The 70,783-nt window shown below is 41.6% G+C and overlaps 1 protein-coding gene across 2 annotated transcripts; it reads right to left on the bottom strand.

Moving 5' to 3' along the window:
* Positions 1 to 10,323: 10,323 nt before the first annotated feature.
* RASSF6 (Ras association domain family member 6) lies at positions 10,324 to 54,626 on the bottom strand. Of its 2 annotated transcripts, XM_075997962.1 has the most exons (11): positions 54,285 to 54,626; positions 45,351 to 45,449; positions 31,595 to 31,673; positions 28,833 to 28,975; positions 23,124 to 23,221; positions 20,395 to 20,579; positions 15,801 to 15,902; positions 15,429 to 15,480; positions 14,381 to 14,499; positions 14,188 to 14,285; positions 10,324 to 14,093 (listed from the first exon to the last, which is right to left on the bottom strand). In XM_075997962.1, the coding sequence occupies exons 2-11, from the start codon at positions 45,407 to 45,409 to the stop codon at positions 14,018 to 14,020; spliced, it is 1,011 nt and encodes a 336-aa protein (XP_075854077.1). In that variant the 5' UTR covers positions 45,410 to 45,449; positions 54,285 to 54,626; the 3' UTR covers positions 10,324 to 14,017. The 2 variants fall into 2 exon arrangements, with proteins under 2 accessions (XP_075854077.1, XP_075854076.1); XM_075997961.1 differs by having other exon boundaries at positions 45,351 to 54,626.
* Positions 54,627 to 70,783: the final 16,157 nt, after the last annotated feature.

Here is a 70,783-nt window from a genome sequence, read left to right as displayed (position 1 = left end):
GTGGGCCCTGTCTCAAGGAGAGGGCGCTCCTGCTTCCGGCGCCCCCCATGGTCCCAGCCAAGCTCACTTCCTGGCGCATTTTTATTCTGTGACCCAGTTGGTTATAGTAGAAGCAGGACTTAGTTCCTGGAGGAGGGTGTGGTCCTGGGGCCTTCTTTTCTAAGCCTTTCAGGTAACTCTGTCTCTGAAATGTTCTTTATATACTGGTAGCCGCCATTTGGAACACCTTTCTGTGTTCTTGGGGCCCACTGCGGGTCAGGCTTCCTCTCTCCTCTCTCCTCTCCTCTCCTCATCTCGGTTGTTGACGACCTTGAAGGCCAGACGCCTTTTTAAGTTTTTGGAGTTTGCACCCACTACCAGGGGCTGACCGGGAGAGCAAGTGCGTTGCTGAGGCAGTTTGGCCCTCCCTGGTGTGCGGATCTAAGTCAGTAAAGAGGTGAATGGCTTCAGCCATGAAAGAAAAAGGGTTGGATTTTCATCCTGGCTCCAAGGAATTTCTGTAACTGTATCTTTTTTTTTTTTTTTTTTTTTTGAGACAGAGTCTCGCTTGTTGCCCAGGCTAGAGTGAGTGCCATGGCGTCAGCCTAGCTCACAGCAACCTCAATCTCCTGGGCTCAAGTGATCCTCCTGCCTCAGCCTCCCGAGTAGCTGGGACTACAGGCATTCGCCACCATGCCTGGCTAATTTATATATATATATATATACATATATATATATATATATATTAGTTGGCCAATTAATTTCTTTCTATTTATAGTAGAGACGGGGTCTCACTCTTGCTCAGGCTGGTTTTGAACTCTTGACCTTGAGCAATCCGCTCGCCTCAGCCTCCCAGAGTGCTAGGATTACAGGCGTGAGCCACCGCGCCCGGCCTGTAACTGTATCTTAATTAACAGGCTCAGCAGCGGTCCTTTTCATTCCTTCTTTCACACATCCACTGTCACAGCATCCACTGGTATATTTAGTCATTCCTCTATGTTGTCCGCCCCTTCCCTCCTGCTACTGCGGTCCGTTATCAATTTTTTTTCTCTTATCTTCTCCTCATATATGTATCAATTAATTTTTGCTGCATAACAAATCACACCAAAATGTAGTGACTTAAAACATCAACTATGGCCGGGCGCTGTGGCTCACGCCTGTAATCCTAGCTCTTGGGAGGCCAAGGCGGGCGGATTGCTCAAGGTCAGGAGTTCAAAACCAGCCTGAGCAAGAGCGAGACCCCGTCTCTACTATAAACAGAAAGAAATTAATTGGCCAACTGATATATATATATATAAAAAATTAGCCGGGCATGGGCGCATGCCTGTAGTCCCAGCTACTCGGGAGGCTGAGGCAGAAGGATCACTCGAGCCCAGGAGTTTGAGGTTGCTGTGAGCTAGGCTGACGCCACAGCACTCACTCTAGCCTGGACAACAAAGTGAGACTCTGTCTCAAAAAAAAAACAACAAAAAAAACATCAACTATTATTGCTCGAGTGTCTGTGGGTTGATTGAATGAGTTGCTGATCTGGGCCGGCCTTAGCCATTCTCATCTAGGCCTGCTCGTCTGGCTGCTAAGTCAGCCGGGCTGGCCTGGGCTGAGTTGTCGCTGCTGCAGGCGGTCCCCGTTGTCTGTCAGGCTAACCCAGCCTTCTTCGTATGATAGCTGGGAGAAAGGAGAAGCGTGGAGGCCACTGAGGCCCAGGTTTGGAAATGCGCAATGCTGATTTTGCTGTGAGGGAGGTCACAGCGCCAGCCCCGATTAAAAGGATATGGAAGTAGACTCCAGTTTTTGATAGGAAGAGTTGAAAAGTCACATTGTAAAGGATAGGGATACAGGGAAAGGTAAACAATTGGGTCCAATTTTGCAATCAGTCTGCCATATGTGGATCGTTAATGTAATTGCTGAAATTACAGAAAATGATGAATGACAAGACAATGTTCGAAAGTGAGGCAATTCACTGGGTCTGAGGTCTTCAAAAATGAGGGGGTGCAACGAGGCTTTCTCTATGTGGCAGAAATAAATAGGGGTAGGGGATGGAAAGTTTGATGTCATCTTCTGCAATGCAGCTATGGCTTTTAGAAGTGGATGAAGGAGAGATATGTTAGAATTAGTAAAAATGAACCAGGTGCTAAGATCAGTGCTGTTCAAGCAAAAATAGCCTCATCTTAAGAGTCTTGGAGGAAGCAGGGTCCTTAAGGGAGCCTCGTGTTTTGCATAGAGCCAGAAAAAGAAGTTCAGAGAAGAGGCTGTAGACACAGGGGAGTTTTCCGATGAGAAAGCCACGGGCTACAAAGGAGTCAGAGGAAGAGTTAAGCGGGGGGAGGAGAGCAGGGGGTGGGGTAGGTCAGGGATATGGAAAGCACCACATGATGGCGGATGATCAGGGAGACTTGGACTTCCCAAGTGACCTAGGTGAGTGCGGCGTGGCCGGCGTGGCCGTGGCCATGGTAGTACATGCAGCACACAGAACCTTAGGGCAGCTGGCTGGTCTTGCCCTTGGCTGCTGAGAGCACAAGGTTATTGAGATCTTACAAGCGGGTGGCGTTTCCTACAAGTCTGTCTACCCCAGCCACATAGCTGGCTTGAATAAAAGCACTTATCAGGTCTTAGAAAAGAGCGGCTCTTTTCTTGCAAAGAAATATCTTTCTTTAATGGCATCAATCATCCGTGTCTCCAATCCCACCCTACTCTTGAGCTCAGACCCAAGATGGTCCCAGGATCCAGGCATTCTCCCTTGGAATAAATTCCATTGGTGATGGATGTGATGTTAGAGGTCCCTGTTGGAATCCACCAAAAAGGACTGTTCCAGGAAAAAAAAACAGGGTGAAGTTCCAGTTTCCCTGAACCAGGAGGATGCAATGAAGGCCCTCCAACCCCCCACAGTGGGGACAGCTGCCCGGCAGTGCCCAGACACCCTTCTTGCATGTCCCTGTCCTGACCTCAGGAGACACCAGTCCCTGGTCCTCCCTGTTCCTTCTCCCCCAAGATCATCAGAAGTGATAGATTATTTCTTTTTATTATTTTATTTCCTCCAAGATTCATTCTGTCAAGGCAGAGTGTAAATATTATTCATCCAAAAATATCACCTTGCTGAGTGAGGCAAAGTTTTTTTTTCCCTTGGGAATGAACATATACTCATGGTCGGCAAGCACAAGGTTGTGACTTTTTCTATTTTATAACAGTACTTGCAATTCTTAAACTTTTTGACCCTTCAAGTCCTTCCTTCATCTCCTAAGGTGAGCTGATCACAAACCAGACTTTAAAACTTTCCACTAAGCACCCAAAGACCATTATAACATTCTGCTCGACATTTTTTATTTAGCCCAGGCTTGATGTGAGAACATAAGGAGAAAGAAGTCTATTTCACCTCCAGAGTGTGGGCTTTGCCTCTTTTAGCAGAAGTTCCCTGCATATAGATATGCTCCACTGTATGTGTGTCATCTCACTAAGTCCTTGCCACAACTTTATGAAGTAGGTAATATTATCGTCCCATTTTAATTATGAACAATCTCAGGCTGATAGGACCTGGTATGAGATCATGAACAGGGACATGGGTTATTGAGCTGGGATTTGAACCTAAGCAGTTTGGCCCAAAGTGCAAATGCTTAGCTACCTCATCTGGCTGTTGGTGTGTCCTAAATCAAGTGCTTGTAGTATTGAGCTCCATGACTCTTAAAACAGGGAGCTCGATAATACAAAGTGTAAAATATTCGGAAGCATCTCTAGTCTGATAAATTCACCATGTTCTCTGTTTAGAGAAAACAGTAGCATACAGACAGTTACTGTGGGCATCTCTGGAATGTCCTGGGAGGGCCCATCTTGCGAGTTAAAGGCTAGTCTGGAAACATAAAGCCCTCCTACTTCCCAGGAGAGTGGCCAGGGCCTTTTCCGTGGATTTCACCCTTACATAATTCTGCCTGACCGTCTCAGCACAAATCTACACAAAACAAACAAACAAACAAAACAAGTTAAGGGGATTCTAGAAGGGAAAAAAAAATTCAGCAGGGCAATAAAGAGAAAGTAGAAGTTGAGGTCATAAAAAAATTTAGAGAGTTAAGATAGAAAAAATAAAAAGGGAATAAAAGTTCAAAGGAAAAGAATTAACAAGTCGATAGTATTGAAGATCAAAAATAGAATTAAGGTTTAAAAAGGTATATTAAAAGTAGACCCACCATTTGATCCAGCAATCCCACTCGTAGGTATTTACCCAAAGGAAAAGAAGTCATTGTGTCAAAAAGACACCTGCCCTCAAATGTTTATTGCAGCACAATTCACAACAACAAAGATGTGGAAACAACCCAAGTTCCCATTAATGCATGAGTGGATTAACAAAATGTGGTATGTGTGTGCCATGGAGTACTACTCAGCCATGAAGAAGGATGAATTAAGGCCTTCTGCAAATATTTGGATGAAACTGGAAACCATTATCCTAAGTGAAGTATCTAAAGAATGGAAAAACAAGCACCACATGTACCTGCTATTAAATTGGAACTAAGCGATGAGCACACGTGCACAGAGAGAAGTAAAACTTAAGGGAAATCAAGCAAAGGGGAGGGGAGAAGGGAACGGGTGTCCCTACCTAACCGGTACAATGAGCACCATCGGGGTGACGGGCACACTCATAACCCTGACTCAAGCATGACAAAATTGATACATGTAACCAAAAACATTTGTAGCCCTGAAATCTTTTGAAATAAAATTGGATTTATGACATTAAAAAATTAAAACTAAAAGAGTAGAAGAGATTAAGGGAAGTATTTTGAAATAAAAGCAGCCGGGTTGGTAGGCAGCAAGATCGGGGAGGGAGGAAGGGAGCAGGAGAGGGTTGCAGCGGTGGGTTTGGGGTGTTATCCAGCTTCCACGTCGCACAGAATCCGCAGTCGTGGAAATGGCAGCCTTCATAGCTTGAGTACCAGGGAGAGATAACATGGCGCCTTAATACTTTGCCCCAAATTTCATTCCCAGACCTTCTGCCTTCTAATAATGGGAGGCTTTTTGTCTTGCCTGTCCCCATGCCATGTCTTGCCTGTCCTCAGTTCTCCTTGCTTAAATGAGCAGCTACTGTCTGATCTGGAAACTTAGCAGTCGTGTTCATCTTCCCTCTTCGGATCCCTCTGGGAAACAAGCTGGCCCAGCAGGGAGGAGAAGAAAGCAGCGTGGTTCAGTAGGACGGAGGCGTGGGGTAAGAGGAGGGAGAGAAACTTTCAGAGACGAGACTAGAAGGGCGAGGAGGGGCCAGGCCAGGAAGCCGCACTCGGGATCCTGCAGCTTGTAAGTGAGGAAAGAGAAGGAGCTTACGTGTGAGGGGCCTTCCTGCCTCCCCTGTTATTGTTGAATCTACAATTCAAATCCCCAGGGAAATCATGAAGATGCTCATTAATTATTTGCTGAATGAATAAATGAATAACTAGGAGAAGCCATGGCAAGGTACCATTTATTGTGGGGTTAGGGAGGAGGGAGGTCATGGTTGGAAGCAACCAGTAATTTGAAATGGAAGTTGCATTATAATATTGTTACTCTTCTTCTTCATTATTATTACCTTTGTCACCATTTATTATTATTTTTACATATCCATGCTTAATTTTATTTATTTTACTTCAAAACATTAGTAGGGCACACATGGTTTTGTTACATGGATACCTTGTATGACGCCTAAGTCAGGGCTTTTAGTGTGTCCATCACCAGAATAGTGTTCATTGTACCCAAAAGGTAGGTTTTTACCCCTCACCCCAGTCCCACCCTGTCACCATTTATTGAGTGCCTTCAGTGTGCCAGTGACTGTTCCCAGCCTTTTAATGTATTATTTTTGGTCCACCCTGGCAAGATACATGTGTGAATTTTCTCTTTTACAGATGAGGATCAGAGAGGTTAAACGTCCTGCTCATCATCAAATAAACTAGTGAGTGGAGGACGCAACTTGAACCAAAGTCACTTTGACTTCAAAGTCTGTGGCCTTTTCATGATATTCAAAGAAAAGAGAAGTCCAGAATTTGCATGAAGTAGCGGGAAACTCTGTCCCATTCCTACACCAGCCTTGGCCCCTTGTGGTGTTAAATCCCCTACTCCAGACCATGGAAGGCCCAGACGGGTGTTGGAAATACAGCAAGCCCGTCACGTAGACCTGCAGAGTCTGCTCTTTGATTTTCTCCAAGGTGCCCGTTACGGCAGGTTACTGTAACCAGCGACTCAAGCTACCTTATGCTTTTATGGGTTTGCTAGTGAATTTCAGCATCGCGAGCAATATTGTTTCTGTAGGAAAATGTCTTCTGAGACAAAACCCACCAAATCCCAATGGGGAATACTCTGTATTAATCACTTTAAATAATTAATTTGATAAAAACTGAAAATTATTATTCCAAGTTAGTACAAATTGGCTTGACTATATATCTTAATCACACAGACTTGAATGAGATGGAGACACAGACACAGTGTTGTTTTTTCTCAAATGGGATCAAGTTCAGCACTAATTTAGAATGAAGATTGAATATGTATAGAACAGTTGGGTAGAAAAAAATGCTCTTATTATTCTAGTTCTTTTAAAAATATTTATTTTTTAACTGTTAAAGTAAAAGATAGTTATTTTAGAAAATTCAGAAAATACAGAAGCATAGAAAGAGGAAAATATAATCATTTAATTCCAACAATGCAGAGATACCCATTATAAATATATGTAGAATATAGGAATATATAACGTCACTTATGTGTAGAAGTGCACACTTCCACAATTGCCTTCTGTCCGTCAGTCTTTGGTTCTACATGATGAATAGCTTAGGTTTTGCAGGTTCTTGCTCCTCCCTGCTTATGTAGAATTTCAGTTCCAGCAACTATCCCCAGAATCCTCAGACAAGAGCTCGAGAAACTCCCCTTCCCTCTCCCTGCCCCGGGAATTCTTCAAGGCTGCCCTCCCCGGCACTAATCCCGCACATGGGGTACAGTCCTGCCCTCCGGCACCCCTGTCTCCCACTCGGCTGCAGGTCGAGTCCTTTGAAATGGTAAAGCTGCTTTACGGCCGGGCGCGGTGGCTCAGGCCTGTCATCCTAGCACTCTGGGAGGCCGAGGAGGCGGGTGGATCGCTCACAGCCGAGAGTTCAAAACCAGCCTGAGCAAGAGCGAGACCCCGTCTCTACTAAAAACATAGAAAGAAATTAGCTGGACAACTAAAAATACATAGAAAAAATTAGCCACGCATGGCGGTGCATGCCTGTAGTCCCAGCTACTCGGGAGGCTGAGGCAGGAGGATCGCTTGAGCCCAGGAGTGTGAGGTTGCTGTGAGCTAGGCTGACGCCACGGCACTCTAGCCCGGGCAACAGAGTGAGACTTTGCCTAAAAAAAATAAGCTGCTTTATGTTTTATTGCAAGTGGAAGATAATACCGCCACCACCTCCAGGTTTACACACATTTTTAGAGGGTGCCGTGGCACAGCAGCTTGTGTCTTAATGGTTTGCAAGACTTTAATGAAAGTACTTTTTCAGAGTTACCCTGATCTCTACGTAGCTTAGGAGTGAGTCTAATGGAGGTCCGGCCAGAAACCACAGAATTATTCCTGTCGCCCACTGACCAAGAAAACCTTTCTTACTGCATGGAAGTCCTCGAGCCTGGCTTCTAACTCATCCCTAACTCATCTCGGGATGAGTTCTCATAAGTGGTTCCTAATCCCCATGCCTTCTGGGAAGGAGGCTTACACCACCGGTTTGTGATATATGCTCAGACTTAAATTGTCCCCAAGGAATCTAAAACCACAGTTCCAAATGCAAAATGGAGATGATATAGAGCCCTTTATAGAAAATAACAGAAAGCATACCAGGAGACAACATGTGTCAAATTATCAGCACATTGCCTGAAACACTATAAATATTAATACCCTCAAAAGATATTGGCTGTTGCCATTATTTCTTAACATAGCTTTTTAAATATTATATACTATACGCATTTTTGTCACTATTATTCAAAACAGCACTCTAATGGCTCTGTAATTTTCCACTATATGAGTACATACACAATGAAATAGGAGAAAACAAAAATGTTTATCCAAGTAATAAGTACATGAAGAGAATTAAATTTAATGTAGTAGTTACATCGAGGAAGTGTGCTTGCGGTAAAACTGTGTTTAGTAAACATGAAGATGGAGATGGATGTTGTGAACACAGAAGATCCCGGCATGTTCAGGGCTCTTAGCCTTAAGAGTGGGCGTGACAAAACGGTGTGGGTGGCTCCAGTTCTAAATAGCCAGGGCCGGCTGTGAGCTGGCCTTCCAGACTCGGGCTGCTTGTGCTTTTGTTCCTCATTTCTGATTTCAGCTCCTCAGAAACCTTGTGAAGCAGAAACCACATGCAACAGAGATGCAGTCCCAATAAATTGTAGATTTTACTCACCTGGCGATGTGCTGCCAAGCAGAGAAAAGTCTTGTGTTTTTAGGAAGAGACACCCCCGTTTCCTTGTTTACTCTCCTACCACTCTTAGGGTTTATTAAAGTAAAAAAATAAAGGAATGCAAGAAAAACCCTATTCTCATTCCAATCACAAGTGGATTAGGAGAAAATCACAGTCTAGATGGACTGGGGTAATTTACTACATTTGGGTTTACAGTATGTTAATATTTGTGCATATTTGAGGAAGCTAGGAGAATTAGACATGAACAGAGATGGATACAACAGTCATAACACCAGATGGGCAGGGGTTGCTTAGATTTGGGAGTGGCAGGAAGAAGGATGAATTGAAGACCTTTGGTAATTGTAGGGAAATGGTATCCTTGGGAAATATAGAATAATTTCAAAGAAATAACAGTTTAAACACCTACCTGGAAAAACTGGAGTTTTGTTCTAGAAAATTCTGGGAAAAATCGGGAAGCATCACCAACAATGACAAGAGAGAAGAGTGCCTACACACACCAAACTAACTCCCTGGAGACTATTTCTGTCATTAATCTAATTGCACTTGGTTAACAAGTCAATGGTTTTTCATAAAATGGTTAAGTTGTGCAAATTAAATTGCTGAGGATATCGAGGTAGCTAATGCATGTAAATTCACTGAGGGGAATCGGTGCAGGGGGACGTGGACCAACTGCTCTACCGGGAATAGGACTTCAGGTGCAGAAACCCAAGTGGAGTCTGAGTAGAGGAATGCAAGTGTGTAGTTAAAAAAAAAAAACAAAACTAAACTAAACAAAGTAGGTTTGTGCTTTGGCAAAACAAGCTGGGGCTGGTTAGGACTTGGGTAAAGTTTAGCAATGGCTTTGGGAAATGTTTTCAAAGGTAATAATTTCCTTGAATGCCTTAATTACCTGACATGGCTTCTATTTTACCTATTCAGCTAAACTGTACCTGTGCTTATGTTAAAAGTCATGCATCTGTAGTCTAGTCAACAGTGGGCCAACTATAGCCCCTAAGCTATGTCAGCTACAGTTCCTGTTTATATAAATAAGGTTTTATTGGCAAATAGCCACACCCATTTATTTAGGAATTTTCTATGGCAGCTGAGTTCAGGCTACACCAGCAGAATTGAGTAGTTGGGACAGACACTGTACAAACAATAGAGCCCCAAATATTTACCATCTGGCTCTTTATGGAAAATGTTTGACCCCTGGATGAGCACATAATGAATATATAATAATAACCTATACTAGAGTCCATTTTAATTTTTTTAAAGTCTTTTTACTTCTTGTAAAGCAATCAGAAAGTGTGTTTCCACCTGCGTAACAACCCCATCTCCACTCAGATAAACATTTCTGCGGAAGGTTCTGGGCCTGGGAGTTCCAGGGGAATTTTCTTGAAGTGTTTTGCTCTGGAGTTTGAAAGCAACTCATTCAAATGATTTCACCAATAGCATTCTGGGAACATTCCTGGGTGCTTTTGCTTACACTTTGTGGCCAAGATCAACCTTTACCTTAATGGTTGAAAAGCCCAAATACTGTTCCCTTCCCTCCCCTTCTCTCTCCTTTCCTCTTAGGATTTCACCCCAAGTGAAAGGAGAAAGTCAAAGTTTGTCTAAAGATTACATCATGCTAACTAAAGTTTTCTAGAATTACTTCTTCAGGTGATGATAAATGCTGACTATATATAATGATGTATAATCTCTAAAGTTAGGTCAAGTTTACCTTTGTGTGATTATTCTAAGACAACAATTCTCAAGTTTTAGTGTGGCATCAGAATCACCTGGAAGGCTTGTTAAAAAAGCGAATGTGTTCTACTCACAGAGTGTCTGACCCAGTAGGTCTCGGGCGGGGCCTGAGAATTTATGTTTCTAAAAAGTGGCTATTAAGTATAATATATTACCTAGATTTTAATTTTAACTAATATGTAACCAATAATGAAATATTTGGACCACCTAAAACAAGAATAAATGGTTTTGTGAAAAACACTTATATTCTTGTATTATGTAAAAATGATGCTAAAATAAACAGATTTTTGTCTCTGCAAGTATACGTTATCCATTGCTATGTAACAAATTATCCTAAATTTAGCAGCATACCACAACAGACATTTCTTATCTCACACAGTTTCTGAGGATCAGGAATCCAGACCTGGTTTCGACGGATTTTCTGGCTCAGGGTCTCTCCTAAAGCCACTGGCAGGGCTGCAGCCATCTGATGGAAGGTCCACTTTTAATATGGCCGCTCACACCGCTCTTCATGGGAGGCCTCCATTCCTTGCTGGCTTTGGGCAGAAGGTCACACAGTTCCTTAGCCTTTGCCCTGGGCCAATCAGCATGTGGCAGTTGGCTTTCCCAGATGGAGTAATCCAAGAGAGAGCAACGAGGAAGCCACAGTGACTTTTATGACCTAGTGTCCAAGTCCCACACTGTCGCTCCTGCTTCCTCTATTAGAAGACACTGATTTCCAAAACTGGAGATCTTTAAATGTTCTCATCACAAAGAAATGATAAGTATGTGAGGTGATAGATATGTTAATTGGCTCGATTTAATAATTCCACAATGTACACATCATAACATCCCACTGTACCTTATAAACATATACAGTTACTATTTGTCAGTTAAAAATAAAATGAAATCAGAAGAAGTCACTAAGTCCAGCCCACTTGCAAGATGAGGAAAATTAGGCCCCATCTCTTGAAAGGAGGAGTAACAAACACGTTATGGATATATTTTAAAACTACCACAGAAGTGATGCTAATGTTTCATTTGAATAAGTGATTTGAATATTTTTGCATCTAGCAGAACTCTGTGATTGCATGTGCTTGCTACTTTCTTTTTGTTGACAATTTTTAAATAATAATTTTTTATTTCCTGATTTAAGAAGTAATAAATATTAATTATAGAACACTTAATAAATATAGAAAATTAGAAAAACATGAATCGCTCATAATTCTACAATCCAGACATAACCACTTTTAGCATGTTTTTGGCAGTCAGCGTGTTTGCATACACAAATATTAGCGTACGCTACCATATATATCAACACACACATATATATCTTTTATAGATATAATAAATATTTCAGAATATATGTGTATATATTCTTATTTTTATATATAAAGAAAGCATCCCTATAATTAAAATTTATTTGGAAACAATTATAATAGCTACATAACATTCTACGAGTAGATATTTTTTTCCTTCTTTCATATTTTTTCTATTTTTTGAATGCTTAGACTTTTGATTTCCTACTGTCACAATAAATAATAATATAACAAATATCTTTTAAGTGTTACTATTATTTATTTTGTTGTCTCCCGGTTTCAAATTCACTGTTGCTTGCTCCCTGAAAACGTTTCCTTTGCAGCTTGCACGATGCCAAGCTTTGCCAGCAGAGGGCGCTGGAGAGACACTTCAGGAAGAAGAGGTCTTTGCAGCTTCCTGGCCGACCAGGATCCTGAAAAGCAGGCCTTTTCCCCTGTTGCCCTGCCCACAGTGGTTCTCCCAGGGCCAGTTGCCTGTAGGGTGCAGCTTTCTCCAGCATTTGTTCCCCTACGTGCGTCTCCAGATTTTGATCTGGGCAGTGGTGGTAAAACCTAGAGCCCTGGAGCATGCTGTCTTTTGCTCCCATCACAGCCCTGTGACGCAGGCCAACTGGGGAGCCACTTGCCTGACTTTGTCCTAGCAGCCTCAAAGATGCCCCGCCCCGAATCTCGCAGAGAGCTGTGGCAGGTTCCTGCAAAGGAGGCCCTCCAGCTCTCAGTCCCAGCCTGGAGGCGCCCCTGACTCCTTTGTGCCACCCTTTGGCAATGCCAGGTTCCTCCCGGCTGCCACCCGCTCAGGCCATCCGCACTGCAGAGGGGCGCGCCTGCTCGCCTGGCACCTGCCGTCCTGCTCCCGGCGACCCAGCACGCTTCTCCTGTCTTCCCGCTACAACCCGCCTTCTCCAGCGAATTCAGAACCCCCTGTTCCAAGCTTTCCATTTTTAGAGTTCTCTCCCTCGGCCTCAGGGGACCCTTTAGAGTTCTCTTTCCACCTTTATCTTACTCTCCTATCACAGCTTAGTAATTCCTTAGGTTAAATTTCCCCTATTTAAATTACTGCACGGATTCTGTCTCCTGACTGGATACAGATTAACACAGTTGATCACTATTAAGATACTTTTGTTTCATACATTTAGTAGTTATTTGTATTTCCTCTTCTGTAATTTTTTTTTCTACACCATCTACCTTCTTTTTTTTTCTGTGCAAGGCTTAGTACTTTTCTTATGCAATTTATAGACTTTCTATCTATTAAAGATTAATCTTTTGTCCTGTTTATGGCAGGTATATGACACTAAATGTTATAGTGTTCTGAATTTTAACTATTACATTTGTCCTATTTTAGTGAGATGAGACTATTTTCTTATTAATTAATAGATAAAAAGATAAGCCTCTGCTTTACTTAGAGAGATTTCCTAGGATTGACAAGGCCATAGTATACTTTTATCTTCATCCAGTTTAGGCTTTGGTGATACTGAGAAGTAATACCTTTGTCTGAAAAATATTCCAGATTTTAATATTGATAATTAATCTTGCAACTATTCTTCTGTACATGTAATGGGATCAAACAATTTCCTACAATGCTTATTAGGAATGCAAATGAAATTAGTTTAGAGAATGCAAGATATTACATAAAACTCCATTTTGATATAGAGTTCATAATGAAATCATAGATGATACTTGTGGCATTTCTTCATTCTCAGTGCTTTTTCAAATGACTAAGCAGACCTGCAAGTGCCTTGAGAGCCGTCTTGCAGAATAAGAAAGATGCCAGGATTAAAACTCCAGATTCTCTGTCTAGCTTCAGCTATAACAGCTTTGCTTTATCCATTGCATCCATTTAGCAAGCAATAGGTGCTTGTGGGCCAAGTTTTGTTTTAGCTGATGCAGTATATTAAGTATCTGTGGTATATTTGTTTGGAAAAATAAAGAAAGAAAACGATTTTGACTAACCTTTTAAAAAAAAGCTTAAGAATAGTTTGGGAAGTCATCGGTAGAATATAGAGAAACAAAAAGGACCCAGGTTGAGAAAATACAATCTGGATTTTTTAACAGAGTCCATAATCTTTTCCTTCCCAAAGGACAGACAGCTCTGATGTCACAGATAGCCAGAAGTCACCTACCCATGTAAAGACAGTCCCAGACGTTATGAAATGCCAGAGTCTTCAAGGAGCTGTGAAACACTGTCCCCGTCAGATTCCTTGACAGTGTGAAAATGTACTTCTTTTTTATTTCAAGAACTGGCAGCTTTAACTTCTGAGTCATTTTTTAGTTGCGTGATGATGTTTCAGCTCTCTGGAGAGTTCAAGCTAAAAGAAGATTAATCTGCGTATTTGAAGACACCATTTATATTCGAGTTCATTACATGTTTTACTAGAAAGGAAATTTGGAATACATGGTATCCAGGCTTATTTCAGTTACTGAAACTAAATTCAAGCTCATTTTAGTCCAGTTGTGAACCCTCAGGTTCACAACCTCAGGGAGAAACAAGCTTTTCCAACATTCAAATTTCTACAGAGTTGAGGTCATATATATTTGTATGAATGCAAGTACAGATTTTTATGCATTCACCAAATAGTAATATCTCTCTTTGTTGAAGTGTTTTAGCAGTCGTGGCCTGTGCTGCTAAACCGTAGTCTCTGTTTTTACTGCTCGTTTGCTTTGAAGACATTTCAGGATAATAGCCTTTTCTCTATTGAATCTGAACATGAAAGAAGAGAAAGGAGCATTAAAAATTGGACATGTTTTGTGCATTGGACCTATTAAAGTACCTAGCATGCATGCTCTTGACTTACTTTGTTACTGTTCGTTGAATCTCTCTTTTCTCTTCTTCATTTAATCTTTGAAGAATGGATTCCAAGAGAGAAAAATGAAAGTTAATGTACTGAGCCACCTAAGAAAAAAGAGAAAAAAGAAAAGCAGAGCATTTATGTGAGAGGTCTGAGTCAGAAGGGAAGCAAAGACAGACATAGGGCGCAGGATCCGTACATCACTGCTAATTTCTTCTGCATCTTTATCCATGAGGAAAATGCGCGCGTTGTTTCTGGAAGGTCCCTGGAGGAGCCGCTGCAGTAGGGGGATGTCTGTCCCTTTCAGGCGTCTCTGTTCTGCAAATGCAAACAAGAGTCGTCACCCACAGTCAGGAGTTCAGGCTAGAGGAAAAGAAGGAAGGCAATTTTCCCATTCATTTTCTTTCTTTAGTTGACATGGAAAGAAATAAGATCTGAAAAGCACCTATGAGAGGAGGAACTCACTCAAAAAAGTAAATTGAGATTAAAACATTTGAATGGACTAAAAATGGTCTTATTTCTCTTACTATCCCTCAAGGTTTGACTCAGCATCTCCAAGAATGCCAACTTGCTTTGGTTAGAATGCTCAGATAAATTTTCAGTTCTATTCATGCCTTTTGTAAAGCAACATGCCTCAGTAATTTTTTTTCATTTGTGGGGTTTTCATTTCCATTCAGTATCGCCTTATATCCTTTAATCTGTCACGCTCTGCGGCTGGCAGGCCACACATAGTGCCTGTCCCCTGTTCTGCTCCTAACCTCCGACCGTCACGGAGCTCTGAATGCGCCTCTCTGAGGAAGGGAGAGCACTGCCACAGCGGGTCGGACCCTGTGCCAAGAAGGAGGCGGTAAGAAGGTCCGAGAGAGAGGACAGGTGGGCAACAGCCAGAGCAAGCAGTTAAAGCCCTAAAGAGAGCAGTACAGAGGTGAGCAAAGACAAGGGTGCCTAGCAATTCCTGGGGAACCCTCCATGGATTCCCAGGGTGCTGGTCTCCGTTCTGATAATTTTGTGTCTGCTAATGAACTCTTTTGCAGCATAAACTCTTATTATTCTTAGGTTACCTTTCCTGAAATTGTAGAATCTAAATAATGGCCTAAAACCCCCTTCCCTCCTTCCCCCTCTCCCTCCCTCCTGCCCTCCCTCCTGTTTTCCCACAGAACGAAGTAAGCAACCTCCCTCCTGCCTTCTCATGGGCAGAAAACCATAACAGGCTGGATCAAGTACAAAGAGTGATCAAGTTTTCTTACCTCCTGTTGCAAAAATAATGTAAAGAGCAAAATCCTGAGGACTATTTTCAATCTGTCAATGGAAAAAAAAATGAACAAACGTGAATTCTTAGTTGCCATATGATGTTTTCTAAGCTGACTACACCCAAATTATGTGTCTGTTTCTTCACTTCCATTTTTCACTTTCAGAAGCAAAACCTCCTCTGCTCCCCTGGGGGTAATTTCTCAGGGAAGAATTACTAAATGGTCTTATACACAAGAAAGAAGCCTTCAGAACTGAACATCCAATTTAGATTTACACATTCATAGAGCTTTTTCAGAAGAGTGCATTCATTTGTCTGCAGTTAAATTATATATAAGATATTTATAGCTCGGTTTAGTGATAAAGATTACCTTAAATTTTTGGAGAAGTTGCTTTATTACTTCTTCAGTCCTCATGTTACTGTTTATTCTGACCTTAGTTTCTGATCCAAAGGCTGGAGTAAAAATTGATGTCTAGAAAAAAAAAATTGTCATATCAGTACTTAAAATTATATCAAACTCACAACAGTCATTACCTTAAACTTTGGTCTTCTCATGGGGCAAAAAAAAAAAAAAAAACCAAGGTCACGTGCTTAAAAATATTTGTTTTTTTGTTTTTGCTTTTTTTGTCATTGTTGAATATTATGTATCCTTTTAAGAAACTTTATATTACTTAGAGAGTAAGTCAGGTAAAACATCATTTGAGGATGTTCAAGACATTATCACCAGGTAATCACATCCCTCTTCAGGGTAGTTTAAGATTTCAAAATAAATCAAATATTATAACCAAAAAAACCCTAAAAGCAACATGAATAGGCTTTTTCAAACTCACATGTCATGCCTTCCTACTGGTTGAGAATAATCATTTTAAATTGCTTTTAGTTTGAACCGTATGAAGTGACTGCATTTTGGTAGGTCAGAAAAGTTCTAGTGTTGGCAATTTTAGATGGTTCAACATATTTCTAAACTGAGGGTTGGTGTAAAAGCACTTTCAATTGGGGCTCTAGGAAAATGTTTCCTACACGTTTTTCTAATCAAGAGTCAGCCTTTCAGATGATACTTGGCAAAAAGTTTCTATGATCAGATAAATTTGGGACATTCTTCTCAGGGATTAGTAATGTACCATAAAAACTATCATAACCAACCTATAACCATGGATGCTTTACTCACAATTTGATCATTGTCTTTATTTTAAAATAAATAAAATCTCTTTTAAATGTAATACATATTAATAGCCAATGGAATACACTTCCGGAAATGCTGGCCCATGGTAGTTGTTCGGGTGGATTTTCACATATTGTATAGTTGGCCCTCTGCACCCGTGTATTCAACCAACAGAGGATCAAAAATATTTGAAAAATAAACCAATAAGAAACATCAATGCAGCAATAAAAATAATACAAATAAAAACTACAGTATAACAACTATTTACATAGCATTTGCATTGTATTAGATATTATAAATTATAGAGATAATTTAAAGTATATGGGAGGATGTGTGTAGGAGATATGAAAACATATATCACTTTATATAAGGGACTTGAGCATCTGTGACTATAGTGTCTGTGTGTGTTTGGGGAGAGGTGTCCTGAACCCAATCCCCTGAAGATGCCAAGGGACAGCTATAAGTGTTTCTTGGTCACAAATCTGGACAGGAATTAAAACATGCTCGTGCTTAGGCAAGGGCTGAACTATCTGTTTAGGTAAGTCAATATACAAGTAAATTACTGATTAGTGGATAGAATATATAATTCCTGAAAGTGATGATATTATTCCAAAGGATGTCATAGAATTCCCACATTATTGATTTGGCATAGTCCTATGTACCAAGAATTATTCCAAACCATTTATAAATATTAACTAACTTCATTCTCGTAACAATCGTAAGTAGATAAAACTGTTTTTAAATTCTTGATATAAGTGATATATGTTGAAATTTTTAAAAAATAGCAAATGGAGACTCACAGGTAGGTAATAGATGGTATATGTATAACTTATGACCCTCACCCTGGAAGAAATACAAGTACGTATATGCCAGAACATAAAAAAAAGAAAACGTCTTGTTGACTAGGTAGCAGCAAGTAAGAAAGACAGTCATGTGATGAGTATTTAAAATACAAAAGAATGTTAAGTAAAGTTTTGTTTCCACCTATTGCATTGATATGTGCAATCTCCAAGTGTTCCAAGACTCTGTAGCAGTGGGGTGGGTTCAGCAGATTTGGAGATGCATGGTCTTGGGGTGGCTCATCGGAGTATTAGATGTGTCCTAGAATTGGGAGATCAGTAAATAACCATCAAAGCATCTATATGCATGGAATATGTGTGAGTAAAGATATGGGTTTATTAATCAGTTTTCTGAGAAGATATATGGAGGATGTTTGGGATAAACTTTTATAAGTATGTATGAAGAAGTTCAATATTTGTGGATATTTTAGAGCATGGATGAGTTGTTCTGTGACACTTACGAGCTCTGCAGACCCCTGCAGACTCAGACATCCATTCTGCACTAGGGTGAGAGTATGTTGGATGTGTGGTTTGATGTTGTTTATATGAAAGACTTCCATGGAGAATGACAATAATATTACATTAGGATTCAAGAGACCTAGATCCTAGTGTCTACTAATTCTAACTGTCTACTCACTTGACATCTTGAAGCCTCAATGTCTAGAGTAGGACTAGATGATCTCAATAGTCCTTCTAAAATGCCAACAGATGATGACTTTGGAATCATGTTTTTCAGAGCTTTATTTTAATTCCATATTCTTTATATTAGTTGTGTTGGCCAAAACACATAATAGAACACTGTTATAAAATCATTTATTATTGCATGGGTAGAAATATGCTACTGGTCAGCCAAGTCATAGTCACCATAACTGATCACCAAATATCACAATCTAAGAGTTTAATACGTGTGTTATTCCTGGCCTACCAATATTGGCATCAAAGGGTTCATGGTGTAAAAACACATCTTACGACACACGGCAACTTATGAAACATATCAGCTAAAATTCCTAGGTATCCACCATTGTATACCTATTGATGCAGTGTTTTGGATTTGGGATTTTCTTTTTGTTTTTATTGTTTTCTGGCAGTTATTAGATTGCGGAGAATGACATAGCTGTTGTCCCAGCTTGATCTCATTCAGTTCACAGCAATAACATAAGCTAACATAAATGGAGTTCTTCCTTTGTGCCAGTTATTGTGCTCAGTGTTTAACTCACCTCATTTCATTTAATCCTATCAAAAACCTTGTCAAGTTAGATGGATGAAGGAACTAAGACCAAGAAATTGAGTAACTTTTTTTCTTTTTTTTTAGAGACAAGGTCTTGATCTGTCACCCCAGGCTGGAGTGCAATGGTATGTATGATCACAGCTCATAGTAACCTTGAACTTCTGGGCTTAAGCAATTTTTTCCCACCTTGGCCTCCTGAGTAGCTGGGACTACAGGCATGCACTACTGTGCCTGGCTAATTTTTTTATTTTTTTGTAGAGGTGGGGCCTCACTATGTTGCCTAGACTGGTCTGAACTCCTGGCCTTAAGCAATCCCCTTGCCTCAGCCTCCCAAAGTGCTGGGATTACAGGCATGAGCCACTGTGCCCAACCCAGATTAAACAATTTTTAAATTTTTCTCAGCAAGAATTTAAAATCAGATTGTCAAGCTTGAAGGCCCAGGCATTTAACCACTATGCTGTACTGCCGACTTAGCGCGGATTTCATTCTCAGCCGGAGTGATGCCTTCTGACAGCCATTGGTTCGGGGTAGTGTGACTTTCCTTCTTTAACACACATCACCCTACAAGATAATGACAAAAAGCATAATTTCTGAGGAGAGGAAGAAATCAGGGCAATTGGTAGTTGCATATCTGTGGGGACTGTCGATTCTACTTTAGAGCCAGGAGGATGATTCTTGAACCAAAACAATGTCTGATGTGAACAAGGAATTAATTAACAAGGAGGTCTCCCCCCACCAGACTGCAAAGGCATACTACTGACACCCGCCCAAGGGTGGAAGGAAAAGGAATGAGGCAGAAAGCCCTACAGGAGCGAGGCTAGAGAAAATGAGTTAGGGTTTCTTATCAAAGGAATGGAGGGCCCAGGCACAGCGTCACTGCTCTGTGAGTGTTAAGTGAGCGAATGAATGACGACTACAGTAAATGACATGAAAAATATTCGAGTTCTGGAAAATGATGGTGATATATTTCCTGCCTTCTGAAAAACGAAATGTCTTACATGTACTATGGATGTCGCATATACATTTAACACATATTCAATGAAAAATCAGAATATAAATTGTGTCTAAACTACAATTGCACTTGTATTAAAAATGATATGTGTGTAGGTAGGTATAAGACTTGGAGGCAAAGATGGCAAAATGAGAAGTTCGATTTATGGGAATTAGCAGGCTTGTGACTGACTCTTTTTTTATTTAAATGTTAGTGTCCAAATGTCCTTTGAACCAACCTCTATCGTAGCCCTTACGTTACTCTGACATTGTTACTGTGGGCATGTTGGTTTCCCTTCCCACGCCCTGAGCTCCACGCTGGCAGAGGTGTCAGCTGACTCGTCTGCATGTGTCTCACGCGTGGCACCGTGCCTGCCACGTAGGTGGAAGTCACCTGTCACCTTGGTTAAGGACTTGCACTCTGGAGCCAGTCAAGAGTTCCAGTTCAGAGTTACTGCTTCAAAGTGGTGTGACCCGAGACAAATTGCTTAACCTCCATGAACCTCAGTGAACTCATATGTAAAGTACAGAAAAAATGGTACCTGCTTCGTTGGATTGTTTCAGTGATGAATGAGATAATTCATTAAAAATCTGTTTAAAACACTTATTTAATACCTAGAACATATAGAGTGCCCAGTAAATGTTAGACTATTATTATTAATCTTAATTCTAAGTTAAATTGAGTGGTATTGTTAGTGCAATAGGCAACATTATTTTAAATTACTTTGATGGAATTATCACTCACTTCCTGGTTATAGAAGTGCCCGTTAATAGAAGCCCTGTGGTTCTGTCTGTCTTTTCTGTTCATCCTTGGAGAACTCCTCCTTTTCCTCACCAGGGTGGCTTCACTCATGGTTCTGTAGAGCAGCGGGGATTCTGGCTTTTCATCCGCATGTGTCTTCAGAGTGCTGCTGTGATAAGATAAATAGTCTGGGAAGATAAAGATTATAAGCCCATATCATTTAGCTGCCTATCTCCTTGCATCCTGGGTGGATTTGCATATGTTCTCATTAATTTTAGAAAGATTGCTATTTCCTGGCTGTTTAAAGGCATTAGAGTCCACTGCTTAGCTGTATGTTTACCTATTAAATGTTGTTTGAGACTGACTCAGCAAATTCCCCCAGTGTCTTGTATGAAATTCTTAGGTCTCATAAGAAATGACCACAATGATCACATGTTTGGTGTTTGAGCATTCTTTCAATCTTACTTTATTTTGACGAGAGTGCATCATATAGCATTTCAGAATATTAGAGCTATATGAAACCTGATACTCTATCAGACCAGGATCGCCATAGTTGAGGTACAGCACAGTGAGTTGAAGCAGCTTTCCACAGACACCGTGCTTATCAGTGGCAGAAGCAGGTCTAGATCCCTGTTTTACTTGGGCTCTTAGTTTATTGGGCCTACCCTAAAAAAAACAGACGTTGGGCCTTATTTTCCTGACAAAACTACAGAAAGATCCTTGAGAAGCCATTTATGTGGTCTGTGGAGCCTTGAAAGAATTTTGTTCCCATTTTTTATAAAAGCAAAAGGAGGCCGGGCATGGGGCTCACACCTGTAATCTGAGCACTCGGGAAGGCCAAGGTGGCAGGATTGCTTGAGCCCAGGAGTTTGAGATCAGCCTGAGGAAGATAGAGACCCTACCTCAACTAAAAATAGAAACATTTAGCCAGATGTAGTGGTACCTGCCTATAGTCTCAGCTACTTGGGAGGCTGAGGCAGGAGGATCACTTGAACCTGGGAGGTTGCTGTGAGCTAGGTTGATGCCACGGCACTCTAGCTGGGGTGACAGAGCAAGACTCTGTCTCAAAAAAAAGAAAAAATAAAGGAATAGGATGCTTTGGATTAGTGCCTACTAGTAATATATCACAGAGATAATTCATATAATAGTCTTTCCAGAACATTCCAGAAGTATATGAATGACTTTTCCCCTTTATTGCTCACTATTCTATTATTCTCATTGGTTTATGTATATTCAACAATGATCCATAATCTACTAGTCAAAATTTGTTTATTAAGTGATTACAATTTCTATAGCAGATTTTAGATCATAAAATTATAGCATAGCATTGTACTGACCTAGTATCTGTTGGGTGGGAAGAGAGTTTTTAAATGGAACTGGGCAAAGCTAGAATGTATTACTAGCCTAAGATTTAGAAGATTCCACTCTGCCTTCCTCCCCCTTTCCTGCTCGTATCCAGATGATAGATGCACCTATTCCAATATCCTCAACTAAGCATGTTGTTATGTAATAAGAGGGCCATCTGGTGGCATTTGTGCTCTATTTTACTTTGGGATTTTAAATCATTTTCTATTATAATTAGAGTATCATCAAATAGGCGTAAAGTATTTAGTCTTTCTCTAGTGCTGGTGCTAAAATAGAAATAGATTTTTTTATAGTGTCTTTAATGCTAAAATATTGAGATTACCTTGGGTTTAATGGGTATTTTTAAAGAGATAATTGAAAGGGCCCATATATAACAAGATGTTAAGATCCTATAAGTCCAAGCAAGATAAGGTAAACCTGGTAGGAACATTGTGTAGGATCTATGTTCTTATAGAGACAGCAGAGGGGGCAAAATTGAGAATAGTTAAAAAAAAAAAAAAAAAAAAAAACTAAACTAAACAACTAACGCTGAGAGTGGTTGTTGGGCTTCTGCGGTTAATGCCAGCAGGACACCCTGGTTCAGTCTGACCTGGCCTGGTGACATCTCAGCCCAGTTCAGGGACATGAGCCAAGTGTCCCCTCCCACTTCCAGCTTCAGCCATCAGCCCCAGCTACTCCTGGAATCTGTTTATATGACAGTTACATCAAAAGTTCATGTACAATACAAGATATCATGTCTGAGTCTCAGCAGATTACAGCTATCAACATCATTATGATTGCTGTCACACCATAACCCTTATCATCACAACTACAAGTGGCACATATCACAGGTGCTGGCATTTTTTATTGGTTTGCCAAGTTTGATATGAATCCTTCATACTTAAGTAAATTTCTCTCTCTTAAATAAATCTTTGAAATAACTCCATCATATATAAACAGTCTTCAGCATATCTGCTTCTCTTTGAGAAGCAGTGTTGTTTAAATATCTATTAACTAATTAAAATGCTTGACTTCTAAAAATATAGAGGGTTAGGTCTTAGGGACTTGGTCTAACATATAAAGCTACTGAGAATAATAAATGATCTTAATCCTTGGGGAAAATATTGAACAATGTATGAGACAAACTTTATTCAAACCATTAGTTCTCCCTAATCTAATAAATCTAAGTGGTGATGTAATTTTTAAAAAATCATATTTTTATATAGCAAAGTTCTTAAGCATCATATAAGCATTGTAGTGATTTAAATTACTATGCTTCAAAGACAGTTAAAAAAATATTTTTATAAAGGGTTTGCTGACTAGTGGCATGTAAAAGGGGTTAGATGTCAGGGAAACATTTAAGAGTCACACTTTACATGGATACTGACCTTCCTGGGAATTCTCTGTTTCAGACACTGGAATCTGGGTCCTGTCCATCTCACTAATACGATAAAGGTCATCAAATTCCCCCCAGCGTGTCATTCTCCTGAAAAGCAACAAATCTTGTAAATGACATCAGTTCCGTTCATATGGAGGCCTAGGATGGTATTCATATTTACGATATTAATATAGTACTACTCGTGGGCCTTGGTAGATAGCTATATCATCAAGTTGTAACATTTTATGATATTATTAAACTTGTATCACACCAGGGTGATCAGCATGTGTTTTAACCACTTCCTGTACTATCAAAAAAGCATATCTTGTCATCTTGACACAATAATTCAGTCACACAGTGAAACACAAGGTCACATATTCTATATTCCGTAAAATGTCCAAATGGAATTAGTAGAAACCAACATGATCAATCGTTATAAAGATATTTCATAATACTCTTAGGAAAGTTTAGACATGAAAGTGTCCTCTGCCAATATGTATTGTTTATTGTTTTCAAAGTGTTGTTAGGTAGAGTGGCTCTAAAATATTGCCCCTATCTTTGAGGCCCTTGCCTATTATGAAGAATGCAATTTACAAGGAAGGAAAATATATGATAAACTTTTTTTTGCTAGAAAATTGATTTTGTGCAGAATACTAGCAACTTTTGATGCATTCTAGTGCTCAGAATAAATAAATCCTGACAGTGCTTATTTTTACATCTGGCCAACAGTCATTTTTGTTTTATTTATATGGCCTTAAACAAGTTACATATCCTTTCAGTGTCTCAGTGTCCTCATCTGTAAAATGGGTATGATAATAGTATGAGGTAGGATATGGTTGTTGTGAGGATTAAACGAATTAATGTGTATAAAATTCTTAAAATAGTGACCTGCATAGAGTAAGCACTCCATATGCATTAAAAATCATGATAGTTATCCTCATCTTCATCGTCATCACCATCATAATCACCATCATCTGTAACTGTCTCATTCATGGTGGAGCAGAAGCCATTAGGGATCGGAGCATTCCTGGATCCCTCTGGGCAAATGGACACGATTATCTGAGAGTCTCTTTTATAATGTCTGTTTTCCTTATGACAAAAATATTCACCTATAGGGAATTTGTGGCATTAACTCTACCCAAATGTCACTGGTGGCCACAAAACCTGCTTATTATTACTAATAGTCTAGCACTCTAAGAGGCCGAGGGGGGCGGATTGTTTGAGCTTAGGAGTTCGAGACCAGCCTGAGCAAGAGCGAGACCCTGTCTCTACTAAAAATAGAAAGAAATTAATTGGCCAGCTAAAACTATATAGAAAAAATTAGTCAGGCACGGTGTCGCATGCCTGTAGTCCCAGCTACTCGGGAGGCTGAGGCAGGAGGATCGCTTGAGCCCAGGAGTCTGAGGTTGCTGTGAGCTAGGCTGACGCCACGGCACTCACTCTAGCCTGGGCAACAGAGTGAGACTCTGTCTCAAAAAAACAAAAAAACAAAAATACTAACAGTAATGAATATTTAAAAAATCATCCTTTTCCCCCTTCACTTTTGAATTCTTTTGAAGTCTTTTTAAATCTATTCTATCATTAGACTTTCACAAGAGCCTTATGAAGTATGTAAAGCAATTTTAATATATTTGTTAAATTTTTAGCAAGCTCTACCATCCAGATTTAGCCAATCCAAACAAAGTCATAAAGTCCAAAGATAGGTAATAATTTTAACTCGAAGGAGAACTAATTAGGTCCTGACTCAGAATCTCATTACTCTTAAGGCAGATAGAATTATCCATTCTCTCCAATCGAAAGCAGGTTTATAATCAAAAGGGGGCAGGCATAATGATCATAGCAGGAGGGCTAGCAACAGAAAGGACAGAATACTAATGAAAAACAGAAACTAAGAACACAAAGCAACCTGATGTTGTTTTCATTTGGGGGAAGACAAGAACACTAAGAGCGACGGACCAATTCTTGGTGACTTTGAAGATGTGGCAGTTGCCCTCCTCACTTTCTTACAGCTTTGTGGTGGCACAAAAGCAGCTTGTGATTTTCAGAGTTCAGTTCCTTTTCCTCCCTACCTTTTATATCAGAACACACCAGTTTTCAGCTCTGCATTGTGTCATTTGAAGTGTCACCCCAACTGTGCACATGACTAAGCCTGAGGGCAGTTATCCAGAGTTTTCGAGAGAAAACTGGCTAGAACTTTATGTGACATCAAACGTTAATAGCTTAACTTGCCCAGACATAGGACTGTTTGCCTTGCTGTGACCAGACTTCAGGATGTAAACCATCTGCAATTGGGGGAAGTTTTCTAAGAGTTGCCAAATAAAAAGGAGGTAGAAATTTGACAGACAAATAGAATACAATCGCTTCCCTACCTTTGTTGTAGGAAAAAAACCAGTATTGACATTATTCAAATGTACACCTGTCCAGTTTCTGCTGTTAATGTCATTCTGCCATGACTTGTCAAAATATGCAAAATATGACTTGGAAAGATATTAACAATAGTAGTGGGAAAATAGTGTATGCAAACATAACCTTAAAGAGGCGGTTCTTTTCTTTTTATCAATGCAAAATTTCCAAAACACTTGGAATAGATCTGAAAGATCAAAGTGCTGCCCATAGAAACCTTTCTTTCCATAAAGGATAACAAGTGGTCAGAGCTCAAACAAACTGATTTATTTTTAAGCTCCTACCACTCCCTTTAAGTTGATATTTCCTAAGTGTGACTCATTTCAAACATAATTAAAATAAACTAGCATGACAAAACTGATGATTCTCTCAAAGGGTGAACTGAGACACACACACACACACACACACACACACACACACACGATTGCAGCTCTCCCTGCAGCTGAATTGACAACTTCCACATCATTCGCTCTATGTTCACCCACTGGGACATCAAATCTGTGGTCCTAAAAGAGCAGAGGTGTAAGTTCTTCCCCCAGATGCCCAGTATGGGAAAGGAACATGGGGGAAGTTCGAGAATAAGGAAAAGTCCATTTCTTTATACAATTGAATATGAGGCTCAGAATTTAAATAAATGTTACCTTAGGGGTGGCAACCAGAGTAAGGGTGTCTAGGATTGAATTGAAAGAAAAAAAGGACCTTAGGTTGCTAAGGGGGACCCCATTAGAGAGCCAGAGGCCAGGGAAAAGTCATTCCAAATTATGCTGTGCCTGGCTGCCTGGATGTTCCGCTGATTCTCATGAACTATTCTTGGCTAATAAATCACAACTGACTCTAATGCTGCTCTTGTGTGTATATGAGTCTGTGTGTATGTAAAAGGAGTAAAAAAATTTTTCCTGCTAATTCTTGTCCATCAGAGACAGCTGAGAGCCAGGGAAGCTTCCTCTGTATTCACGGCCGCTCCCCATCTCTTGCCATCCCCCCAGCTCCCCACTGTCTGTGGAGCAACTGCCTTCCATGAAGCCAGTCCCTGGTGCCAAAAAGGCTGGGAACTGCTCCAGGTGTGTCATGAAGGTATTATTTTATAATCTGCTACAGTATATGAGGATGCATCAATAGTACCTTGTCTACTTGGGCTCTTGAAACCCATCCTAAAATTCAGAATTGCTGGGAACATGTGTTTTGAATTTGAGAAATTAAAAAATACCTTGGGTAATAATAATATATTGTACATTTCAAAATAGCTAAAAGAGGATTTTTAAATGTTTTCACCATAAAGAAATGATAAATATTTGAGGCGATAGACATACCAATTTGCCTCTTTTGCTTATTCTACAATGTATACACATATAAAAACATCACATTGTACCCCATACATATATAATTATTATTTGTCAATTAAAAATAAACAAAAATATCTTGAAATAGCTTCAAAATAATAACAGCTTAATGTGATATTTTAAGAGCCTTACTTCATCTCTTTGACACCTTCCTTTAATTCTCCATACTTATTAAGTTTTCATAAATCAAAATATTAAAATGCATCAAAAGGAACTGGCTGCCCAGAGAATTTTGTGATGAGTTCTTAGAGAAGATGAAGTATGATAGCTAATTTTCTGCATTTGTATTTTGTACGGTTTGCTAAAATCGGGGCCCCTGGGCAATTTCTCCTTTTAAGTGCTGCTCCTAGACATGTAGATCATCAGCCCCATGAGTCACCTGGTACCTGAAGTGAGGGACGCAGGGCTCCCTGGGGTGGCCTAAGGCCACAGGCTGCCTCCTGCTCTTCCCTAAGCCCTGGAGCCTAAGCTCACTGGCAATCCTGAGCTCGCTTCAGAGACTAGTCAGACAAGGCAGACAGAGAGAGTTGTCACGGTAAAGCAGAGGTAATTCAACCACAGGCTTCTGGGGACTTGATACTATAATTTGGAGCCCCTCTTTGTGCCAGGCACAAGGCCGGGCATTGGATGCAAAAATGAATAGGGCACCCTCCCCACCACTGAAAAGCTCGCACTATAGAGAGGGGAGATAGGTGCTCTGAACATGACACAGAAAATTTGTCAGTGCACCTAGTACAGACCCAAGGTCAGAAATAGCTTTTTGGAGAACATGTTACCTGATCTGATTCTTAAAGGATTGTGAGAAGAGACTCAGGCAAATGGGTGTCAAAAAGCCAGTAGACTTCCAGGCAGAGAGTCAGGAGAGCAAGAAACTACCCGAAATGTATAGGGAATTGCAAAATGTGCAGCATTGCTGGAGCGTGATGTTTAGAAAATGCTGGCAGCTTATGTGAAATCGCTGTGGAGCTTAACTATTTTCTCCAAAGGAAAAGCAGACTTCCCTAAAGGCGATATCTTGTTTTCCTTGGTTGTGGTCAGAGATCAGAGAGGAGAAATTGTGGCAGCTCTTTCTCCATCCTTCCTTCTGATAGAACTCCAACTCACCTGAGAATGGATGGGAGGATGAATGGTAGGAAGAGAAAGTTTGGTATCTCAACGTATGTACAAAGGGGAAATGAGTCAGAAAGTTAAGGACTACAAAAGAAGGAAGGAAAGAAGGAAGAAAGGAAGGAAGGAAGGAAGGAAGGAAGGAAGGAAGGAAGGAAGGAAGGAAGGAAGGAAGGAAGGAAGGGAGGGAGGGAGGGAGGGAGGGAGGGAGGGAGGGAGGGAGGGAAAGAAGAAGGAAGGAAGGAAGAAAGAAACTTTTGTAGGTATGATTCTTGATTCTTGCTGAGAATATTTATTAATTTTTCTAAAAATTGTAAGGAGTAATGAAAAAGTCAGTCCAAATTGGATACCAAGGTACAGTTGCATAAACCCACAAAGGGAACAGTTTTGTGTGTTTATTTAACTTCAAATGTGCTTTGCGGTGCTCTGTTGAATGGGATCAGGGCAATTGGATAGAACATAATTAAGTAAGAGCCCTTTGTACCAAGGAGAGGAGAAATTTAAATTTTATCCCCTTGAAATTACAAATTTTGGGGGAGAGTAGGCCAGGGCTAACCCAATTCTGCCTTCCATTGTGTCTTTCCAATGAAGGAGGGTCGCAATACAGCAGGGGCAAGAGCACAGGCTCTGCAGCCTGCAGGACTAAGTCCAGTCCAGTTCTGCCACGTGGTGATTTGGGGATCTCGTACCAATCACCTAACTTCAAAGAACACTGGTTTCTGAACATCTTCTTCATGGAGTAGCTGGGGGATTAAATGAGATGGTGTATAAGCACTTATGCAAAAGCTAAAGCTTCCCTAAGAGCGCATACAATAAAAGTAGACACAAAGATAGTCTCTAATGAATTAAAAACATGAAAGACAGCTTACCCTCCACTGGAAAGGAAGTCTGGTGACCTCAACGTTGTAAAAGAAGAGATTTGCTTCTCATCTTGTATTTTCAGCTGTATGGGTCGTTTGACTCCCCAGAAAATGTCCAGCATTCCTTCAACAATTAGTTCGCCATCTTTGGTCTAAGGGAGAAACCAATCACCCCGCAAAATTGCTTTTGTATTATTTTTAAATAGTGTAAATGTTTTCACTGAAGATGAACTGAAAATGTAGAAATTAAGTCACAAAGAAATACTAACATGTGAAAAAAAATCAAGGGTAGATTATTTGGCTTCTCAAAATTCACCTAAAAAATAATTCTAATTTTAAAACATTTTTTTATTTCTGAAAACAGCTGTCAGCCAAGTAAGTTGTATGGTTCTGGCATGCCCAGCAGAGGGCGCAGTATGCTAAAATGTTTTCTGAACTCTGATTCTTCGATTATGTGGAATTTTAATCCTATAATTCTGTTTAATTTAAAATTAAAGCAAATTTAAAAACCATACTAAACTAGAAATCAGAAGAAACAGCTATTGAGAGACTTGGCAGCTGTTTCCTTACTTCTGAACAGAAAAATATATAACTCACAAAGTTATTATGCAGAACAAGTAAAATAAAGTACGTGAAAACACACACTATAAATGCAAAACCTTACAGAAATATTTTTGTAAAGTCAGTAGCATTTGAAGAACTTATTTTAAATTAGAAATAGTATAGCATAAAAAAATAAGGAAACCATCCCTGCCTGGAAGTCCCACAGACTTCTGCATGGTTTGATCCCTCATGTCTTTCAGAGTCTTTGGTCAAAAACCCTCTTCCCCTTCCCCACCTCGATCCCGAGCCGCTTCCCCGATTCCACAGCCCTCATCACCACCTGACACACGGTGCGTTTCGCTTCTTGGTTTCCTGTCTGTCTATTCCAGTGTGTGGAAAGCGAGCAGCACGGAAGCAGGGCCGTCTGGCTCGTTTCCTGAGGGCTGCACCTGCAGCTTTAGGATGGTGTCTGGTGTGTGGCAGACCCTCAATAAATACTTGCTTAATTCACTGATTAATTAATGAACCAGAGATGGAGAAGCCACATATGGCATGCATGTGCTGCTCCTTTTGACAGTGTCCATCATTTCTTACTAAGTCAGAAGATTGGGAAAATTCTGGATTATAACTTTGTTGACCAGTGTGTAAAAATTGAAAAATTAAGCAATCTGATATCCTCACTGTACACCTTACTTCATATAGTTTAAAAAATTATATAAAACATGAAAATATGTATTTGAAAATTAAATAACTTTTTTATTATAAATAGAGCACTGATTTACAGAACTGGAAAGCACATGCCTCAACTTAAATGTTCGTGACACCAAAACTCAAACATTTTCCTGAAGGAAGCAAACTTAACAGCATGAACTTTGTGGAAAGAGTTGAGTTAAAGTATAAATCATTGTTTTCCTAAACCTTTAACTTTTTCCTAAATTTTATATTTTTACAATTACATATATTAAAGATCTAGGATATAAGACAATATTTAAATAATTTAAAATTAGGCCCATTTCTTTATAAAGTGAGAAGAGATTTGCTTCAGTATATTATCAAATCTGGGAAAGTAACTGAAATTCCAATTGAATTAATCATATAAGCTCAGTAGTAAAGGCCAGATGGCTTTGTAAATTTCCATCTGTCCAAACTGCAGATTTAAGCCAGATCTTGGTGGCCTAAAGTCCACGTTGTGCCATCAGATTTGAAGGTTTAAGTCAGGAGTGGAAAATTCTAATGATAATAACAAACAAACAAACAAAACCAACAAGAATAAAATGCGATTCCAGTACTTTCAGTTCATAAAGGTATGAGATAGAAAGAAATGGTTCAATGAAACCTTTACTGTTTTATCACTTTAACTTAATATAGGTCCTTGAAAACTGAAGCATTCTTAGTAATCAACACATGTTGAAGAATTATTATGATATAGTACACAGTGATTGAATCTAACTCATTCATTTTAACAACCAAATTAAAAACTCAATGTTACAGATATGTCAGGTTTTGAATGATCCACCATTGGTAGAGACTTAAGATATCTTCAAATTTTCTCCATTACAAATGATGTCTCAAAGAACATCTTTCTTTATGCATCCTGGTGCATTTGTAAGGAAGTATTATGATAGATTTCTAGTGGAATTACTATTTCAAAAGATATTCATACTCCATTTTTAAAACAGAACATGTCATTAAAATTGTTTTAGGCCAGGCGTGGTGGCTCATGCCTGTAATCCTAGCACTCTGGAAGGCCGAGGCAGGCAGATTGCTTGAGGTCAGGAGTTCGAAACCTGCCTGAGCAAGAGCGAGACCCCATCTCTACTAAAAATAGAAAGAAATTAATTGACCAACTAGAAAAGAAAAAATATATATATACACACACACACACAAGAAATTAGCCTAGCACGGTGGCACATGCCTGTACTCCCAGCTACTCAGGAGGCTGAAGCAGGAGGATTGCTTGAGCCAAGGAGATTGAGGTTGCTGTGAGCTAGGCTGACACTACGGCACTCAAGCTAGCCTGGGCAACAAAGTGAGACTCTGTCTCAAAAAAAAAATCTTTTAAAATGCTTTCCTATCTCAAAAATGCCTAGAAAGTCACAAATGTCCCAAGCCTGAGATTTTTGTGATGTAGTCTAAAAATAAAAATCATAATCAAGTTAAACATTCCATTGTTTCTCTCCCATATATTTTTGTGAATCAAACCACATGTATTTCTTCTATGATCTTACCTGATCATATAAAATATGTAGATTTTTCTGGTTCCCATAAAATATGTTATAGGTCTTCAATAAAGAATTAAGTTGTTCCCTGAAAAAAAAAAAATACATTCAGCAACAATCAGTCTTAAGCTTATACACTATTCTGGTGATGGTTACACTGAAAGTCCTGACTTCAGCATTATACAATTCATCCATGTATCAAAAAACACTGTACCCTGTAAATCTCTTGAGATTAAAAAAGATGATAAAATAAATACCCAACAAGAAAACAAGCAAACAAAAAACAACAAAAATAAAAATAAAATGCAATAACAGTACTTTCAGTTCATAAAGGTATGAGACAGAAAGAAATGGTTAGATGGAATCTTTACTATTCTATAACTTCATGTAGGTCAGTAAAAACTGAAGTATTCTTAGAATATCAACACATGTTGAAGGTGCTAATTCATCAATAAATACATGAACACAATGGAGGACAAGAGTAGTGAGAAGAGTGCTTTGTAACAGGAGGCAGCCATGGAATAGATATTTGGTTTCACGTTTCTTTTTGTTTTGCAACATTTAACCAACCTAAATTAAGCACCTAGAATGTACCCGATGTTGTGCCTCGCACTGGGGATGCAGCAATGGGTAAGGAATGGTCTCTGCTCCTGACAATCTCACCCTAGTGGCAGGTGGGCTCTGGCAGTGGGAACATTGGCTCCTGCAATGTTGATCACCTTGATCACCGCCCCTCCCCTCTGTGTCTGCAGGTCTTGAGATGTTTATCATCTCTCCAGGATTACTGCAACAGCCTCCTAAAAACACCCCCTGTATCTGCTGCCTATTCTCAACAGCAGGAATTATTTTAATGCAATCCTGACCATCTCTCTCTTTTGCTCAGAATTCTCCAATATCTTCCCGTTATTCAGATTTAAAATCCACATTCTTACAGTGACTTAAAAGACTGCGTGTGGTGACAGTCTTGCATCTCATTTCCTGCTACGCTCAGCTGCAGGCCTCCCTGATGCTCCTTGAAGCACTCAGGGCACACTCCCGTCCTGGGGCCTTTGTACTTACTGTCCCTCTGCCCGGAATGATCTTTGTCTACACGTCCACATCACTACATCATTCCTTTTCTTGAATTATTTAATCAAAAGCCACCTTCTCAGGGAGTCCTTCCTGATCACCTAATCTAAAATTCCCCTTCTCCCAACATTTCATATCCTGCTTTCTTCCTTCACCTCTGTCCTTGAGTCACCTGTAAGCCTCGCTATATTTTACTTCTTTATCTTATGTCCTGTCTCATTCTTGAGTGTAGCTCCACGAGGGTAGGGGTTTGTATGTTCTCTTGACACCATATTCTGTGCCTGGAAGAGAACTTGGCACACAGAGGGAACCAAACAAGTTCTGGTGGAAAGAAATTATCAGAAAATTCTCATTCCTAAAAGACAAAAACAACAAAGGTGGAAAAGCTTTTTTATATAAGCAGCTTTATCAATAGGACAAAAAATCTCATGGTATCAAAATTCTAACTATTTTAAGTGGAGTCCCTTTGATCTTCAATATCTGTCTCCTTCTAATAAGAATATTGGCTCCACGAGGGTGGGGAGGTTGGTCTATTTTATTCATTCCTGTGTTCCTAGTGCTTAGAGCAGAAACTTACTTATAGTAGGCTCTTATTCAAAAGACATTTGCTGAATATTGAACAACAGATTTCATACATATCGATTTTTACATGTTTGAAATCATATAAACATATTTTTTGCATTGGACATTTCTCACTTGTAATCTTCAATGTGCACATTTCCAAAGATCAATACAAGCCACATAATTATCATAAAAGAGATTCTACAGTCATCTTCCATGCTATTGTTCCATTTCCCAACTGGATTACTTTAAATTTTTAATGTTAATGAACATTTGTCTTCTAAATACCACTGGGCACACCAATTTTGTTCCCCTGAGGTCCTTTCTGTGGGATATTTTGTAAAAATTATGCTATTGCTAAAGAGCATGAACACTTTCATAACTCTCATTGTTTAGTGCCAGAGCCTCATCCAGAAATTGCAGGTTCATTCAGGATGTAACTCTTGGTGTGCTGAGCTGGGAGAGTTGTTATGAAAGCAAATGCAGCTTTAAATAATCATATTCTCTCAGCTTCCGTCTCTGATAAAACTGCATTATGTAGTGTGGGGCAAGTAGCCTTCAAAGCCTGTACTCAGGACAATGCACAGTTGGAAAATGTTTCTGTGCCTGAACAGAGCCTGACTAAATCTTCTTCAACTGCAAAAAGTCTCCAAATGACCCTAGGGGTTGACAAACTGTGGTCCCAGTTTGCCTATTTCTGTAAATAAAGTTTTATTGGAATATAGCCACTCTAATCTGCTTGCGTACTGTCCATGGCTATTTTCCTACTATAACTGCAGAGCTGAGCAATTGTCCCTAAAATATTTATTAACATAACCTGGCCCTTTGCAGAGAAAGTGTGCCAATCCACAACACATTGTGTAACAGGATACTACAGAAATCTTCCATATTTCTCTCACCATAAGCAGGATATTTCTGATTAAGTATTAATGGCATTTGGAAACATTTTTTTTTTTTTTTTTTTTTGAGACAGAGTTTCGCTTTGTTGCCTAGGCTAGAGTGAATGCCGTGGCGTCAGCCTAGCTCACAGCAACCTCAAACTTCTGGGCTCAAGTGATCCTTCTGTCTCAGCCTCCCAATGGAAACATTTTTTGAAGTGTGGAAGAAGATTAGAGCTCAGGAAACTAAAGTACTGGAGTGAAATTAGGTAAGTTAATGGTAAAATATAAAGTAAGGAATTAGAAAAAAAAAATTCAGAAGTTGCATGAACAAATTATGGCAACGGTGAACACATTGCAAATATTTCTTTTAATCATGTATACCTTACCAGCGGATCTTTTGAAGATGATTAGTTTATGCACCCCATGAAACAATGGGTCTAATATAATGTGGGAATAAAATGTTAGCCTTAATATTCTAATTTGACTTGTTGGCATCAGGGGCACAAGGAGCAAAGAGTTATGGTCAAATTGATCATCTGCATCAGATCTGCATTTCTCTCTAGCAGAAGGCCTGCACGCATGTCCTTCATCCATTCAGACATGCCAGAGTTGCTGTGTGAGCACAGGCAGGAGGTCTCAGTCATATTTGGAGGGTGGGTGAGGGCCTCATGGAATAGCTACTGCCTATGGTGAACCTTGGTAGGTAAGAATTAAACAAGAAAAGAGTACAAAGAGCTTACCAGGACATGCAACTATTTCTATAGTTTCTGAAGAAAGCTCAGAGAGTTGGGACTCCAAGACTATAACATATCAAATGGAGAGTGGTGAGCATGGAGCCCTGTGAACCATTTTAAGAAACTTAGAATTTACTCTGAAGGCAATGGGCAGCTGTTAAAGATTCTAGGCAGAGGAAAGACATGATGCTACCAGTAGGTAGAGTGTGGAAGATGGATTTCAACACAAGAAAAGATGGAGACAGCAAGATGAGAGAGATCATTGCAACACTATTAGGACAGAGATGCAGGAATGAGGCTGATGTTACAGGAAAGATGAATGAGTGTCTCACATATATGGGGGGATCCAAAGTCTTTAAGGGACCTAAATAATTATAGGGATTGCATGGTTTAGAAGACTCAAAGGCAATCACCACAGTGTTATCTGGGCAATCCCTAGTTAATAAGCAGGACACTGATTTAATATACCTATGACCTGTCAGTGGTGATTTTAATAGTTTTTTTTTTTTTTTTAGGATCCTCCTAAATGTTACATGTGGACTGCCTCCAAAAAAAGAATGAGCCTTTCCCCCTCAACCTCTAAAGAGTTTGCCACCGAGGAGAACAGCCTGCTGAACATAGATTTCCAATGACTTTACAAAACTTTAAAATGGGTGATAAGAAATGGATTTGATTAATACATCCAGTCTTCTCAGTTTATAGGCTCACAGCCTTGTGATACCTAGAAGCCACAGGGATGCCCAGGAGATAGACACAGGGATCCAAACACATTTTATATGTGACACACAAGGAATTGATTTTCTAAGAAAAGGCCTTATGTTTTTGGAACATAAAATACTGCATCACACTATATAACAAGGATATTTTAAAGATCGTCACGCACTATACAATAGGGATGGTGTTTTCATTAAACTGAGGAATACCATACTTTCACTTCTAATAAATGAAGGTGTGCATAGTAAGTTTCCCCAGGATAGACACTAGTACCCTACCGCAGGCAGTGCAGGGAGAGGATGCAGGGAGACACGGAGGGACACCCAGAATTCTTCATCCCTGGAGGACCTCTCGCCAGGGAGGGACGGAGCACAGGGGTAGAGGTGCGGGGAGCAAAGCTGAGAACTCCCTAGGGCTCCTGTTCCTTTAAGGCTCCAGCTTGGCTTTAATGAGTAATAGTGGGCCCAGAGCTAACTGCAAGTCGCTTAAGTGGACTTTGCACTTTGTGGCCTGAACTGCAGCCGCTCAGCAGATGGGAATTACTCACATGCTGGCGTTTGCCATGAATAATGGACTTCGCAAGAACTGAGTTTCTCAATCTTATCAGGCTATTTAGCTGGCCGGAAGAAATAATTTTTATTTGATTTTATAAAACTGTAATATGCACGGACATAGGACAAGATGATGGGTGGGAGTGAAATATATTTTGCAGCCACCAGATGTCAAATATTGTTGTCATAGAGTCTTTTGTTGTCATAGTCTTTTCTCTTGTTTTCATAATGACTCACAGCATCGTTAATTGGATATCCTATTAATTTCCTAGAAATCAAAGAACCTTGTTCCACTCTTTGCAAAGTGATTCTTACAACTGGGACCCACCGAGGCCAGAGCAGAGATATTGTCGTACACTGTGACCCAATACAAACTTCAGACACTTTCATGTGACACAAATAAACTTCAGGGGAAAACACAACCCCAAGTAGCCACCAAAGGCATATTTGGCCCTTGGCCATGCTTGGCCGTGCACGCTTCCTGAGTTTGTGTCACTTCTGCTTCTTGGAGACTGGCTAAAAGACGTTCATGGTTCAAACCAGGCAATCACTGAACACAAGCACAAGGAACAGCATTGTCTGTGTGTGTTGCCATGCAGGAAAGTAAAGCATTTGAAACAGTCTCTTTAGCAGATGAAAACTCTTTAGCACATTTAGTTATTATCCCCCTATTGATTTTGATCATAATGTCAAGTTTTAGCAATGAGATTACTGAACAATTTCATATTTCAGGTTCAAAAAAACTGAATTTAAAACTTAATATATAGGCCGGGCGCTGTGGCTCACGCCTGTAATCCTAGCTCTTGGGAGGCCGAGGCGGGCGGATTGCTCAAGGTCAGGAGTTCAAAACCAGCCTGAGCAAGAGCGAGACCCCGTCTCTACTATAAATAGAAAGAAATTAATTGGCCAACTGATATATATATAAAAAATTAGCCGGGCATGGTGGCGCATGCCTGTAGTCCCAGCTACCTGGGAGGCTGAGGCAGAAGGATCACTCGAGCCCAGGAGTTTGAGGTTGCTGTGAGCTAGGCTGACGCCACGGCACTCACTCTAGCCTGGGCAACAAAGTGAGACTCTGTCTCAAAAAAAAAAAAAAACTTTATATATGTTTTTATAAAATAACCATGAATAAAACACAAAGATAGCATAAGTTGATTATTTGCTGGGAATTAAGGTTGTGATTTTTATTTCATGCGTTGTAATTCTGAATACTTTACAGTAAGTGTGTAATACATTCATGATTTTTTTCCTCCATAATTTTAGGTCCCTAAAAACATAATATAAACTCTTGTATGTTTTTGGAAAGGCAGAATCAGAAAATAAGAGGGCAACAGAAAAGAATTAAATAAAGCCTTATCATTAAGGGATTTGCCACGACAAACCATCATTCTGTGTCACTGATGTCCGCAAGCAGTGGCAAAAGTCTCTGAACCCACTTTATCCTGACATTACTGTCCACTGAACTCTGGAATTAAACTTGCAAACTTCAGCCCTTCTTCCCTAAACAGCCATGGCTTCAGGTCTTCTTGACTTTGGTCTCATTTCCCTGCTCAAAGGATGAAGAAAGAATGGCTTTCAACCTTTGCATAGAGACCCTCCTCAGCCAGCAAAGTAGGCTATGCCCATTTCCATTGCAAATGAAGGGATTGGCTTCCAAAGTCTGAAAACTGAGAAGGTGCAGAGAGGAGGGCTATCTTGATTGAAGTAAAAATGCAAACACTAAATTATCAGGGAGCTCTGAATTCTGTCTAACTCTCCTGACTTCAAAGCCCTGGGCAGGGGCACAGGTGCCAAAGGGGCTGCCCTTTATAAAGAGGAAAAGTTTCTCACTTTTCTAGCAACAGTGCTAGAGTATCATTAATTCCTGCTGGTGGTTGGAATGGCAAGCTGTTCCTATGATCTGTTTGCTCTGGTCTTCCAAGCAGTTCTAACTTCAGACCTTAACTCCTTCCGTGCTAAAGACTGAAAAGAAAAAAAAAAGGACCGAGGAGTTTCATGTAATCAATTAGTGATCCAATCAATAAGGTAATGCAGAGGGCAACCCTGCAAAAATAACAGGAAAAGACCTAATCCCACGATTTCCCCAGTAACAGCTAAAGATCTCACTACCAGGCGCCCTGTAGGTGTTCTGTTTTGCCCAACTTCTGAAAGGGGCTGCATGGACAGAAAAGAGACGTAAATCTCTCTCTTTCAAAATTGTTTCTTTGAGAACCTGCTTTTAGGAGAGTTCCTGAGTAAACAGCAGGAGAAGGAGCTACAGCCTCAACCACAGCTCGTCCCGCTGCTGGTTTTTGTTGTCGACTGACAGCCTTCACTATTTTATTTTCTCTTCGCCCCCTTAAAATCCACAGACCACCTGGCTTCAGAGCTGGCTCTCTTCTCTTTCTCTGGGAGGCCACACTGTCTCCCTGGTCTCTCCCCCCACCTTTCTCTTCCCTCTTTCATTCTCTCGTTCTCTCTATCCTTCTAAAAAGATACGATAAAGGTTTTCACTTTTATACCTTGATCTCTGCATGAGAAATCCTTCTCCACCTGCGCCGTGAGCACCTGCCGGGCTTTCCGCCCTAACAATAATGTAACCACATTCATCTCCGTTCCCGGCACACAGACACGCTTAACTGCTTTGGGCCATTGTGCAACTTCTGTATTTTCTGGGACATTCATGTTTTCCAGATTGCCCGTTAAAAACTGGCCCTGGAGCCAATGGATAGCTGGGTCCCCAGCTCCTAGGACCCCGATAAGAGCAAAAGGATTAAAGATTAAGAAATAACTTCACAGTATCAAAAAGAAACTTGAAATGATAGCTAGAAACAAAACAAAGAAAACATCCAAAATGTTCTAACTATAAAAATTCCTCCATTTAAGAAGGGATTCAGTGACTCAGAACAGTGTCACCAGATGCTGATAAGAATGGAAAGGGAATAAAAAGGGAGAGGCAGAGAATTGCATACTTGTTTGTTTCAATGCCGGTGCTTCTGAACAAAGTAGGTCTGCTGTCTGATCATTTTTAATAGGATACCTTTATGAAGGTAAATGTCCGTATTTGATATTTAACACCCTGGCATGTTTTCCAACCTTAAATGGGAGGAGGCATTTACTCACTCTCTTTCCCTTTATGTTTGGCTTCTAAGGGGTTAGGGAAAAAATAATTTTAAAATTCACAACCTCCAGTTCCAGCTGGTGGCTGCAGTGAGCTGCTGCCACATCACGCCTGTTCCCTGGTCTCACACACACCTGCCCTCCCACACACCTGCCCTCCCAGACACCTGCCCCCCCACACCTGCCCCCCACACCTGCCCCCACACACACCTGCCCTCCCACACACCTGCCCTCCCACACACCTGCCCTCCCACACACCTGCCCTCCCACACACCTGCCCCCCCACTCACCTGCCCCCCACACACCTGCCCTCCCACACACCTCCCCCCCACACACCTGCCCCCACACACACCTGCCCCCCCACTCACCTGCCCCCCACACACCTGCCCTCCCACACACCTGCCCTCCCAGACACCTGCCCCCCCACACCTGCCCCCCACACCTGCCCCCACACACACCTGCCCTCCCACACACCTGCCCTCCCACACACCTGCCCTCCCACACACCTGCCCTCCCACACACCTGCCCCCCCACTCACCTGCCCCCCACACACCTGCCCTCCCACACACCTCCCCCCCACACACCTGCCCCCACACACACCTGCCCTCCCAGGCGCGCAGGCGCTGGACAGGAGGCGAAGGGTGAGGGCAGCTCTTCCCCCAGCCCGAGGCAGGAGCGCGGTCTCTGGTTCAGGCCCCGACGCTGTTCACAAATCCCTACCAATTGGTAGATTTTCATTCTAATCCAGAATAGGCCCGGTTGCGGCTGTCCAGGCAACAGGTAATGGCAGCTTGGCTGGACGGTGAGGTGTGGTTGGATTTTGAAAAAGGAGTTGACTGGACTTGCCGTGGGGCTGGGCACAGAAATGCGAGACGGGACCAGCTGGCCTGGTACCTAGCTCACACTCGCGTCTTGCTTCCTGTTCCTCCATGGCTTGGTCTTTCATTTGCTTTTCTGATACAAGTCTCATAGATTTTTCTAGAAGCCCATTGAAAAGCAGACGCAGGCGTGCACGCAAGGCCAGCCACTGCTGGCGCAGATGCAAGCTCGCTGTGAGACAAGCCTTCATGCACGCACGGCTGGGACTTCCGTGCCCGCTGAGGGTGGCGCAGAGGCTCTTGTCCGTCACAGTCCGATGCCCCTCGCTTTCTGGGGAGGGGAAGCGCTCTATCTATTCTACTTAACAAAGTCTTTCATCGACTTTACTGATATTGACTTTACTGATAGGACTTTCAGCGGCCGGGCCTTCGGGATGGCTACTAGAAGATCTGAAACACAGCAGGTGGCTTCTCAGGCACCAACACCAGTGGGAGCTTTGAGACATGCTGGGCTCCTCCGAGATGCTGCTGCGACTCTCCTGAGGATTCTCTTACTACCTGCACCTGCGCCACCCGCACCTGCCGCCTGCGGGGCCCCTGAGCTCCCGGCCACAGAGCGGGTGTGGGTGTGGGGCACACTGCCTGCACCGGATGCTCTCCCACCCCCCAGGGGCGTTCGTCTCTGTGCAAACATCGGTTTCAGGGAGAAGGCTTCCCCGTTCAGGCTGGGTCCTTGCTCTTCGTAGAGCTGGGTTCGTTTCTTTCAGAGCTCGGGCTGCAGTTTGTTCCAGCCCTTGAGCCCCGTGGTTCCCGAAGTGCGATGCCCAGAGCAGCAGCACCTGCCCGCCCGCCTGGGAGCTTAGACATGCAGACGCTCCCCTACCCCAGGGCCAGACACTCGGGGACGGCCCAGCAACCGTCCTGGTCACAAGCCGCCAGGAGGATCTGCTAACGCTCGGGCTTGAGATCTGCACCTGCAGATTGCAAGCTCCACCCGGGTGGGCCTTTGTCTGTTTTGGCTCCAAATGACAGCTCCTGGCTCACAGTATTCTCTCGAAAATTATTGGTTTAGAAAATACAGTATAGAAAATAAATCCTGATGTACTCTTGGGGGACGGGGAAATTCTTTTACAGTGTGACTAACACTTCCAGAACTTCAAGTAAATTTCATGCGTGTAATACGTACTTCTAGAGTCTTTGAATTTTGACTTCGTCAGACTTTTTATGGAAACATTTTGAGCAGTTCTTGGGCACACAGGTGATCTCATTGTTTTTAAACCTTCTGGGTGATTGTGGAGTCGATTAGCTTCACTGAGCATAACAGATTATTGAATCATAATGATATATTCAATGACTGTTGACAACATTAGCTTACTAAAAATATCAGATATAAAGAAAGCATAATGAATGTTCTTTTTCACATATCTGGAGGTGATGGTATTGACCTTTTTATGATGGAAGAACTGACGTGATGATATCCAGTTTCTCATAATAAAAACCTTTTTATTTCACATGGTCATGATACATGAATAATGTGAACTTTTAACAACAATTCCCGCATGGAAAGAAAAATTCTAATTTTTAAAGGAGATGCTGAAAAACACATGCTTTAAACCTTTTGCCTTTGGCATATTTTAGAATGCTGAGTCCTTATAAAAATATGTTGGAAAAAGGGTTCACTTATCCTTTACTAAAGACAGAAATTCAGCGTTCTTCAGGAGAATGATGCTCTCTCTTCACACACCTACCTTCAGGGCTTGCTGGAGCACAAAGTGTGAGCTCCTGTTCCTTTGATCAGGAGAAGACCATGGACATGAAGCCCAGGCAAACGCTGCCCTCTGGGACGGCCAGCCAGGCTGGGGCAGCCTCTGGAACACTGGCTCTCTGTGTCTCATTTGTGCTTAGAGGTGCAGGTGGCTGGTTCCTTTGTTTCAGCATAAAGTGCCAGCCAATGTGCTTTGGGAGAAAAAACTGTTTGGACTAATGCACTTTCTGCTAAAATTTATTACATCATGCTAATTAAACTTATCTACCGAGGACAGGAACCTAGAAGGGTCGTAGCCTGCAAGGTTTTATATTAGTTTCTACGTACCAGAAAACGTCTAACAGGTTCTGAGAGTGAAATCTGATCTGCATTCTGAAGCTGCATTTGAACTTCATTGTTTATTTGTTGTTGTTTTTGAAAAAATACAGGGTTAGTTAGCATTTACTCACCTCTACATTGCCCTGATTTCAGCCTATGACCTGAAATGAAAGTACTTGGAAAGCAACCAGAAGGAACCGGTTTTGTTTTTTTTTTTTTTTTAACTCAGCTCACTTAGAATGTGACTCCAGGCAATAAATCAGCAACTGGAACCTTAGTCATTTGAGCATGAAGCCAACCTACGCCAACACCCTTCCATCAGGGAGGTTTCTAAGCTCAGAGAAGTAGTGAGATACAAATGTTATGTGCTATTAATATCAGAACCTCTTATTGATCCCATGCAATTTTCATGAAATTTGCTGAAACCAATATTTTGATTACACAGTCCTATTTTACTATTAATCTCCATTATTTTCACATATTTCTGTGCAGAAAACTGAACATCCTTTAATAAATTGGTAATTCCTTTCTTGTTCACCACAACAATGCCTAGTACAGAGAGAGAGTTGAAAAACTACTTGCTAAGTGAATAAATGAGTGGAGGTATTTGTTACATTTGTGGTATGTTGGATATCATAGTTGCTCAGTGGCATTGTTCTAATTTCTGGCGACTGTCTGGCAGAGATTTCCCTCAACTCCAGGAATTTTGTTTACGTCAGGAGGTCAGAAGTTCTCAGAACTGAACCCTTCCCTCCTCTGAGCAGTGGTTCTCAGACTTCCATCAGAATCACCTGGTTCATTCTGGGGGGGCCCGAGCTCTCTGCCATGAACAAACGTCTGATTCAGAAGCAGATGGTCCATGGACCACATTCTTGAGAAATGCTTCTTCTTTTTTTTTTTTTTTTTTTGAGACAGAGTCTCGCTTTGTTGTCCAGGCTAGAGTGAGTGCCGTGGCGTCAGCCTGGCTCACAGCAACCTCAAACTCCTGGGCTCAAGGGATCCTCCTGCCTCAGCCTCCTGAGTAGCTGGGACTACAGGCATGCGCCACCATGCCCGGCTAATTTTTTTTTTTTTATATATATCAGTTGGCCAATTAATTTCCTTCTATTTATAGTAGAGACGGGGTCTCGCTCTTGCTCAGGCTGGTTTTGAACTCCTGACCTTGAGCAATCCACCCGCCTCGGCCTCCCAAGAGCTAGGATTACAGGCGTGAGCCACAGCGCCCGGCCGAGAAATGCTTCTTATTCCATCTCAGATGGAATGTGTCCAGCACTGAACTCCCAACCTTCTGCCGCAAACCTGCCCCTTGGGTAGTCTTCATAATTTCAGAAAATGTTAACCCCATTTTTCGAGACAAAAATCTTTAGGATTATCCCTGATTATTCTCTTTCTCTCACACCCAGGAAATCCTATTGTCTCTTCATTCAAAATATATCCAGAATTTGACCTTTTTTTCCTATCTTCACTAATGTCACCTTGGTCTTGCCACCGTCATCTCTACTGTGGACTGTCAGCTTCCACCCTTGTCCCTTCTTCAGTCTCTCCTCACCAAAGCAGCCAGAAAGATGTTGTCACTCATGTGCTCAATACCCTCCAGCGCTTCTGGTCTTATTTAGTGGGAAGGGCCACGTCTCATAGTGGCCCATGAAACCCTACAGGCTCTGGCCCCGGCTGACCTCACCTGCTCCTGTAAGAGCTCACCCGTAAGAATATTTTTATTCTTACACTGCACCTAGTGTATTTCTGCTGCAGTTTCCCCACAGGGATTCCCCCAACTGACCCTAACAGATCTGCACCCGCCGAGCTAGGGACCTGCCGTCCACCTTGCCCGGACTGCCCCAGCCAGATGCCTGCTTGCCTTTGTGGCTCACCTTCTGCAGGTTTTCCCTCCCGGAGGCCCTCCTTGGCCACTTTATATGCAGTCAGAACCCTTCCCACTCTCTACCCCAGGCACCCTTTAGTCCATTTCCTCCTTTATTTTTATTCTTCACACCTTTCAGCATTTATCTTAGGATATGACCCTACAAGAGTAAAGGTTTTGTTGGGTTCATTGTCAAAAGCTCAGAAGGGTTCCTGCTCATATAAGTGATCAGTAAGTATCTGAGGAAAGAACAGATGAATCCTCCTTCACTTCATGTCTTTTTCTCTTTTTCCCACCCTTACATTTCATCCTTTTCCTCCAGTTGTGGTTTTTTGGGTTTGTTTGTTTGATTTGGTTTTTTTTTTTTTTGAGACAGAGTCTCTCTCTGTTGCCTGGGCTAGAGCGCCGAGGCGTGAGCCTAACTCACAGCAACCTCCAACTCCTGGGCTCAAGCCATCCTCCTGCCTCAGCCTCCCAAGTAGCTGGGACTACAGGCATGCGCCGCCATGCCCGGCTAATTTTTTCTATATATTTTTACTTGGCCAATTAATTGTTTTCCTATTTTTAGTACAGATGGGGTCTCACTCTTGCTCAGGCTGGTTTCAAACACTTGACCTTGAGTGATCCTCCCGCCTCAGCCTCCCAGAGTGCTAGGATGACAGGCGTGAGCCACCGTGCCCGGCCTCCAGCGTGGTTTTAATTCCCTCTTTGACCATATTTGTCCCTTTGCTTTCCTCCTGCCCACCCTGCAGCGTTGGCCTCACTTCCCTCTGTTATTTATTTGGCTTTGTTTCTTTTCCCACCCCCCGTAAGACTTGGGTCACGTTTCGGTGCCCCTTGTCTCTCCACCATTTCATCTTCCCCCTCCTCAGCCTCGGGCCTGGCCCGGCCAGGCCCAGTCGCCATCTTTACTCTCACAGTCTCGAAGCCCCTGCTCTGTGCTTTCCGGAGAAACACAGGACGGTGTCTGCTGTGCGTAAGAAACAGGTGTGGGCGTTGGCTACAGCAGGAGGGAGGCTGCAAACATACGTGTGTCTCGGGGAACAAGGACAGGACGCGCTGTGTGGCCCCTGGGCTAATTCTTTAGGGCATCATTTATAAGGAACCATAGATCCTTCACTCAATGCTGCTCGTCAGAATTACGCCCACGATTACAACAGAAACGTAGCTGTTAATGAAATAAAGTCACTATAAATGAAGTATGAGTGCTTGTTCCAAGAGGAGGGATGACTTGGCAAACTTTAGCAACTTACATTTTCAACTTCTTACCCTGTGTCTCAACTGGGTTTCGTATTGTTGATCCTGTTGCTCACATACCGTGCGCAGAGAACTCCGAGTGGCACATTGCACAATGACTGGCGAGTGGGGTAGTGTGTGACATAGGAGTGTGGTTACCTGGTTATGAACGTCCTCTCATTGATGAAGATCCAAGAAGGGCACTGCTGAGCCGTCATAGTCCCCTTTCTCTCCGTTTTGAGCTGGTCAGAAGGTACCCTAAACATTAGAATGATATGAATGATTTGTTCCTGCGATGCATTCATAAATTAGTTTTTGATTTAAATTGAATATTTTGCTGTGTCTCTGGTGTGTAAGAATAGTTTAGAGAATTTTTAAGTACCAAAAAAGAGAAAAAATGTATTATGTAAATTGAAAAACTACAGAGACAGTGACTCAAGACAGGGAAGGATCGGACAATTGGGTAAGTCTGTTTTTGATGTATTTCTAGTGAGAGAAACATGATTCTGTGAGTTTGTGTGATTCTGTGCAAAGGATCATATTCCTTCTGTTGCAAAAACTCAAACCAAACTGGCTGAACCCTGCCCCAGCCAGGTGAACACAACTTCAAATTTCCAGGCAGCAGAAATCAAGCTCTGACTTGAAGTGTTGATTAAGTATGACATAATATCCTTCGAATCTCCTTCAGACTCTGGAAATTGTGGTCAGATGTGAGTAATCTCTACCTTTTTAAGTTCATATAAATGACATTAGGGTGTGACCAGAGATTGAGAGTATAATATTTTCTGGTTGTTCCATTTTGCAGAACTTGACTCGTCAATTACCATTGCTCCAATCCTGCAGAATCTTAGAAAATATAGCCCAAATAAAAAGGTGGGTGGGAGAGAAAAATTTAGTTTTCTTAAAAAAAAAAGATGGGGTGTATTTCCTCCTTTTTCCTTTCAACTCAGGTTATTTTGGTTGGGAAAGATGAGTAAAAAGGACATATTATGTCTTGATCTCAGAATACCAGGAAAAAAAGGAAAAAGAATATCTATTCTCTCATAAAATCCTTGAGGCATCTTTTTCCTTACAGCACTTTGTTAACCTCACCAAGTATCTTGCAGTAGTCACTGAGCTGAGTGATTCATGCTTTTATCATTCTCACCATCAATCCCATTTGTAGTCACAAACCTCCCTGAGCTCTCATTAAGTCCCTTAACTCAACACTCAGGCTTTCTGTAATTCCACCCAAGCCCACCTTCCCAAACTCAAAAGTGAGGCTTTTACTCAACACCGGGCCTTGTATTTGTAATGAAATTTCATGCCATGAGTCTCTCCTCACCAGCCCTTCACACCAGAGGGGTGTGATCTCCCTGCGGGTCCAGATCTCTGCTTCCTTCCAGTCCCCACTCACGTGGGACCTCGTTAAGTCTTTTCCCCTACATGGCTGTGACTGCACTTGCGGCCGTCTCCCTCGTATGGTCCGTACTGATTCGGACCTCACTCCCTTTCCTACCGCTATCCCCTTGCTCAAAGAATGGCGCTCCTCTAGTTGGAAATGCCACCCTCTTCGGCAGCACATCATTGGCTGGGGGCTGTCTCATGCAGGGCACCTGGGGGACTCGTGCCAGAGGGGACAGAAGCTCAGCCCCCCGCAAAGTGGCCCTGCAGGGCAGAAGCCACAGGAGCGTTTTATGCAGTGCTGGGGACCAGGACGCAGCGGGCTTCGCGGGCCCAGCAAACCCCAGCCCCACTCCCAGCGCTTGGTCTGGGCTGTCTGGTTATGTGCCCTCTGCTCTAGCTTCTGAAACTGAGCTTTGCCCCAAATGCTGCCATCTTAACAGCTCACCAAAAGGGTTATTGACGCCCCCTAGTTGGATCCCCAGCGATGACTCTTGGGCCTTCTCCCTCCTGGATCTAGATTATTCATCATCTATTACTTTACCTTACCTCTCCCTGACCTCTCCTCCCGTGTTCCAATGGTCTATGTACCTTGCCACATGCTTCATTTTCTCTCCTCATTTCGCTGCCTTCTAGCAGCATGTGACAAGATTGATTCCTCCCCCTCCCCGCCCTTTTGAAACGCTTTCTTCCTGAAGCTTTTGAGACAAACCACCGACAACCACCATCTTGCGATCTCACACGCCTCAGCGTTTTAGTCTCCTCTGCTGACTCTATATGGTCACTAGATGCTGGCGTGTCTCAGTGGTCCGTTTGTGGTTGTCCTCCCTTCTCTGTCTTTATCTTCCTCCAGGTGATCTAATCTTCTCCAGCCCAGCCCCTCTGCTGAGCTCTGGACTCACGCCACTACCTCCTTCATCTCCGCTTAGATGTGTAGCAAGCATCTTAGTAGCAGTGGCTGAAACAGGACCGCCGACTTCCTCCTGCGCTCCAGATGTCCCCTCCACAGTTCTTCCCCCTGTACCCCATTAGACACAAAACTAATACTGAGCCTTGCTTTTCTCTCTTCCTTCATAAGCAGATTCCAATCCAAATGCAGCCCTATTGACTGCGCTGCCAATGTGTGATCTGAATTCAAAGCTTCAGTGTCTACTAGTACCACGTCGTCTCTCCCCTGGACAGCTACATCAGCCCAGAACTGGTTTCCTTCTGTTATAGTCTGAATGTTTGTGCCCCCCCCCCAATTTACATGTTGAAACCTAACCCCGCGTGCTACAGTATTAAGAGGTGGGGACTTTAGGAGTGATTGGGTCATGAGGGTGGAGCCCTCGTGAATGACATCAGAGTCCTTGTAAAGGAGACCCCAGAGAGCTGCCTTGCCCTTCATGCCGGGGCACACCAAGAAGGCCGTCTCGGAACCAGACAGCTTGCTCCCCTCGCCAGACACTGGGGATATTTGGAACTGAAGAACCACCGATGGAAGTGTCTTATGATCACAAAGTGAATACCGGCCGCGATGGGCTGAAGAATCATTGCAGTGGCTTTTCAGCTGGTTCCCTCTCTATTTGTATTTATATATATATATAAATCAAAGATATCATTAAATGGAGCAAACAACTGCTACATAATTATCTATGCTGAAATAAATCATAGCCCCTTCAGAAGGCTTCAGATGATGTGATAAAAGGACTTCAAAGGCCCTTACATTATCTTCTCACCTTAGGAAGGAAGACAGTTGAATGGAAGTTAATGGAAGAAAATGAAAACAGGATAAAATCTTCGTTCCTAGGCAGAATATAGTAATTGACTAGGAAAAATGTTGACCATGTCTGATCCACAAATTGGCCAAACAAAATATTCAAACAGTTCCACTACATGAAAGGTAAAAACATGATTTGGTCATCATTGTACTAGTCATTAATTACTATTAATTGCTGAGACATAGATCTAGGGATTCAAATAGTTTCCCCTCCCCATTTTCTCCTTCCCAATTACCACAATTCGTAGCTAATTAAAACCTGGTAGGGCCCTTGTGAAAATCTTTTAAATTATAAAGACTTGCTGGATTTAAGGGTCTGAACTAGTTTTCTCAAATGCTTAAGATAGGAGGGTAACAGAGGGACCGAGAATAGCGGAGGTGGAGCGTTTATGAAGAAAGGAAACATTGCAGCCCTAGACCCGGAGGTCTTACTTGTTTGTTCAGTTATCTTGGTGGAACATAATAAACTATAACTCAGGGAGGAGGATGGTTGTTACAGACAAGTGTAGGCCCAAGGGCTGCAGTTTGTTGACTTAGACTGTGTATGAAATAAGATCACTTATTTAATAAGTTCAGTTATTTACCTTTTCATTTTGTCCAAATAGAACGGAGCTTGAGAGATAGGGAATTAGACAGGTGAGCAGGTAAGTCCTGGAGAAGTAAACAGCCCTGGAAGTGCCGGGCAGAGATCTAAGCTGAGCAGGGACGGGGAAGCCGAGGAAGGTGGACCTGGTCCGAGCAGGACCCTGGGATCTGCAGCCTGAGGAGGCAGCGCCAGACAGCAGCAGGGTGTACCACGGGCCGGCCACGCTGGGGCCTGAGACCACCTGAAGCATCAGTGGTTCACGTCCCCCTGCCCTGTATTCCTGCCTAGAAGTGGGCTACCAGTGGGCTGGCCTGGACTCGCCAGCTGCCTTGTAACCAGAAGGAGGCCAGAGGCTAGGAAGTGGGTTCAAGCCCAAATGAACTCAATGGGCCAGTCATCTGAAGAAACTCCCTGTGCCCAAGCACGGGTTAATTAAATGGTTACATGTTTAAAAATGGAAAATTCGGTTCAGTCCTTGGTATGTCCAACAAATATTTCATGAGTTCCTTGTCTGTACCTGCTGCTGTGCTAGGCACAGAAAGTGTAGCCTGTATCTGTGTCTGCAGCTCCTATTTCTGAGGCCATGGGGTGCATGAAGTAGCACAGTCATCATGATTTTACAAAGAACTTAAAAAAAGTACATGCACTAACTTCCCTGTATTTCCTGGCCAAAAACCAATTTCTCTTCCTTCTAAACTTTATGGGAAATTATCTGCAGCTTTCAAATTACTTACTACTTTCTCTCTATATATTTTATTTTACTTAATTTGACTACTAGATCCTTTAGAATGGGGTGGTTGCTATTTCATTTTTGTGTCTTCTAAAGCAAATACATGCAGGTAGATAGACAGGATATATACAAATTATTAAATATCTTCAATATACAACTAAGTGCATTAAAATATTAATAGTAAAATTAAGAGCTCTGAGATCATGAATGATAATTATTTTCTTTTTGGTTTCATACATACTTTCTAAATCATACACAAGGAATAGATCTTAAGTCTCACACACACACATACCCCCAATAAAAGTAACTAAAAAAAATTATAAAGTATCACACTGGAATAACAAGCATGCATTTCAATTATGAGATTATATCAAGGGCTGTACACATGGAGTTTTAAAAATATACATTGTTTCAGCCTGAAGAAGCAATGGAAAGTTACCAGTACAATTTGTATTCAGCTGCAAAATAAAGCTGTTTCCCCAAACCTCTGACCTGAACCTGGAGTGGAAAAGAGCAGAGCCACATACAATTATGTCACTTCATGGAGACAACACAAAGCATTGATAATTAACCAGTTCTTTGGAAAAGAGAAAAACGGTTAATAGAAGTATGGTTTCCGGGAAACATTTGTCTCCGTATTTCCCCTAAAGAACATACTTCATTTGCAGAAATGGTAAGCATCAAGAGTTGGAGTAATCCTGGCACTCTGGGATGCCGAGGCAGGAGAATTGCTTGAGCTCAGGAGTTCGAGACCAGCCTGAGCAAGAGCGAGACCCCATCTCTACTATAAATACAATGAAATTAGCCAAATAACTAAAAATAGAAAAAAATTATCCGGGCACAGTGGTGCATGCCTGTAGTTCCAGCTACTTGGGAGGCTGAGGCAGGAGGATACCTTGAGCCCAGGAGTTTGAGGTTGCTGCGAGCTAGGCTGACGCCACAGCACTCTAGCCCGGGCAACAGAGTGAGACTCTGTCTCAAAAAAAAAAAAAGTTGGAGTATAAAAACTATCACTTTATCAAGTGATATTGGTTACAATTAGGAATCGTCCTGAGATAAAAATGTATGGAGATAATCGAGATAAAGATGTTTGCAATCCTTACATTTAAGGCAAGACTAAACAAGAGGCTATGGATCAAACAACCAACCTTCTATGTGTGCATGCCATTGCCTCTGTTAGAGTGGAATCTAATTTGAAATGTCACGCCTTTAATATTCTATTGCATATTGATAATGCGTGGCGCTGATGCCATGCACTTTATTCTGCCCAAAGTGCGCTCAGGGAGGTGAGGAAAGCAGGAGCAGCAGGAAAAGCAAACTGGTATCAAGCCCCGTGAGGACTTAAGGGGTCCTGCCACCACTCTGTCTGGCATTGAGCTGCTCGGCCTGCAGGCATCTTCTGGAGCTGCGGCTCTGCTGGGGCACAAGGTCTCTGCTTCATCTGAATCTCCAAGGGGAAATTTCAGGTTGACTTCAGTAAGATCATGACTCTTTTTCTCTGTTCATGTGTTGGATAAAAAAGAATCAGCACTTTCTCCTCTGAGCTCCTCCGCTAGGCTCTGAGTGATGACGGAGAAGTTTTCCTTCTATCCTCTAAGCTACTAAGATAACCCACAGGGCTGAGAGAGCAGACTCCTCCACGTTCCACAAGCGAGGCGGCGGCGGTAGTTTAGTGCTGGAACTTACGAAAGTGATGGAGTCACTGTAATTGATAGTTGTGAAGAGAGAGACAGATTTTTTGCAACACAATAGCCCTCTAACTTTAGTTAGGGCAAAGGCAGAATATTCAGAAGTCTTTTCCGAGAGGTTGTATTGAAACATTTTCAAATGGCTTGTACTTGAATATTTTTTAAAAATCTGTCCCTTTTCCAGCAATCCCAATGCTGGTCATCTACCCAAAGATCCAATGACACTCTACAAAAAAGACAGCTGCACTCGAATGTTTATAGCAGCACAATTCATAATTGCAAGGCTGTGGAAACAGCCCAAGTGCCCATCAATCCAAGAACGTATTAATAAAATGTGGTCTATGTATACCATGGAGTACTATTCAGCTCTAAGAAACAACAGTGATATAGCACATCTTGTATTTTCCTGGTTAGAGCTGGAACCCATTCTACTAAGTGAAGTATCCCAAGAATGGAAAAACAAGCACCAGATATACTCACCAGCAAACTGGTATTAACTGAGCAGCACCTAAGTGGACACATAGGTACTACAGTAATAGGGTATTGGGCAGGTGGGAGGCGGGAGGAGGGCGGGTATATACATATATAATGAGTGAGATGTGCACCATCTGGGGGATGGTCATGCTGGAGACTCAGACTTGGCGGGGGGAGAAATGGGCATTTATTGAAACCTTAAAATCTGTACCCCCATAATATGCTGAAATAAAAAAAAAGAATAAAAAAATCTGTCCCTTTATATGAAGCCATGTATATCTCTAGCAACCGTGAATTCCCCACGTACATTGTAATCAGTGAATCTGTACAAGCAAATGGACTGTTAGCACTGGGTTTCTATTTCAAGCAAAAGTACAGGACGCTTCTTACTTTAGGAAATTAAAACAAGGGCTAAAACTTTTAATTACATGCTAAAAATTCTTGTTACATATGTGTTACTCTATTTTGAATATATTAATAATTGGAAAAGTTAACTTTTTCTTTATCATTGCTGGTCCTCTCTCTCTCTCTCTCTCTGGTTGATCAATACATTTAATAGTTTATCATAAAATGTTATACACATTAGAAATAATAGAAAACATATGTATACTAAAACTTTCACTAGGAAGTTAACTAGAATTTAGGAAGATTTATACCCAGGTATGTTGTTAAGTAGGTTAATCTCAAATTAATCTCAAATATGGGTAGATTTCTCAATCAGGACTACTATTCCTTATTTAGACATATGTTTATTAAGAAATATGAAATCAAATAACTTGATTTAAAGAGTTATAACAATATATATTCTGTGTAAAGGTGTATTTCCTCTTTGAAAAATGTTTAGTGATACTATAACTTAATCTAAATTAATGTGATGCTAATGTTTTCAACTAAACTTTACTAAACACAGTCAGACCTAAAGGACAATAACAGGGTGAGTCATTCAGTTAGGTTGGCTTTAAAATTCTATCCACAATTCTCCAGTCAATATCTAATTATAAGTACACTGGAGAATTCCAACTCTGCAATTTGAAAAAAATGAATCCATTAAAACAGTGACTATATTAAGTTAGGATCAACTGCAAACCATTTAAGTATTTTATATTAATAAAATAAAAAGATAAAATGATATCAGTGGAAATTATTAGTTGCAGTTACTAAGTTTGTCCCCTCCTCAAAGTTGGAAACATTAAGAAAGCTACCAGCAACATTAACAAAAATGCCCTTTAAATCAAACTTCATAAAATAAAGCCACTTCCCTAGAATTTAAGCTTAAAAGGTAAAGACTGACGAAAGACAGGTATCATCCTTTTATGTTTCTTGTCCATAGACACAAATGGAAGGCAGTATCAGTGCAGTACGAACAAGTCAATATGTGATACAATATTAGCACAGGGACGATATGGTCTAACTTGATCAAAGTTACTCAAAAGCTGTCTCTCTTATAAAACTCAAATGTCATTGGTTCCACCATATGAGAGTCTGTGTAACTCTCCTACTATAAATTTCTGTTTTCTTTTGAGAAATCACACATTAGTATTACAAATTTTCCAAAGTAAAAGTGATTCAGTAAGAAATAAGTTGGAATTCACATTAGTATTACAAATTTTCCAAAGTAAAAGTGATTCAGTAAGAAATAAGTTGGAATTTGCCACCAAGCATTGACTCTACTTGAACAGTGGCAAGAGCCAGGTCATTGCATTGATACTCAGAAGGATGGTGCCTGCCCACCCGCCACCTGCTCCCGGGTCCTGGGCCCCCTCTCTGGAAACCAATTCAATTCCAACACCCACCTGCTGTCTGGTGGCCCCAGCTCAGCTCACTCTCCTTGGTGTGGTCCCTTGGGCAGAGCTGCTTATAACTGTTTATAGAACACCTGCTTAAGAGCTCGATTCCCATCAAAGCCCTACCTAGGTGGCAGATCCTGCTATGATGCTTTGTTTTATAGGGGACAAATGTGTAAGGTTGGGGAGGTTAAATGACTTGCAGAAGGACAAACCAGTAAGCGACAAAGCCAGGATTTGAACCCAAGACTCTCCTGCTTTGGAATTTATATCCTTAATTCAGAGACTCCCATTTCATTATTTGTGATTATTCTTTCATTGTTTGATGAGATCTTAAATTATGTAAAAAAGTCCTTTTCAAATTTTTTTTTTTTTAATCAGGCAGGGGAGCATCTGTCTGTCGCTTTAGGGAAACAAATAACTTTAGGTGATCCTTCAAATAAAAAGCTCTTTCCAATCTGAGGACTCAACACAGTATTCTGACCATGCGAATACTCGGAGAGGGGGTGTCCTCCAGGAGTCCAGCGTCCTTGCACAGAGTTGGCCGCTCCAGGCACAAACCCAGGCACAATTCCAGGTAAAGGGCTCACAGAGCTATTTCCCTCCAGGAAGGGCCTGGCCACATTTACTCCGAGCCCTGCTCCCCACTCTCTCCCTCCTGCCCCTCGCCCTTCCCACGCTCAGCTCACCTTGGTCAGGAAAGGCATCTGAGAAAATCAAAAGGGCAAGCCATGCCGGGTTCAGGCTGCTGTGATCACAGCACCTTTGCTGCCTGCGGGTCCTGCTGTCTAATGCTGCCCCCGCCCGCGCCCAGGGGGTGGACTGGCGGGGCTTTTCTCTACCGGGTTTTCACCTGTTGTCGGCTGCACTTGCTCTGGAGAGGGCTGTGCCCTGCTGCGAGCTCCGGTGGAGGGAAGGCGGGCTGCAGGCCACCCACCTGCGGGGAGGCCGGGCCACTCGGCGGGGCGGCGCCGGCCCTGAGCACGCTCCAGCCCGCAGGTCCCGAGCCCCAGGCTGGAGGTATGACCCTTTTCTGCACAGCGGGGAGGTGCAGGGCCTGACCACTCCCCGCCTCGGAGCCTGCCGGGAGTGTTTACTCTCTCGGAACAGCTGACAGGTGCGCTCCTCCGAGAGAGGTGAACTGCCACTCTGGCTAAGGAATCTGATCCTGAGCTCTGCTCTCCCTGTCTGGTCCCTCCCGACTGCAGACAATTGGTCTTTGACAAATGACAACAGTTAGCACGGAACACCATTGTGCCAGGTCTTTCTTTTTCAAATTTTCTGTTTCAATTTGAAATTTCTTAATTTTCTTTTCCTGTTTTGGTTTTGGTGTTGCCAGCCCATTTCCCTGCCAGCGCCTTTCCCCCAGCGCAAGCCGGCGTCCCGGGTCAGGGAGCACTGGCACCGCTTGAGCAGCTGGCTCGGGCCCCTCACTACCTGTGAGCCGCCCGTCCAGCAGGTCTCGAGTGCTCTCCAGGCGGCTATATTTTTGATAAGCTCCACAGAAGAATCTGGTAGGCATCAAATGTCTGCCAGACATTTGAATCATTTGAAATGATTGTATGAATTGAAACGAATTTGGAAATGGCCGTAGTAAAGTACAACAGGGAAAATAAGAATTTAGTTGTTGTCTATTGTATCGGATGTGGGGACTTGGCTTTTGCTCAATGCCTCCAATTTTAAAAGGGCGCCAGAAAGACTTAGTGTCAGAAGATAGATGCTGTGGAAGCGCAAAGTGCTCTTATTTTGAGTATCGTTGGTATTTACTACGTAAAGCACCTATTGATAACTTTTCAAACCTAATAGATTATTTTACACGTGTAAACCTTAGAGTCCACAAAAGGAATTCGGTATGATTCCTACGAAGCATGCAGCCAGCAGTTGATGTCTTGTGTCCTTCCGGTTCAAATGCCAAATCGATAGCACGACTATGACTTAGACATGCAGGTTACCCCTTTGAGATAGTACTTTCCGACTTCGCGAGTTTAAAAGGTCAAACAGTTCATCTCTTTAACCTGTGGTACGTGGACACCAGGGGCTGTTAGGTTTATAATTCTTTGGGCAAGTGGTCTTATTGGATCGCAATCAAAGCTTTTACAATCATATAAATACAGGTGTAACTTATACGGAATTACCTGTGGCTTTTATGATAGTTTGATCGTCATGTTGGCCCCACCTCTCTCTGGTGTGTGGCGGGGTGTGGACTGACCTTTGAATGATGACTAACAGGACCTGCAGTGTTTGCAGCTCTGGGTTCCAGGATGTCTTGCTCATGTTTTTGTTCCACCTGCATTGTCTGTACCCTGCCCAGATCGTTTGCTTTTTTTCAGTATCAGGGCAACATTGTTTCGCATCTTTTGTCTGCAGCACCCTTGAAGCCTTTGTTCTGATTACTGCCTTCCAACTGGTTTCCTTTAGTTCGAGACTCAGTGACTCTTTGAGTGCTTTATCCTTTTGTAAATTGGTGATTTTTATTTTGTAGCATAGAAAGTATATCATTGCTTGCATGCAATGTTGAAAATTTAAAAAACACGGAAACATAGAGGAAAAAAATCACCTGTAATTCATCTCTTGAATATAAACAATTGTTGAATGCCTTTATTGGAATATTTTCTCTGTGAATATTTACCAAAATACTATTACAATAGGTTTGTTGTTTTATAACTTGATTCTATCATATCAAACATATTATGAACAATCTACCAAATATTAGTGTTTTTCTGGCAATGTGATTTTGACTAGCTGAACTGTGTTGCACTATATGGACATACCATTATTTATTTAATCAGTTTTTTATTGGGAAAAGTTATATTGCTACAAGCAACACTCCTGTGAATGCCTATCTATAACTGCACATAACCATGATTATGCCTTTTAAATATATTTCAAAAAGTGAAGTTGCCAGATGAAAGGGAATATGCATTTTTAAGAATTTCTCTCCTTAAAAAACCTTGTCAATATTGTACTTCTAGAGCAAATAAAATAAGTTATACTTTTTAAAAAAACATTTGCCAATTTGAAAGTTTAAAACAATCCACATCTTATTTTAAATCTATATTATTTATTACTTATAAGATTGACCTATTTCTTTAGATTTCCCTTGAATTTTAGTTTTGTGTTTATTGTACCCTTTGCTCATCTTTTTCTTGCTGATTTATAAGATTTTTTTCACGTAGTAAGCATATCAACTCTTCATCAAATATGCAGTGTTTATATTTCCCAGGTTATTTGTTTTCTATTCTTATTTGTTTTTATTTTGTTATGATATTTTTGACATGTAAACATTTAAATAGTCAAATCTATTATATTTCTTTATTGGTTACCCCTCAGTTTTACAAAAGTGTTCCGATCTTTAAAGTATATAAATAATATTTACTTATTAAATTGACCATTTCAACCCATCTGAACTTTATTATGTTGAAAGCCATGAAATTTAAATTTAACTTAATTTTCCTAAATTATTAGTGTATTAACCAAGTCATATTTATTAAATAACTATAGATTATAAACTCCATGAAGGCAAGGATCGTGTTTATTTCAGCCTCTATTTTATCCCCTAACCTTAGCACAGGGACTGATAGTTGCTTGGGTCACTTTTGATTGCTTTCTTTCCTCCTTCCAAGCCCAGGAAATTAGCAAGCCCTGATGTTGTAGCTCTGCTGCTCCCACCCGACATCAGACCAGCATCATCTCTTGCTTGGAGACCACAAATGGCCTCCTAACTGGGCTCTCCACCTCCACTCTTGTCCTAGTACGGTCCATTCTCCATTTGGAGCCAGCATAATCTTTTATAAACAATATCCAGATCATGATACCACTTCTGATTTCTTTTGCTAGTAGCCATTCTTCCTCACATCTGGAATAAAATCTAAATATGCACTCCTCACCGTAGCCTGCAAGGCCCTAGATGAGCTGGCTTGTCCTTAGCTGCTTTGATCCTACTGATTCTCTGCTCCCCTGGTACTAACTCTATACTTGCTACCCTGGTTTTATTTTTGTTCCTGGAACAGACCAAGCTTGTTCCTTCCTCACTACCTTTGCACTTGGTATTGCCTCTATCAAGAAAGCTCTATTCTGGTCACAGTTTGGTTTCTTTTCACTACTCTGTTCTTTTCTCAAATAGTATCTTCTCAGGGAAGCCTTCCATGACCACCCTGTTGGAAGAAGGTCTCCAATCTCGTGACTATTAGTTTGATCCTCATGTTGGCCCCTATCATGTGGCTCTACCAGAGTACCCTATTTTATTGTGTTCATGGCAATTATCACTATCTGAATGTCTTTTATTGTTTTGGGTTACCTCTACATTTTATGTCTCCTCTCATTAAAACATACCATCGAAAGATCAGGGACCTTGACCTCTAGGTCCATCGCCATATTCTCAGTGCCAAGAGCAATGCCATGTCAGAGGCTCGAGAAACATCGGGTCATGAACAAATAATGGTGACAATAAATATGTATTGAGTAAACAAATGTGGATCATACTGTTTCCTGATTTGAAATGACACTTTTATCAAATACTAAGGGCAAGATAATGTATTTTTTAACATGTTTCTAGAATTTATATTCTATTCCACTGAGCTACATATCTACACAGGCATCAGTTCTATTAATATATTATTATAGTTTTATAGTACAATTTAATATCTGATAGAATAATATGATCATTTCTAAAATTTTCTTAATTATTCTTGCCTTGTTAATGTCATAAATAGTAGCTCACTATAGAGTAATAATCATTTAACTCATACTTAGTGACTTTACCACTAAACATTGTTATTGGTAAATTCTCCTAGGCCAGAAGACTACTCTATAATTAGAAGTTAATTACTTCAGGCCCAGGATTGAAAGGCTCCTAAAGTAGAAAGTTTTCTTGGTGATTGCCTTCTTCTTAACAAAGATTTGTACTTGCTTCTGCTTCTCCATTTCTACCCCCTGGACACACACACACACACACACAACCACAGATACAATCACACACACACTTCTTAATAACATATAAGTTGTCTCAAAGTTTTGGGATAGAATAAATAAAATAAATAAGCAATGTAATATCTTGTATGAAAGTTTAATTCCAAGTGTCAACAGCTTGTAAGCAATTAAGGTCAATGGACTTACACCTGCATACCAGCAGTTGCCTGATACTGAAAGTCAAGGGATAGCCTGGACACGATTCCAAACAAAAATAATGGAATATCTGGTCTGATTCCTGGACAGAATACATGACATTAGGACTTTGTTAGGAAATCATGGTTATATAAGTGTGAAATAAAAACACATTCTCAGGAATGCAGACTGTTTACAGTATATTCTGTATTTGGCCCTTCTTGCCCCGATGACAAAAGACATGTGTTGACAACTTCCGTTATCCCTCATTTACTCAAACCACCCTGGTGCCCGTAGCACACACTCAACTCAGTGGTCATGCTTGAGGGTATAAAGTTTGTATGGGTATGTTTTCTTGTTTTGTTCTGTGTTTTCAGTTTTTCATTTAATATTTCTCATGCATAATGGCAGAATTAAAATGCTATAAACTATTGACTACTTTTTTTAGAAGGATCCAAAACTGCTTTCCGTCCCACCCTTAATAACTCCAGCTGTATAGAGGTCATGTATTGTGAGCATAGGTGTTTGCAGAGTTTCAGAAAACAGAATGTGGCCGGGCGCTGTGGCTCACGCCTGTAATCCTAGCTCTTGGGAGGCCGAGGCGGGCGGATTGCTCAAGGTCAGGAGTTCAAAACCAGCCTGAGCAAGAGCGAGACCCCGTCTCTACTATAAATAGAAAGAAATTAATTGGCCAACTGATATATATATAAAAAATTAGCCGGGCATGGTGGCGCATGCCTGTAGTCCCAGCTACCCGGGAGGCTGAGGCAGAAGGATCACTCGAGCCCAGGAGTTTGAGGTTGCTGTGAGCTAGGCTGACGCCACGGCACTCACTCTAGCCTAGGCAAGAAAGCAAGACTCTGTCTCAAAAAAAAAAAAAAAAAAAAAAAAAAGAAAACAGAATGTGGTTGAACTTGTGCTGGGTATAGCCACAACATGCAGCTCCTGGACCATATCCCGTTTGCACTAAGGGATCTTTTCTGGGCTGAATTCTTGCTATGTCACGTAGATCACGGCTTATTGACAGAACACTTGAGTAATGGTGGTTATATATCTTCTGGGCAGTGTCTGCTTACTAGTTAGAATAAAGTGCCAATGTGAAATAAATATTAATCTACCTGAATCACTCCCATTTAGGCTGTGTATTCTTTTTCTCTAATTTCCAGTTAGCCTTTGCTTTTGGCGTCTAATGTTCTGTGGTTTTGCTGTTTTTATTTTTTGTTGGTCCAACAGTCCCAAGAATCTAGAGTAGTTCCCAAATTTTTCATGTGCTATTACCTATTTTTTTTGTTCAAATAAAGTTTTTGAGGTATATGATTTATATTTAATAAAATTCATCCATTTTAAATGCACAGTTTTGAGTTTTGACAAATATACACACCCTGTAATCACCACTGCAATCAAGATAAAGAATATATATGTCACTTCAACATTTGTCCTTATATTCGTTTGTAGTCACCTTCAACCCCTAGTAGCAGGCAATTGGGATCTGTTGCTTCTCATTAAAGACTATTTTGCTTGTCTTGAAACTGCATTTGTACAGTTAGCACGTGTTCTTACTTACCTTGTCCATTTACTTGGAATGGCGGGGGTTCTGCTGGAGATATATATATTTTTAACTTAACAAATGTTTATTGCACTCATACTATGTGCCAGATGTTTCCCACCAATCTTTGAATCATCCTCTTGTCTTTGAAGGGGATGACAGTGAAAATGACAGTGAAAAGAATTTCATAGCTAGATTGCATGGATGAAATCTATTACATTCTCCCTTCTCAATTGAATTTTCTTTGTAGTTTTGTTGCTCACATAGATGTGAAATCCAGGAAATCCATTCTGTTCCATTGATTTATTTGCTTATCATTATCCCAGTACCACATTGCTTTGATTACTATCATTTTATAATACATTTTGGAGTTAGGTAATGTTAGATCTCTAATGTTACTCTTATTTTGCAAAGTTGTTTTGGATATTTAAGTCCTTTGCATTTGCATATGAATTTTAGGATTGCTTGACAATTTCTACAAAATAATTTAGCTGATATATTGATTGGGTTTGAGTCAGTATCATAGATCAATTTGGGGAGAACTGAAGAGGTAACAATGTTTAGTCTTCTGACCTAAGAACATGGTGTATATCTGTATTTATTATAGTCATCTTCAATTTCTCTCCAAAATATTTTATAGTTTTTAATGTCTAGTCATGTACAACTTTTGGCAGATTTATTCCTTTATATTTTATATTTTTAATATTATTTTAAATTGTGTTGTTTTAATTTTATAAAATATTTATGCTGCATGCCACCCTATAATGCTTATCTTGAGGGAAAAGAAGTTGTGAGAATTGTTTGAATTGCCAATTGAACTGGCCACTTTTTATGGAAAGTTATTTTTGTTTGGAAGAAAAATAGGTAAACTATGGCTGTCTAGTCTTGTGTATATTACTGATATTATCTCAAAAGTGAACAAAGTGAGCCTGTTACTTCAAAGGAAACAACTGAGAGTATATGTTGCTCATGTAAAAACTGAGTTTTCAAGTGAAAAAAAGAATTTGGAAAAGTTTTACCAATACTTCAAAACTCTTCTGATGAGATCAGTGGTCATATTAACAAATGTGATTTTTTTTGATGTCGTATAAGAAATGTGTCAATATTTGGAAGATCTGCACAACTCAGTAAACCAGTTATCTTCCAAATGACCAATACATAATGTCACAAAATCTTGCATGGGTAAAACAGCCATTCACATTTCAAAATAAATCAGTGGATCTGATTATAATAGAGCATGAAAAGTTCAGTGATGTGGTTTCAGATTCTATATTGCAACTAACCTTTAAAAAACTACCATTTTTGAGTTTTGGTGTCATATCAAACAAGAATATCCACAATTATCTAAAAATTCTAAAAAGGAAGAGCAATTAAAATCCTTATCTTCCAACTACAATTTTTCTCAATATTATAACAGAGTGAATACAGGATCAGGTAGGAAAATTCAGATGATTTCTATTAAACTAGAGATTTTTAAACCACAAAACAATGGCCTCTTTTCAGTACATTTTTTGTTTGTTTTGGAAAATATAGTTTTTTCACAAAATATGTTATAAGATTAATGTGTAATGAGTTTATTATTATTTTTAAATAAATGAATACGTAAATGTTAAAAACTGTTCTTAGTTTTAATCTAACATGGTAAACATTAATAAATATAATCCATATAAGTAAAAGTTCTTTAGGGTCCTCAATAATTCTAAGGATTATAAAGGGTTCCACAAACTGAAACAATTGAGAGTCGCTGGTTGGAACAAAGAGAAGAGTGGGATTAAATTTGGGAGCAATCAGCATGCCCAGAAAGAATTTATAAAGGGAAAAGATAGAACTCATAACTAGACCCCGAGATTTAATTTCTTAACCTGCCCAAGTTTCCTTCACCTGCAAAATGTAAGTAATAGCCTATGCATTGTTGTAAATGAGTTAGCATTTGTAAAGTACTTGGCACCCATTAAATAAATAATATTTATTTTTTTATCTTTCTCTGAGGGATAATAGAGAACCAGTTTCTTAGACATTTTCCATGTGATTATTTAGTCAGGCACTCTTAGTTTTCCTTATGTAGGAGTAAGTGGAGAGAAGAAGTAGGAGGTAGAGAGAAAGTTTAATGAGACAATGAAGAGAGGTGATTGTAGCTTGACACCTGCCCTTGCTGTGTGGCTCAGGTGGCCCCTGCCACTGGAGCTGGCTCATCTTCTTACTTCTTTTAAATTGAGTTTAGTGTTCTAGCTATTTTGCGGTGTGGCAGAAAGAACAAGAACACTGGGAACAGATGTGATTTAGATTCTGGTCCTGCTCCACCCTGGATGTGCCGCCTTAGGCAGCGACTCAACCTCTTGGAGCCCTAGTTTCCTCACCTGTAAAATGAAGACACCGATAGAGGCCTCAGATGGGAGTCATGTTACGCAAAGAGATGTAAGGAAAGCACCATCTGCCTTGCACATAATAGATGCTCAATAAATGGCAACTGTTACTGCTGTTTCCTGAGGTGTGGGAAGGAGAGGGCAAAGATGTCAGGAGCGAGAAACTTAGGCTGCTACGACTTATGCTTCCAGGACTGAAGTTATGTGTTATGACGCAGGGATGAAGCCAAAAGAAAAATGGTTTAGACAAAAAATCAAAGTTTGAAGATTTTGTTTTTTCCATTGTGACTCAGATATCCATTTTAATCATATCCAAAAGCACATACACAAATACATATATATCTATCATCTGTCTATCTGACTGACAAACTCGGACTAAGAGCAACTGAAATGAAGCATGGCATGAGGAAAGAATAGGAAAAAAAGTGAAAGCCAAAGCCACAGATTTCTAGATAAGCAGGGAGAGAGACCTAGGCAGAAAACAGGTAGATAGGACAGGGTATCTCCATGAGTTCAAAAGTTGCAAGACCTTGCAATGTTCTTCAGCTCAAGGCCTGAGGTTTGCAATTGCGGTGGTGGTATCATCTGCCAACCTCCATTTTCTTGGCATTTCTTTATATGTTATTAATTTAAGGTTGATTTCTTTTCCTAAAGCACCATGGTTATGTTGGAGGCAGCACAGCACAACAGAGTCCAGCTTTGGACCTGGGCAGAACTGGGGTTGACCTTTAGTTCTGCCAATTGGGGCAAATGAATGAAAGCAACTTATATTATTGAGTCCCTACCATGTCCCCGGTATTGCACTAATTTCTGATGCTATGATAGTGAGCAAAAGACACCTATAATGCCTGCTCTTGTGGGCTCCAGAATATCAAGTGGGACAGACATTATTTAAAATGACACAAACAATTGTACAATTTCACATTGGAATAAGCTCTAAACTCTATTATAGATAAGGGAGTGGAGGAAGAGCATTGTGATAAGAAGGAATGGCACGTGCAAAGGATCTGTGGCAGGGAAAATGGAAAGGTTGTGAAAACGCAGATGTAACAAGAGTGGAGATAGGCAGGGAGAATGCAGAGGCCTCAGTTTCCCTGTGTGCAAATGGGGGCTATTTTATGGGCTAGCGAGAGCAGATCACACAGGGTTATTTTATGGATCAGTGAGAGCACGTGGTACTCTCTAACCAATAATGGCTATTCATTAAATGTGGCTATAATTATCATTGAGTAGAAAGGTGAAGAAGTTCCTTGAACTACATAATGTCAGACCCACCTTCTCTTTAACATTTTAGGCACACTCACTCTTTAAAATAGACCGCTGGAAAACAAGTGCATTTCAGTTACTGCGATGCCCAGCAGGCCTGTAGTTTAGAGGAGGAAAGCGTGTAGGAGAGGAAAAGGGCTGTTTGGTTTTGGTTTTGGTCTTGGACTATGTAGAAGGCTGTCAGGGAGAAAAGGTGGGTTGAAAAGTCATGGTTAAAAGGAAGGAGGGAAGAAGTCAAAGATACTCCATGTTCTAATTTTTTCCCCCAGACATGTTTTGAAATGTGACATTCCGTTCCTGCAATCTGTCATTTTCTATCCTGCAGGCAAAGGTTCCAACCTCCCAACCTGTTCCTACAAGCAAAGTTCTGAACAAGGAAGCTACTGCAGGAAAATCTTTTCCAGTGCTATCAGTAGAATTGAGTTGAGTTGCAGACTCAGGTAGCCTCACCGTCCAGTCGCTTTTAAAGGACTCCAGAGAAAGGGGCCTGGGCTTTCTAATAAAGAAGGAAGTGCTCTTTCCTGATGATTGGCTAATTTTGCAGTTTACCAAACATACAGTAAAGTCCTTCTTGAGGCCCCCAAACATAAAATTGAGTGCTATTCTTAGTCATGCATATAAATTATTTTAGGCCAATATTATATTTGAGGGGAAACTTTAAGCCTCAGAGAGACAATGCACTCTGATAGAGAATTCTAGAAGGACTGTTTTTCCTGAAACTTAATAAAGCTGAGCGCTTTTCACATTGTTCAATTGCATGAAAGCTATTAACAAAAATGGTGATAATATTTTTCTGCTTCGAAGTAGCATTTTCCAAACAAATAAGCATTTGTGTCTATGAAAGTATTTTTGATAATCATTTAATGGTGTCTTGACTTTTCAAGAAGGGTTTCTGGCTAAAGACCCTGTTAGATTCATGGATGGCGTTGGCTTGATGGCCAGTGCTCACCGAAAGCTCACAGGGACCTTAGGGAAATCAAGACACGTGACTTCAAGTTCTCCAGGTTCAGTGGCCCTGGGGGACTCCACGCAGAACAGAGCGTTGGTTCTCAAACTTCAGTGTGTGTCAGTGTCACCCAAGAACTTGTTAAAACACAGGCTGGGGGCCCAGTCCCGGGTCCGACTCAGCGCGGCCACAGTGAAACGCCAGAGCCTGCATTGCTAGCAAGTTCTCAGCTGATGCTGGTGCCGTTGGTGCTCGGACTGGGCTCTGCAGCAGGGTGTTGGCCACTGTTTGCTGCTGCTCTTTTCCATGGCTGGATACAGACCCGTCCTGCATCCTCACTGCTGGCCCCTGTGCCCGGTGCTGGCCCCGACCCTGCTGCGGCTGAGTGTGAGGAGGACTAGACTAGGCTGGACGGGAGTCAGCTCAGGTCTCGCCCTTCCTGGTGAGCTTGCTCCTGCAGTGAGGAGGGCCGGGGTTTCCTCTCCCTTGCAAGAGCTGATAACTCCACAGAAGCGCCTGCGCCCGGGAATTGCTGGAGTTCAGCAGCCAGCTCTGCAGATGAGGAAAGGGAGGAAGCTGAGACGGGGTGTGGGTTGAGCCAACGGTCTGAAACTTCAATTCACACATGGGATGCTTACTAAAAATTCAGATTCCCAACGAAACCACCATGACCTCACAGCAGTCCTGATGTGTTAGATCCAGGCCAGGGTGAGAAGGAGCATTTTAGAAAGACATCCAGATGGTTCGACTGTGGGCAATCAGAGGACTCAATCTGAGAATCCTTCTATTACGTTTTGCCCACGCTCTCCCAGATAATAGCATACGTAAAATAGAATCATGTCCAATTCTTTCAAATATGTCCTTGAGCGCCTACTGTGTGCCGGTAAACTCTAGGCGCCGAAGAGCATCACCCATGCTCTTCCAAATTCAACGCGCTGCCTCTTTGCTAATGAATCTGATGAACTCTTGAGGTGAATTAAGCTCGGTTGTGCTTCCATTCCAGCCGTTGTTAATTGAGAAAATGATCGTTGTGGGCGTCAATTTAAAAATAAAAAATAGCAAATAGTGCGTTCTCCAAGTAATCAAACACCATACCAATTTACAGACTAGGACGCAATTTGACCTAGCGCAATGCATTACAGTACACTGCAGCGAAACAATGTCGCGCCGCAGCCTCCCAGCAACGGCAGCGTCCGCGTCATCCCAGATCGTGGGCGGCAGCGCCCTCTAGCGACAAAGCCGGAAATGTCCTTTTGCCGCGCAGCGGCGCCTCCCGCGGAACGGGAGCGAGCGGTCAGTATTTACAGAGCGGGAGGAGCTGAGGTCCCGCGGGCTGCCCTGGTCTGCAGCAGAGGTGCTGGACTCAGAGACTTACCCGAGCTGCCACCTGAGCCAGAAATAAGATGACTAATCCTACCGTCCACAGCACTGATTGTTTTTCACCATATTCTTTTAATCTGTCACAAATAAAGAAAGAACAGTAACCAGCTTGATTTTCCAGACTGCAGTGAGGAGACTGGAGCGGCAGCTGCAGGAGTGTTAGGAATCCTCTCAAGGATGAACATAAGGAAAACAGAAAAAATAGAAAAATACGGTATAGAATAGAATAGAAATCAAAACTCCATATTAAAGAATATTCTCTATATTAAAGAATAAAGAGTCATCTCTCTATGTAGAGATGACTCTATATTAAAAAGTATCTCTCCCCCCGTTGTTGGAGAGCCCCCTTTCTTACATTTTTTGGAGATAGCAAGGAGTATGTTAATAATTAAAATTCCTTATTCTGAAAAATGTACGTGCATAATTGTAATCCATTCAAATCATATTTACTGAGCACCTAGTAAACTTCAGACTCAAATGCAAGACACACACATGCAAGTGCAAACACACATTAGGCCACTGGATCTGCATTTAGGCTCCTTTTTGTCCCCTGCACACTTGCTGAGGGTGGTCAGGGCTTTCTTGGTGTCAGGCACTGTGTTAAATACCCCTCATTATACTGCCTTCATTTAAACCTTACAATCAACTAATGAGGCAGGTATCATTGTCATCATTTTAGGGAACTCGGGCTTAGTAAGATTTAATGACAGGTCCAAGGGCACAGTGCAGGGGGCAGCAGGGCATGGTTTGGATGCATTCATTAGCACGGTGGTGGGTTGTGTTGTATAAAAAGGGCATGAAATGGCCAGGCACGGTGGCTCACACCTGTGATCCTAGCACTCTGGGAGGCTGAGGCGGGAGGATCATTCAAGGTCAGGAGTTTGAGAGCAGCCTGAGCAAGAGCGAGATCCCCATCTCTACTAAAAATAGAAAGAAATTGGCTGGACAACTAAAAATATATAGAAAAAATTAGCCGGGCATGGTGGCGCATGCCTGTAGTCCCAGCTACTCGGGAGGCTGAGGCAGGAGGATCGCTTGAGACCAGGAGTCTGAGGTTGCTGTGAGCTAGGCTGACACCATGGCACTCTAGCCCGGTGACAGAGTGAGATTCTGTCTCAAAAAAAAAAAAAAAAAAAAAGGCATGAAAGTTTGGAGCAGCCTGTTTCACCGTGGCTTCACCTGGGGAACTCATGGCATGGCTTGTTGCTCCTCTTTCCCCGTTAGAGCTCCCTCCTCTCCTCCTCTTCTCTCTCTTCCTCCCGTCCAGCACTCACAGCGCTTCTGCCTGCGGTGCCGGGCTCTGGTAACAGACTCTGGAGTCACTAACATGCAGGGCAATTTACCGAGATACGGATTTATGTTTCCCTATTTTTTTTTTCTTTTTCTGGATTCCTAGCTCTGGGCTCATTTGTCCTAGGAGAGGTGGCAAATGGAAGTTGCCAGAGAAAATCTTCATTCAGAGTTTTGCATTCTTGAAGCCTAAGGTATTGAAGAGGTTGTGCTGGAGGGAGGAAGGGGAGAGAGCCAGAGCAGAGCCCTGGAGCACAGGAAGAGATAGAAGAGACATGTCCCGGACTGCGAACGGGACAGTGTCAGGGGCCGAGAGCAGCTGATTCTCAGCCCCTGGCGGCCCCGAGGGGTGGGGAGGAGGCAGCGCTGGCGCACCTAGAGACTGGGCACTTCCAGGCTTGGCACAGATACCCAGGACTCGGAGGACAATGCAATTTATTATCCAGACAGAGACACTGTTGAGAGTGAGAGGGTGCTATTAATGTCACACCAGACAATCGGTGTCCATAAGGGCGATCTTGAACAGATCGGCACAGACGGTCCCTGCACGTCTCCGTGTGTCCTCTTGAGATGGACAATCTCGCAGAACCCCGACACCCCCAGGCCGCTCGGTGACCTGGACAGATCAACACAAACAAGACCACACTTTGGATTTAGACACATACAAAGCACGAACACTGTTTAAGCCACAACGACGACCCAACACCCTCCAACCCTGGCCAATGGAGCGGCGACTGCTTCTTGACCAGTGACAGTTTTAGTCTCCCAGTGATCTTCCCTCTTCCTAGGTAAGATTTGTTAAGCGATCCAATCATGAAATGACAGCACTGCCTAACGACGTCCAATCCAGACCAAAGCCCTCTTTTCTCAACCCTCTTCTAAACCACCTAAAACAAGTCCAAATCTGTAATCCTCCCCAATGCCTGTTGAGTGCGACCCGCCCTCCCCAGGTTCTCTGTCTCTCTGTCTCTCTCTCTCTCTCTCTCCCTCCCTCCTTCCCTCTCTCTCTCTCTCTCTCTCTCTCTCTCTCCATGATGAGCCTGTCGCACTACCTGTTCAACCACACGTGTATCCTGGGGGAGGACATTGACAACATTTTTTAAATTCGCCTCTTAGTAATTTCAACTTAACTTGGTAGATTCATTGGAGGCAAAACCAGTCTTCCTCAAATGAATCCCAAGGGATAATTACAGACTGATTGATCATAATCCAAACTTCCAGTTAATTTTCTTGACTTATGTAATATCTCCTCTCCTGGTTTCCTCAATTTCCAGTACATTTTTCTTCAGACAAGTTAATAGGCCAACAAAAATGTTGTTAAATTCTTGACAATAATCCTTCTCCCCAAATATAGTTTAATGTACGTGTATGTGCATATATATGCATATTCATATATATATTGATATACTTCTTCTTTTAAGCAATTTTATCCTAGAACTGCCTAAGGAAAGATGACAATCCAGTTTGCCTTTGGCTGGTATGTTTCTTGCCATTTCTTGCCATGTGCCTGTGTGTGGGTTTGAGACTTTGAGGTTTCCTCTGAACTTGAGTAGAGCTGATCCAAGTATCCTAGCAGGGCTCAGCAAAAGGACCAGTGGACCCAACAGGAAACTTGCTGAGATGCAAACAGGGCAGGCATGGAGAGGCTCTGCTGTGAGGGCGAGGGCGGGGTGGGCATCGGAGCCCGTGAGGGAGCAAAATTCTGCAAACCTTGAGAAGCGAGGTTCGTGGAAAGGCTGAGTCACAAAGCCTCCGAATTGCTGAGGAAAGCTCCATGGGGAAGATGGTTTTGAACAAAATGAGAGACGATATGTTTGGTCATGTTTTATTTCTCAACACGATTTCCTGCTCTTCTATACCTATGACTGATAACCATTTCTCCCAAATTTTCAGGAAATGAGCCTTGTGTTCCTTGGGTTTGACATAAATTGTATTTCATGCAGTTATGTAAATTGGTGAAGAGCAGTACGATTGACTCAGCGCGAATGCCTTTATTCATATCAGCCTATTGTGATGAATTTCAAATTACGAAACCTAAATTAGCAGCAGAACAATGATTAGAACACTGAGCTGCTCTAGAGATGACTCTATATCTTTCTCTTCAGGAAGACGTCCACAATGAATCCCTATTCAAACCATAGTGTGTGGAAAGTAAGTTGCTTATTTAGAATTATTTAAGCACAACAAAGCCTACAGCATTGGCATCTGTGTGTCAGTTAAAAGCTTTCAGTTGCAGAAAACCCACCTCAATGGGCATTAAGCAATAATGCGAATTTGTTGGCTCATGAAACTGTAAACCCAAGGAAGAGCCAGCATCAGACACGTTTAGGTCAAGACTTGCTTCTCTTCATTCTGGCTTTACCCCCAGGCTGTCTGTAACTGCATGGACATGAATATGGTGCCAACAGCAACGACCCGCTTTCTTGTCCATTTCCAGGGCATAAAGTGATACTTCTCACAATCGCCAAATGGTATTTCCAGATCTTTGCTCAGTCTGCACCAAGATAAACCAATCAGTGTTGCAGGGCACGTGAGAATAGGTTGATGGACTTGGGCCTGGGGCTGGACGCGGGTCAGTCCATCCCAACATCATGGTTACTATGTAACTATTAGATGCTCACAACAGGTTTCTCCCTAAAGGAAAATCAGGGTTCTGTTGGGGAGGGAAACAGAGAACAGGAACAAGTCAGGCCTGTCCAGGACCTTCCATTTAATTGTATCCCTATAGGAAGTGATATTACATCCTACCTATAAGTGGCAGTATTGAGCTAAAAACATGGGCTCTGGACTTCGGCTGTGGCCATTCCATTCCTAGTTTCATCTGTTACTAGCAACGTAGTTTTGTGCAAGTCACTTAACCTCTCCATGCCTGGGCATCTTCATTTGTAAAATGACTTCACTGTGTTTTCCCTAAAATAAGACCTACTCATAAAATAAGCCCTAGAAGGATTTCTAAGCATTTGTGCAATACAAGCCCTACCCTGAAAATAAGACCTAGTGATGGGCGTGGCTGTGCAGCGCATCTGCACAACCCATGCTTTTCATTGCGGAGCAGTAAAGAACACGCGCAGCCCTTCGCATCTGCCCCATGAGAGCTCTATTGCTCGACATGAGAGATTGGGGCCAACGGTTCTAAAGGAAATAGAGTTGCAAGAAATTCAGGATGGAATTCGGGGTTTGGAGAGTTATGATGATGTTCCAGAAGAAGATGACTTAAGTATATTTGAATAAATGTAGATTGTTGTGCTGTACTTAAAAAAATAACACATCCTCTGAAAATAAGTCCTAGGGTGT

The sequence above is a fragment of the Microcebus murinus genome, chromosome 26, assembly GCF_040939455.1.
Source record: "Microcebus murinus isolate Inina chromosome 26, M.murinus_Inina_mat1.0, whole genome shotgun sequence".
Taxonomy (NCBI): Eukaryota; Metazoa; Chordata; class Mammalia; order Primates; family Cheirogaleidae; genus Microcebus; species Microcebus murinus.
This window is presented reverse-complemented; position numbering and strand designations above follow the sequence as displayed.

What these genes read in the sequence shown, in the direction of transcription:
- RASSF6 (XM_075997961.1), bottom strand. Translation starts at nt 45,496, where the DNA reads ATGAATGCATCGCAGGAACAAATCATTCATATCATTCTAATGTTTAGG. An exon ending in GACTTCCTTTCCAGTGGAGG is followed by an intron (nt 23,222 to 28,832) that starts GTAAGCTGTCTT and finishes GTTGCTTTTCAG; the next exon opens with GAGAATGACACGCTGGGGGG. An exon ending in CATTATTTTTGCAACAGGAG is followed by an intron (nt 14,500 to 15,428) that starts GTAAGAAAACTT and finishes TTGCATTTGCAG; the next exon opens with AACAGAGACGCCTGAAAGGG.